The 60,948-nt window shown below is 42.7% G+C and overlaps 1 protein-coding gene across 1 annotated transcript; it reads right to left on the bottom strand.

The window, feature by feature from the left end:
- Nucleotides 1-863: 863 nt before the first annotated feature.
- PIK3CG (phosphatidylinositol-4,5-bisphosphate 3-kinase catalytic subunit gamma) lies at nucleotides 864-28,509 on the bottom strand (the record flags this gene model as incomplete). The annotated part of the gene is made up of 10 exons (XM_079711138.1): nucleotides 26,503-28,509; nucleotides 23,341-23,406; nucleotides 23,003-23,228; nucleotides 21,456-21,559; nucleotides 18,790-18,936; nucleotides 17,300-17,390; nucleotides 16,245-16,375; nucleotides 15,153-15,264; nucleotides 13,785-13,942; nucleotides 864-1,142 (listed from the first exon to the last, which is right to left on the bottom strand). The coding sequence occupies exons 1-10, from the start codon at nucleotides 28,495-28,497 to the stop codon at nucleotides 864-866; spliced, it is 3,309 nt and encodes a 1,102-aa protein (XP_079567264.1). The 5' UTR covers nucleotides 28,498-28,509.
- Nucleotides 28,510-60,948: the final 32,439 nt, after the last annotated feature.

The raw sequence follows: 60,948 nt of genomic DNA, 5'->3' as shown, positions 1-60,948 counted from the left end.
AACTAATTTTGAGTTCTAGGGTAAAGGTATTCTTGAAGATTTCACAACTCTGCATAAAGAGCTGTGAGAATGTAGAAAGTGAGGAAGAGAGGCAGGGAGAAAGGCAGTGGGGGGGTGGAAATATAAAGGCCCCAAATGAGTCCCTTTAGTTATTTCCTGTTTCTATGCTGAGAAGGCTATCATAATTGCACTTGAGAATTTGACCTGTGGGCAGAGTTGAGACAAATTTTGCTCTTCTTAACCCTGGAACCAGACCAGCGGAGAAGGACCAGGGTACAAAGGTTCAGATGTTCCATTTTGTGTTTGTTGAGTCTCAATGGTAAGAGAACCTAATTACAAAAGACCCTGAAAAGACTAGCTCGCTTTGCTTGCTTTTAGCACATCACTAACATCTGCAGCCATGGAGGGGATGTTTGGATGTGTCATTTACGGAATGAGACAAAAGTTACAATGCTCGTATTTTTTTCTTCTGAAAAGAGTCTGAGAAACACAAGGATAACCCAAATTGAGAAGAAGCCCAGATGAAAAGAGATGCTACCCATTATTCTAAAGAATTTCCAGAAGTACTCAATAGTATGATAGTCAAACCATCAGCCACAGTGAGGGAGGGATTAGGCTGTTTAAACTTAGAATGTTCTCCAACATCATGGAGACAAATGAGAAAAAAACAAACCTGCAAATAAGGCTGAAATTGAACATCACCTAAACAATCAGACGTGCCAATATTTTTCTCCAGTGAAGAGTTCAGCTAGAGAAAGAGCTATATTTCTCAAGTGGCAGCTTTCATAATGTCCTATGACATTTTAAATCAAGTTTGAGGACCGCCGTACAGATTTAAAGCTTTTAAATTCTAGCCCAACGTATTAGGCAGAATGTTTCTCCCCTTGTTTGATGCCAAGGACAAGATGTAGGAACCAGTTAAACTGCACAGTCCATCCTTTGTCTCTGCAAACTTCAATCTGATCCAGAAAATACTTCTTAGCCTCCTCTTCACTCTTCCCCACTGTCAGGGCATCACGAATGTATTCGATATCTTCTTTACTGGTTAGCTGGGGCATCCCTGTCATCAGCATCATGGAGAAGAGGATGATGAGTAGGTTTGTGTGATGACGAAGGGCTAGGTAAGCCTTGACGCAGACATCCTGGATAAAGGGAAAGAAAACGCTGTTAGCTGTTGTTATGGCATCGAAGTAGGCTGAAGACCAGCAGGCTGTTTTGGAATTAACATGGCATTATCCTGTCCCTGCGAGGAAATCATCACAAGCAAGGCAGGTCTCCTGCCTCAGATGAAAAACTTGAGAACATAGACTGCTTTTATAATCTCTGAAGCAATGTAGTGTGGTTGCACACGCCCAGGGTGTGCTCAAGGAAAACTAACTGATACAGTAAGTTTCATCTTATTTCTTACTCTTTTCACTTCAATCTCTTTTCTAGGCAAATGAGGGTGGAAATTTCTATAGTCTCTGAAGAGGAATGAGTCAGTTTTTGAACACCATCCAGGAATCACATAACTTTATGTAAGCGTAAATAATGTTTGCCAAGAGCTAACGGAATCCAAAGAAGGGACGGAAATGTGGTGTTTGAGATTTAGGTAGTTTTCATCTTTATTTTCCAATGTGTCCTATACTAAGAAAACAGATGAACTAGTTTTTCATTGTCTGACGCTCAAAATTGTTGAATGACCTTTGGAAATTTAAAATAAATTCTGAATACTGAGTGAGAGAGGGCTTTCAACAATGCTATGGCTGGTGCCTTCTCTAAAAGCCTTGGAGTAGGTGACAGGTGAGTTAAGCCCACTTCTGAAGCAACAGGCATGCTCGTGCCAATTAAATTGTTCCAACATGAAGAGAAAGTTGCAAGGTTCCCAATTTTACAAAATCAGAATAGTCCAACCTTAATACCATAATTTGGCAAAGATGACATATTAAAGAAAACTGAAATGAATGATTACAGGTTTAAATATTTCAAATAAAATACTGAGTAAAATGTTAAGAGAATAACACTCCATAGGCAACTAGGGTTTATCAGAAACTTGCAAGAGTAGTTCATCATAAGGTACTGGATTAAAACCCACTTTTGATTTTTATAAAAGTAACCTGTAATTTAACATGTGACAAAAATGAAATGATGTGAAGAATGATCTGAAATTACCAGTCACAATCATTCTGAATAATGAGTCTGGGAAAAAGAAATGTATAAGATCAGAAAAGTGAAGGTAAAATCATTAGTATTTGCAAATAACCATTGTGTTCTAGGAACACTGAAGGGGAAGAAAACTAAAATACTATTGTAACTAGTTTTTATTAAACTAGCTTTCTATAAAATTAATAAATAGAATGCTATAGGTAGGAGCCACCAGTTAGAAAGTAAAAAGACAGATGCTGTGAATAAAGGTAACAAAACCCCCATGATTCCTGAGATAAACACCTACACAAAACATGCAGAACCCATTTTTTAAAAACTGTAAACATTTACTGAAGTCAGTAAAAGAAAACTTGAACATGTTGAGTGACATGGCATGTTCCTCGGTGATAAAACTGTTTATTATAAAGATAAAAATTTTTCTCCAATTAATCTATAAATATAATGAAATTGAATAAAAATTCCTATTGGATATTTAAACCCAGATATGTTTTTAAGTTCATCTGGGATAATTAGGGCCTGAGAGAACATTCTGAAAAAGTATAGTAACGAAAAACAGTGCTTGCCATCCTAGATATTAAAGCACATTATAAAAGTACAATATTTAAAACTGTGTGATATAGTACCTATTCTTCTCCAAAAAAGGTAAGAAATTTTGTGGAACACAATGGAAAGTTCAGAGACATATCTAAGTACATATTAAATATATAATAAAGGTGACTCAGATTAGTGGGGGAACAGATTATTTGATCAACAGGGGTGGTACAATTGGCTCATAATTTGGGGGGAAAATAAAGTTTCTCCCATGTGATATACCAAAATAAATTCCAAAAGAATTAAACATTTAAATGGAAGAAGGGAAAATATTTAAACAATCATGGAATGAGAAAGGAAGGGCTTTCTGAAGCTGATTTCCAAGGTGGAATCCATAAGGAAAAGATGGAGAGATTACGGAAACTTCAAAATTTTGACAAAAAAAAGCTATAAACAATATTAAAAGAATCAAATGACAAGAGAAAACATATTTGCAACATGACAGATCACTTCTTCATCCCTAGCCCCTGATAGCTCTTACAAAGCAATAAGAAAGAGATAAACAGTCGGCTAGAAATGTAGGCCAAAGATATAGTATATCATACTATAAGACATAAAGCCAGATAACAAACATATGAAAAAATATGCAACCTCATTAGTAATCAAATAAATGTAACTGAACATGAGATGGAAACATTCACATACCAAATTGAAAAATCTTTTTTTTTTTTTTAATTTTTAAGGATAATCTCTAATGTTCACCTTTCATAGCCTGATGATAGATGGGACTAGATGGTAGATGGTATACTTTTCCTAGCAGACGACTGACAACATGCATCAAAAGCTTTAAAATACTTATAAATGTTATATAACTTAATTGTGGTGGTGGTTACATAACTGATACATTTGTCAAAATTCAAAGAACTGTACACCTGAAAAGGCTGAATTCCGCTCTCTCTGAATTATGCTTCAATAAACTTGACTTAAAAAATGTCAGAATCCTTTTACCCAGCAATTTCCAGGCTAGGTATTTATCTTTAAAAAATTTGGATAATTTTGCAGTGATTTATCTACAAGAATGTTCATTAGAACATTGTTTAACATTGTGGAAACTTGAAAGCAACTTAAATATCCTACACTCGGAGACTGATAAAAAGGGTTTATGAAAGTATCTACATAGCTCTCTGTAACTACTAGAATGATCCTGTAGAAGAGTATTTAATAAGCATGTAAAAGCGAGTTTTAAAAAGCAGGTATGAAACATCACATTTAGTACAATCCCATTTTGGTAAATGGACACAAAATACTTACATAGAAATAAAGAATATAAGTTTACTGGTCAAAATTTTAATAGTGATTTTTCTTTTTGCTTTTAGACGATCTTGTCTGTGTCACCTGAACGTGGCAGGGTAACCCCAATGATAGTGGGGGTCAGGCCTGTGTCATTCTGTATGTCAAGGCTGGATTGTGTATGCATCACCCTGTCCAGGTACAAAAACCCATGGACTATTCTGGCATTTTTTAAGTCAGACAATATATATAAAATGCTCAACATAGAGGGTGGTATGTAAGGAGCATTCAGTAAATGTTAGTCCTCTCCCTTCCCTACCTGGAGGGGAGATGAACTCTGCATCTCCTCCCTGCTTACTTAACACAAAGCAGGAGACTCAACACTATTTGGGCTGTTCCTGCCTTGGTCCAGGCACCTCTTGCGCCCTGGAAGCGGCTGTGATGCATTAGTGCTCTTGCATTCATAATGATTCCACTTACGTCCGGAAATCATTTTCTTTTGCTCATGCCTAGGACCCACTGAGGTCTCTCTCATTTCTTGGCAATTACACAGGCTAGGGGCAGACTTCACCCCAGGCAACAGTCTCATTAATTGGCCAACTCACACAATTTTCACAAGGGCAGAGATGGGGATGCCTTTTGATTTTGAATTAGAGGACATTCTGATTTTTAATTATTTTCTAGCCTTCTGTACAATGGGGGCTCCGGGCAAATCCCCTGCTCTCTGAGCCTACTGTGTGGTCAAACTCTTGAACAAGAAAATTTTGAGGAGGAAAATTAATCTGGGATCAAGTCATTATAACACCAATCCATGGGTGCTTAGTAAATATTTAAGTTGCAATGCACCGATTCACCAATCACTGTAGCCACAGAGAGACATATGAAAGGGAAGAAACTGTCCTGTTGTTCTCCAAGGCCACCTCTCCTATATAAGGAATTTCTGCTGGCTTGAATTTATTCGGTTAATTCTAATTTTCATACCCAAGGGTCACTTCTATGAGAACGAAATTTCACCTCCAAATTTAACCACAAGCTCCCTACTGGTCAGACACACTGTGTAAATTCTGTTTGGCGGTGCAGACTTAGAGACGTGGTACAGACTTAATTATCTTTTGCTTAAAGGTGTGTGGAGCAGGGGTTAAAAGCGCACAGTCACACCTCACTGCCTGGACTCAACTCGTGGCTTTATTATCGACAAGCTGTTTGTCATCAGAGAAGTTACTTAACCTCCTGGACCTTGGTTTCCTCATCTTAGAATCAGAATAATAATAACAACAGTACCCGTGTCACGGGATTGTGGGGAGATTCAAGTGCTATGTAAAGGGTTGGCTGTTATTACTGAGAGTGTAAGAAGTCACACACTTCTCTCATCACTGAGGAGGTCACATTGCCATCTAGACCACCTGTCCAAAAAGTCCCCTCCGACAGCAGAGACCTAGGGGTGGGCTGGGCCAGGGCAGGAAGGAGATGAGCCCCACTCCCACCAGAGTCAATGGAGGGGGTGTCTTGGCGCTGGCCCCAGGAGGTGAGGGGGATGATGGAAGCATATAGCACACTGGCTACATAGCAGATGGTTCTCTTGCTAGGAGGGGCCCAGGTGGGCCCTTGCTCTGCTGCTCAAGCCCCAGGGGTTTCATTTCTGCCCTTGGACTCAGCCATAGGGTCTGTCTGAGCTTCCTGACCGTGCTGCCTCAGCAGAGGCCTGTGGTTTGAGGGGCTGTGAGGATATGGCTTGGGGAGCTTGGGGGGAAGCACAGCACACAGACGTTATTGGCTGTAGCAACAGAATTTTCCCTTCTGCCGGGGCTGCTGGCCACTGACCACATGCATCCTCATCCTGTCCTTCTCAGCTGAGGCTTTGTACTATGGAGCAGAGAAGAAGGGGGAAAGGAGGAACCTGATGCCCAGGACTTGGTTTAAGATACTTGTTAACTAGTGTGAATGTGGAGAACAGTGTAACATTGTTACTGCCATTGGCTGGACCACTACCCATTAGTAGCTAATAAGTAGATTGAGCCTATATAGTAGGCAATCTGCTCTTTATTTCAGAGTTGATTCAGATGCCTTAATTACAGCAACCAGTACCAAAGGAAAGGTTGCTTTTTACAGAGCTACCCCTCTCTCATAAGTCTTAAGAACAAAGGAAACTATTACCATTTCAGGGTCAACACTTTGACTTGATTCGTTCACTGGCCCAACTTATCAGTTTACTATACTGAAAACAAAGTCCTTTCTATGCATAATTATTAATTTTTTAACCACCAATGAACTGTGGCTGCTTTAGACAGTCCAAGGTCATGTGGAATACTCCTACTTTTTCTTAAAACCAAACGCCTCCATTCTCATCTAGAAACAAAGTGGAAGTGAAATATTACTGTACACAGCTACAAAAATGAGGAAGTAAACTCAGGGCCATAAAACAGAAACTCCAGAAAAAGAATCCAGGCTGAGAGGAGAGAGAGAAACAACACTCACATATACTCATCAATGAGAAGAAATGTCCTCACCCACCTAATTTTCCTAAATAGTAATGCAGCCTCTGTCTGCCATATTACTATTACTATTAGTTTTTCTCCCCTGTCTCCTTCCTCAGAGACAGGGGAGAAAAAATAAGATCTGTCAAAGAGAATTTCATTTTTTTTTAATAAAAATCAATGAGTTGGCTAAGCAATGCCTTTAGAAGTTATTTTGGCAAAACAGAGAAGGTCAATGATTAGGACCTAGTAATGCTGGAATCTGGTAAATCTGAAAGAAGAGTGTGTCCAACACTTGGTTGTGCATTTGTGGAGTTTGACTTGGGATTGCCATCTTTAAGGACTTAGAAATGATTCCCAGACTGGCTCTGTCTACCAGGGGGAAGGGCTGTACTGCCATCTTCTCAAATATTTAGCTAGAAGCTCATTAGAAACCTAAAGCTACAATTAAACTGTTCTACTTTAGTCAACTATTCTAAACAGACTGTATGTATGTGTGTGTGTTTATTTGTGCCTTGTTTCAAAAAGGGTTGAAGATGCATTATTTGGATACACAAAAGTCACAGTAACATTAATTAAAAGTGGGTAGAAAAAGCAACGGGATCCACAATGGGTTTGGAAAAGAGACTAAAGCTATACATCACAAATCCTATATTCTTGCTAAGGGCGGCCTTCAAATGTATCTTCAGCCAAAAGGGAAATCGAATCAGTTACTTCATCCAATGTTCAGAAGATTTAAAAAAACTGTTTGTTTGGGAGAAACACAACTTTTCTAACACCTGATAGAACTTTTGCAAGAGGATCTTTATAAAGAGCACACTTTGTAACGTGGTGAATAATGTCCTCGATAATATTCTGTTGCAAGACAAAACAATTCTCTAAGAGAAACTAAACACTGAGAGAAGGATGCCAGTTAGAAGGTTAATCTCGATAAATGTTTAAAAGTAACAGGGGTCTAATCTTGGGAACCGAGCGACACCGCATGCTGGTGGATTAATGCACAAATCCAGTCCAAGGCCACGTTTCCAGTCTTGTGCTCGTATCTTTTCCAGAAAAGTGATAAAATTTGGCAAGCTCATCTAAGTCCTAACAATTCTACAAGCCCACGCAAGCCTGCATCTGGCAGAGAAATCACACCGACATATGCAAGCTTCTACCCATGGCTGATGCGGACACTTCTCTGAAGGCATCTTCTGATGGAGAGTGTGGACAGAGGAGGACGTAATGGAGTCTTCAGTACTGGAATACAGGAGGCTGAGCTCGACCTCGTCAGTGGGCCAGGATGTAAATCCCAAGAGGATGCAAATCCGTTATCGACTCAATATATTAGGAACAATTCAACAAACTCATCTCCCTGTTGACTTATAATAGGCCTTTATTACATTAATTTGTGATTAATCATTTGAGCTCCAAGTGACTTTTTTGCTTGGCTCTCTACCCCCTAATCCAGCCCATGCACTGCTTCAAATTGGATCCAAATTTCCCTTCTCGCCTCAAATTCCACTACACACGCCCACGTATACCTAGGTTCCATCCATTCTGGACGACTGTACTCTGTGTCCCTAAAATACTGATACTAAATCCTAACGTCATGCCCTTGCTCATGTTCTTCTTTCTGACTTCCTGCATCTGCCAGGCAAAATGAAGATGAACTCGGACCTTAAGGCCCCCGATAAAAACATTCCCTTCTCTCCACGACCCTCTTCTACCCGCCAGGACAGGCATCATTGCTCCCTCTGCAAACCGTTGGTGAAATCCTCACTACAGAGCTATGGGCGCATCTCTTCGGCTGAGCTCTGGGGCCATGCCCCTGCTCACGTCACCTGGGCCCAGCAATGTGTCTAACACACCGCAGATAATCCGCACATGCACGACGAATGAATGCTTCATGTGACGAAGTCAAGGTCAATGTGGGGCAAGATTCATTGCTTTAAAATCAGGGTGAATTAGGGAACAGTCATATCTGAAGGGAATTCAACTGCTAGGACATGAGCCTTCCCTGGGCCTGGCACACGACCTGAGAGGTAGTCGTGTGTTGAATGGGTGTGCCATCTTGGATAGGGACAAACAGGGCCTGGTGACTCAAACAGGGTGGGGCAAGAGGCTGAGAAAGCCCAGCCAGTTGGAGGTATAGACACGTGCAGGTGAGTAAGGGCCGTCAGAGCCTAGGATTGGGGAAGAGTGTCAGAGGTAAGGTCTCCGCGGCCCCCCGGTCCCTGTGTCTGGGTTAGGGAGAGCACGGGAGTCTCCAGCAAGGCGAATGGCAGGAGGCAGCGGGGCCTCGGGCCTAGGGGCAGGTTAACAGGCAGGGTTAATAGCAGGAACGGAGGCAGAAGTAGTAACAACAGCCTGGCATCTGAGGTGAGAGCGAGACCACTGCAGAGATGGACTCTGAACGTAGGTTCGTCGGAACCCGAGCCAGGGCTCTGCGTAGAGACTGCGGGCAGGGCTGAGCCTGCTGGGTGAGGGGCCTGGGGATGCCCTGGCTTGGGGACAACCCTGCCCATGGTGGTGACCCGGCGGGGGCTGATGAAACTGGCCTCCTAGATGAAAGCAACACCGTGTAGGGGCTCCAGACTTCTATCAAACCCTACTTAAGAGTGACATCTAGGGGCAAGTGCCTTTTAAATACGCTCATCGCTGCCTACTGTGCACAGCTGTGCATGTGAAGGGGTTACTTGACTCCCCTGATTTCTTCAGCTGCACCCGACAACACACATTTGCTTAGTTCCTACTGTGTGCAAAGAACATCTTCACAATGCTTGCTTGCTCCTACAAGGCCAAGTTTCACACTCCTTGCAAACTGTCCTATGTTGGACGTACACTATAGGTTTATCCTGAGTGTCCCATCGGCACAACTACTGCTCTGACTGGGGAAAAAAAAAAGTAATGTTTATGTCACTAAGGAAATCGCCGCACAAATATGACTAGGCACCAGATGACACTTACAGGTCTGTATTATTTACCAAAACAGTAGATTTCATAATTAGGCTTACTTCCTCTCTGGATGTGTGGTATTTAACCGCATCTTGAAGGCTTATTATCTGACAGCCATGCAATGGCAGCTTGTCAATCTGCACCTGAGTTACCACTTCATAAACTCACAGAATATGATGTACTGTGGGGAAGGAAGAAACCAGAGGGGTTCTCTAGTCTCATTCATCTCCTCCCCGGGGCAGGAATTGCTCCTTTACCGACTGGTACCTACTGAGGGCATCCTAGGTCTCAGGATCCACGTGCGGGATGCAGGTCAGACATGGCCCTGCTGCCCAGAGCTGCCTCTGGGAAGGGAGAGACAAGCAGCAGATGGTGCCGGGAACTACCTGCTGTGATGGATGCTCCGAAGGCAACAGGCGGCGCGCTGTGGCCAGGATAACACGAGGGGCCGCATCTAGAAGAGGGCTTTGAGGGATGACATTTGGGCAGAGGGCAATGAAAGGCGTTCCAAGGAGGAGGCCAGGACTGGGGTCAGGTGCAGAGGAAGGCCGCCCGGACCCAGTGAGAGAAGGAAGGCTGGTGCCATGGGGAGAGGCTAGAGGGGGCAGGGGCTTGTAGGGTGAGCTTAGATGTTCAGATATGATTCAAAATGAGATGAGAAGCCACTAAATGGTTTAAAGTAAGGGAGTAACATTGTGTCTGCTGTTTAAGTTCAGTTTTTAACCAAATTCTGATGAATTTGGTCTTTAAGGTGATCATGGTTGAAATGGGACTAGAAGTCAGATCCAAACTCAAATTCAGAGTTTTTCCAATTATGATGTCCCCTCGTCATCCCTTTCCTAATCAAAACAACAAGTGAGAAGTACCGAGTTTGAAACATTTAAAGCTACAATGATACCATTGATGAGAGAGCTTATTTAGGTAAAAGACCAAATATTTACAGAATGAAGGAAAACCACTAAAATGTTGACAGTGTTATTTTTGGAAGGTGGGATAGTGGGTATTTTATATCCTGATATTTTTAATATTTTGCTGCCTTTTTTTTAAGAAAGCATTTGCTACTTCTAAAATTGAGAAAAAAAAAAACCCCACGTTCTTACATAAAAGTAAATGAGAAGCCAAATTTCATTTGCCAACGATATCAATGTATTTGCATGTTGAGTATGTCTATCATTGTTCAGGGACATTTCAAATAAAGTGGTTCTAAAATACATTACCAGTGGGAAAACCATTGTTTAATTTTTTCTCTCTTTAGTAAGGGAGAGATTTTTTTTCTGTAGAGAATTGATTTATCAAAATCATCATCATTGCGATATATCTGTTTAGCACCCTGTGTGTAGGATGCTGCTCCAAAGGCAAACAGATAATCTTGGGTTCAAATAGTAGGCTTTGGTTTTATGTCTTTTTGTCTTACTATGGCTTGTTTGTGAGCTCTGCCCTCTTTAGAAATAGCTCATGAATCTGGTCCTAGGCTAAACGAGCTACCTTGGACAGAAGAGGGAGACGGGATAGAGTCACACTTTCTTCTTTCAGTTCCCCTGACTCCGTCCTCTTATCATGAGCTGGGTAGGTTTTTCAGTCTTGGTGGAGAAGCCTCCTCCCCTCATGCTTAACAAAAAGTGGGCCATCTCTTCTCCACCCTTCCCAACAGGTGATTCAAATGTGCTGCGTGCATTCATGAAACTTATCAATGCAAAATTAGTGATTTGCTGGAGACGATGCCTTTCATTCAAAATGTAACTATATACAACATCTTCCAGCCTACCTAGAAATGGCAGCTTTGTTTTACAAGAGCCTGGGATGCTATTTAGAGAGTTGAGAGACGTGCTCCCTGACCTTGAAGGACTTCATCTCAAAAAGAGAGCACAACACGAAGAAACAGAATATCTTCTGGAAGGCTTAGTAGTATGTAAAAAAAAAAAACACAAAAAGCAAAAAACTGTCAGCAGGTCTGAGTCAAAAGATGAAAAAACTCGCTGCTCATCTTTGTCAAGCTGGAAACTTTAGAAATTCTGCAGATGTAGCATTGTACACATATATGTATATGTGTTCAGCCTTTTTCCTGATGTGACTGAGGAGGGTGGGAAAGGCTTGGAAACCAGCAGATAAGGGGGCAGGTGGGGGAGAAAGAGCCAGAACCCCTCACTTGCTCTTCAACGGGAACAATGCTACTTCGTTGTGTTTTATGTGTTACAGATCTGCTTGAGATCTCATTTCATAGAGGGCTTCTCAACCTAAAAGTTTTCAAAGTTTGAGGACCCCCTGTGATGGATATGACAGTGGCGGCTCCGTTGATTGAGTTCCTGCTGTGGACTAGGCACTAGGCCAAACTTTCTACATATTTCACATAAATAATCCCTAACAAAACCCCCACATGAAGTGGGCCTTAGAATTCCCACTGCACAGATGAGGAAACCAAGGTTCTGAAAGGATAAGCAATTTGCATCACATCCATAGCGATGAAGCAGCAGAGCTGGGATTCAAGCTCAAGGTGACCTGCCCCAAAGCCCATCCTTTCAACTACAATGCCAGGCTGATCTGTTTAAGGCTAAAGTCCGTACCTTCAATCAAAGAGTATGCCAATACTGCAAAACATAGACATATATATAAGTACAATAAAATTTACCAAGGTGTGTTTTTGGCAGTACGCATGCTGCCTAGATGTTGCTTTAATGAAAGAGGTTCTAAATGCTCAAGAAGCAAGCTTTGGTCACAAAAAGGATGGAGAAATGCTCCCAGACGGAGAGGACAGCCTCCCTGCAAAGAGTTGTTGCTTTGGGTGGAAGCTGCCCAGATGGGGAGGCAACCTCTGGGGGGCCTCCCCAAACCCCAATCTCTTCATTAAAGAATATTTTGAAACTTAAAATGACAACAAAAAAGACTATAGGAGAAGTACTGCTGGGATTTTAGGAGTGACACGGGTACTATAGGGTCTATGGGAATGTTGTCAACAACAGGACAGATGGGCAGTCGTTCTGGAGAAAACCACTGGCCAAAAAGACCTCGTGTCTGCCTGAGTGTTCAAATGGCACTACTGCTGCTGTGTTTGTTCAAAGGAGATGAACCCCACCTCCACGAGAGGAGAATTTAGTATTTCCCGCCTCCCCTTTAAATGGTAAAACTCTTCCAGGTTTGTGTGTGTGTGTGTGTGTGTGTGTGTGTGTATGTAACCATTTTTCTCTTCCAGGAAATTGTCACAATGTGTGACTTTTAACCTTAAAGAAACACAGGACTGAAATGTGTCAAATCCCTGGAAATAGTCTGAAACCCAGTTGAGTTTACGCAGAAAAACACACTAAAAATCCTAAGACCATCTGGCCGTAGAGATCTCAGTTTCTCTGACAACCACCCCTGGAGCTGTGAAGGGGAAGTCTGGTAACCACCACATCGAAAATCAGCCAGGAGAACAAACAAGCACAGACAGGTTTCAAAACAAGACATCCCAGTTCCTGTTCCACTGAAGGTCAAGGCGCATGTCATCTCTCAAGGTTAACGTGGTGCTCAAGTAGACACGCAGGAGGAAGAGTCAGTCCTGAAGTGCTGGTACAAATCAAACCATGTTTCAGAGGCGCTAAGGGAGGGGGCTATTTAAAGGGAGCCTGAGACAAATGTGCACATAAAGTAATCACTTGTTGCCTCTACTGATCTGTTTTGTGTTTGTATGGCTCTAAAATAGGTATATTGCAGTAGCAATGATGACTTTTCTGAGTTACGTTCATTCACAGTTATTAAATTTGCAAGAGTGAACATTTTACTCCTTGGGTATTTGAAATACCATTTGATAGTCAAAAGTGAACGTAGACCAGGAAGGAATAGAAAGAGAAAGCCGAATGTGGACGCCCCCTCCAGGGAGCTGGGAGCCCCGTGGAGGACCTGGTGGACAGGTGAAGTGGGACAAGCCAGGGCTCTCAGGACAACCTGTAGTTGAGCTGACGAGGTTTCAAACGAGAGAAGGGACCCTCCTTTACAAAAAGAGACAAGCAAGCATTTCCTGTGTTAGTAACTGATAAACACACACCTGGAGCAAAAATCAAGAGAAGCTCACCATCATTGGCGAGTCCTGAAAAATATACGTAAAATTTGCATCTTCTAGGCAACATCTTGATTAGGTAAATATTCAAAGGCTAAGCCTGCCTGCCAGGTGCTCTTCCTTAAAGCCCTGTCCTTCAGGGCCGTGTCATCCTGCTGCGCTAAATTCGCCAGTCTCACTGATTATGGAATGCTTTTATTTGCCGTCTGGTTTTAGGAGAGGGGCTTACTGAGAAGCATCATTTTGCACTTGGGGAAGGAAGAGAGGTGACTGGGGGGAGGGGGTGGGTCACACCCGAAGCGGGCGGGCAGAGGTGAGGGCTGCAGGCGCCATCTGGTTGATGTTCCTGGTAGGTGGTCGATGGGGAGGCCAGTTACCTGAAATTTCTGGAAGTGTAGACTCGTCTTCTTTCCAGAAGTCCCCATCACAAACAGGAAGTCTGGAGTTAGCACAAATGGCACTCTCTCTTTATTAATGCCCAGGAAACTTTTGTAATTCCCAAGAATGTGCCCAAAGTCAATATGAAACAGATTTCCTTAAGAGAAGAAAATGTCTGACGTCATTATACTGGCATCAGCACTTGCAAACAACACCCTGGTTTGTTCATTTCTTGAAATATTTTGAAGTTGCCTGAAAATGAGCTATCTTGGGTGAGAGAGCTATTTTTACTCTTTGCTTGTGATGTGTTTTGTCTTAGCAGGTGTGTGTAGTAGTAGCCACAAAGCGTTCTTTGAAACAAGCGTAGTTTTGATATCCTTCTGGTGTTCTTTCAATGACAGCCACATGCCATTAAAAAAATTCTTGTCTCAGAATTATTCTTACAAATATAAACCAAAACTCTCTGGCTTATATGTCATCATTATACCCAAGACTCTCTTAGGCTCTTTCTGTAACTCAGGAGAGACTGATGTTTCGCTCTGTTTGGGGGAAGGGCAGTCACCTTTTACTTTTGAGTAGCAGGCTAGAAAGAAATCATTTTGAATCTCCTTTGGGTCAATTTCTACCACTGTCACAATCACCACCACAATTCCCTTCCTCTCTTCTCATTTACAGAGCTCTCTATCATACGAATGATCCATAAATGCATTATCTCTTGATTCCCATACAGAGTTAGCGATTTACCCAGATATGGTGTTTTTTCCAGACTCTACTCTTAAATTGGTCCAGATTTCTTAGAGGAAAATGTCATGGTATGCAGCCAGTACTGACCACTGTCAGAGTGGACAGTGACCCAGCGAGGAGCCGTAGGTGAGGAAGGCACGGCATTTCAGATCGAAGGGTATCAAAAAAAGGGTGACTCTTTTTGTTGCTTCTCTGCACCCTCTGACACTGTTGATCACGCCCACCTTCCTAGCTTTCTAGCTCCTGTCTGGCTTGTCCTTCTTAATTCTCCTTTGCTGCATCTTCTTCTGTTACTCACTCCTGGGTCCTCCGTAGGGCGGTCACAGCCTCTGTGTCCCTATACAATAATGACCTCTAGATCTTTGCTCCAACCTTGAGCTCCATTTAAAAATTACTCTGTGCTGGGGAAGGCAGGGATGGGGGGTTAGTGTTTAATGGGTACAGAGGTCCCATTGGGGAACATGAAAAAGTTCTGAAGATGCATGGTGGTGATGGTTGTACAACAATGTGAGTGCAGTTAATGCCACTAGAGTACACACTTAAAACTGGTTAAAATGGTAAATTTTATGTTATGCATATTTGACCACAATCAAAAAACATGACTCTATAAAAAATAAACTCACCTGTCTCGGAGATCATAATATTGTCATTGTGTCTGTCACCTATTCCAAGAACAAAGGTTGCCACACAGTAGCCAGCGCAGGAATAAACGAATCTCTCCACCGCCACCTGAAACTAGTTAAAATGCAACCAAATATTAGTTGTGTCCTAACTACAAAGAGCAGCGTGAATCTATTACAAAGGACTCCCCAAAAGACACTGTTCTGGGAATCATTTTCAGAGAGCAAGTTGGTGGTACCTGATACCATTAATGTTCTGTCTATTAGGAGCCAACTTTCTCATTGCTCTACTTACATTTTAGGTGAAGATACAATGAATCACAGTAGCATGAGGAGGAAACAACAGTCAAAGGCCAACAGTAACTTAATCAAAGGGTTCACTGCCTTTCCATGCATCATTTGCCAACGCCAATACAGAACCTGTAATGATTCCTCCTTCGTTGGTGAACATATGTTTTGCTTGTGACCTCTTAAAAGTATGCACGGGTTCACAAATCCACATTTTAACAAACTAATAAATGCTACTAATTATATTTCCTCCCCGAAAGACTGCTACCCACGCAAATGAGAAGTGCTAATCCTCTACAACAGAATTTTAACCAGCAGCTGAACAGCTTGTGAAGGACTCAGCGGATGTACTTCTGAGGAATGGAAGTGACATTTTGAGCATCCATAATTTACCATTTAAATTAGGGTGCAGTGGTAAATTATAATTTACTTTTTAGGGTCTGTAGTGTTCCCAGGTAGTAAAGAGTTTATCTGTGGTAACTGAATTTTTCTGCTCAACGACAGAAATAGATGGTCATAAAAAGTGCTAACAAGTTATTTCCCAGAACCAAATTTTATGCAAAGCAGGCCTGATAATCAAAGGAGAAGCAAATGCTCAGTGAGGTCTGAGTGAGCACCTCCGTTTTGCACAGATCTGCTGTGTCACCAGGGGAAAGCGCTTAAACCCCAAGGAGCTCAGGAGGAAGGTGCTTCACCAGTGAGTCAGGAGGCATGGCACTGGTAGACCCCTTAAAAAACATGTCATTATTCTGCTGTATCATGATAACTTGTCAGAAGCCTTCAGATTGGGGAGAAGCAGGAGCCCACCTTTTCCTCAATAGGGCATTTCTCTTTGAGCCAGTGATTCAGGACTTCATCTTTAAAGGCGCCCGTGTTGCCCACTGTGCTTTGCTGAATTTTGGCGATCGTCGTGGCGTCTTTCACGATCTCGATCATTCCTGCAGGAAGATGCACAGAGTCTGATGTGAACTGGGGCTGAGTGCCTGACCCAGAGGAGGAATGGCTGTGTCTTTGTAGAGTGGAGGGCAGAGAGCTTTCTTAACCACAGGGTTATTTTCCAGGTTCGTGCTGGTGGTTTTCTTAGGAGGAAGAGAAAGAAAAGGAGGCGGATAGGGAAGTAGTGTGGGACCTGCTTTCACTCTCCCTGAATGAAAAGAGGAAAGGGTTGGTTTTGAATAAGCAAAAGCAGTAATGTGCCAAACACATCCCTCTTCCCTTGGCAACCTTTGCCTTTTCCTTTTTTAAATTTCAGGGTCAAATGGGAATGACGTTCTCTACTTCTCAAATTGGAAACTTGACTAAAAATCTGTTTGATTGAAGTTAAAATGTGAAATGTCTGTTAAAGCACCTAAGAGGAGAGTATGTAATAGCTTTGATAATGTAAAATCTGGGATGGTGAAACAAGGGACAGATTTTCCCATCTACTTTTAAATGTTATTTGTGAGAGAGAAGTTTACTGTGCAATGAAACGAGTGAAAATTTAGCGGTGGGGAAGTAAAGAGGAAGGAAGAAGTTCTCACTAAAATCATTTCCATGTACAGTCAGTCACAAGGAGTTGAATCATGCATTCATATATTTTCAACATGTCCATATTAAACTGAGTCACATGCACCAGCCTTGGAACATCTTCTTCTTTTTTATATGGATTATGATTGTAAATTTTCCGTTATTAAATGCCTACACTGAAGGGATGATGGCTGCTTGGCATGCGGGATCTTAGTTCCTCAACCAGGGATCGAACCTGTGCCCCCTGCAGTGGAAGTGCAGAGTCTTAACCACTGGACTGCCAGGGAAGTCCCATGGGATGGCGGTCTTTTAAAATGAGATGAGCAGTCTATTCATCTTCTGAGGTCCCCACATACCTATTTTGTCGCCAGTTGAAATGCAACCATATGGCAGGAGGCACAGATCCAAAGATTCAGTCTCCCAAATGGACTCCATGATTCGTAGAATCTGGGCATCAAAACACAAAAACGTTTCCATTATAAATATGTATTATTCTTCTCTGTTAAAAACAACAACAGTCTTCTCTGGTAACACAAAATATTGAAGTGAACATAAAATATGTAAGTAACAAATGTACTTTTATTTATCAACCTGGTACTCTCATGTTTCCCTTCCTTGGGAGCCTGTTAATTTGGGTCCCTGAGAGGCACCTTGGGGAAGAGAATAGTTGGATTTCTCTGGGGGTAGGTTTTAGCCATGATTTCTCTATTATTCAAATGTTCCTAGTTATGTGTATTTTACCACAATAGAAAAAGTTCCACTCTAACATCTTTACACATTTTTATCCATAAGGCACTCTTGGGCTACAAGCAAGGCAACAGTAACGATGATGATAATGATAGCTGACATTCACCGAGGACTGTTTTATGTTGATCCTTTTTATTAACCCCCTAGTGTGGGTATGATTACTGTTCCCATTCTTTTTCAGATTCTTTTCCATTATAGGTTATTACAAGATATTGAGTAGAATTCCCTATGCTGTACAGTAGGTCCTTGCTGTTAATCTATTTTATATACAGCAGTGTGTATCTGTTAATCCCAAACTCCTCATTTATCCCCCCACCCTTTCCCCTTTGGTAACCATAAGTTTGTTCTCTATGTCTGTGAGTCTATTTCTGTTTTGTAAATAAGTTCATCTGTATCATATTTTAGATTCCATGGTTTGCCTATTTTAAATAAATCACATGAAATATTAGAAATTATGTTACTTCTGCAGTATTAAACTAGGGTATAGAGAATATTACTTTACAAATCTGCAAAGCTAACGTTTATGTTAGATAATATGAAAATGATCAACATTGATACCTTCACCATCCATCTTCTGTTCTAGTAATCTGTTCACTCTTGTTACGTAACCGCGTGAATTCTCCAATCACCTACCTGTTCATCTTCTCCCTCCTTCCTATCACATCATTCACTTCAGTTTGTGTATGTGGATGTGTACCAAAGGTGATGTATCTAAGGAGAGCGTCCGAGAGTGTCTGGCTATGTCTGTGGATATGAATAAAGTGGATACTTGGGGGTAAATAGGTTTCTATTCCATGTTACCACACTAGGAATGTGGTGTATAAGAAAGAGGTTAGGGGAGGGAAGTGTATCTGGCTATTTGGGAATGCTGGGTATGCATCTCCTCAGGAATGCACAGAACTGTGAGGCTCACTAGATTTCATATCTAATGGTCCACGGCTATATTCCCCCAGTGAAAACTCTATTATGTCACCTTTGATCACTGTTCATCATACAAAATAGGAGAATGGAACAGGGTCAGTAGACGGCATGTTTTTAGATCTAGTACAGAATTCTTGTTTCAGATAGCTGAAAAAAAAATTCCTTAACAGCAGCACACCTGTAAAATCAGCATGTCCTGGCGCAGATCGTCGCCGTGTTTAAAGATAATTCCAATTGTTTCCTTTGACAGAGCTGTAGGGTCGGCACATTTAAACTCAAGCCACAGGGGCTTTTTCTTGGAGGCCATCACTTTACATTTTTCAATCTGTAAGAAAACAGCCACATGATTCCCACACACAATTGAAGACACATGGTGGAGATGCACACCCTCTTGCAAAGCATCTCTGTAAACACCTAGGACAAAGTCCCAGTTGGAAAAGGATTTTCAATGATTTGTGTAAAAATGCAGAAGGCATTTTCACCAAATCCAAAAATGCTAGTGAGAGCAAGTTACAACACTTAAACCAGTGGTTCTCAAACTGTGTTGCAAGGAACCCTAAGCATCTGTGGAGGTGCCTAAGAGGTGTGGCATATCCCCTCATCTGTATACACCCCTCCTGTAGGACTCTTGTACTTCCATGTCCTCTCTAACAAAGAGCAATTGTGCTGTTATTTGTCTATACATATCTGGCCTCCCTCTAAGAATTAGTTTGAAAAAAAAAGAGTTCTGTTGTTACCATAGTGTCTAAAAATGGTTGTCAAAAATCAGATGCAGTCTAATTCCAGGCCAAATGTAACAAGATGAAATTTAACAGCAATAGATGAGACTCTAGCACTCAGGCACAATGCCTGTCCCCTCCCCCAAACCCCCATACGTCGAAATAAATTCAAGGTGGGAGAAAGGTGGTTTAGCAGCCACTCATTCGAAAAGAGAAAATCTTAGGAGTTTTAGTCAAAAGTAAATTCACCAAGGATCAAAAATGTGACGTGGTCTTTAAACAAAGAACCAAACACAATTTGAAGCTGTATTAATGTATCATTATTCCTACCAATTTCTAACTTCAAAAGGACAGTGGATAGTGTGTGCTTTTGCTAGACAGCAAGTTTACTGCTAATTGTATATAAAATTAAACATGGATCAAAGACTTAAATGTGAGATTAAAACTATAAAACTTCTAGGAAAAAATATTTGTTACATTGAATTAGGCAGGGTTTCTCAACTTTGGCACTGCTGACATTTGGGGCTGGATAATTTTTTGTTGCAGTGGGGACTGTCCTGTGTATTGTAGGATATTTAGCAGCATCCCTGGTCTCTACCCACTGGATGCTAGTAGCATTCTCCCAGTTGTAACAATCAAAAATGTCTCTGGACATTACCAAATACCCCTTGGTGGAGGAGGTGGAGGTTCACCCCTGGTTGAGAATCACTGGATGAAGCAAATATTTCTTAGGACATGAAATTCATGAAGCATAAAAGAAAAAGTGATAAATTGGACTTAATCAGAATTAAAACCTTCTGCTCTTCGAAATACATTACTAAGAAAATGAAAAGGTAAGCCACAGACTGGGAGAAAATACTTGTAAACTATATACCTGATGAAGTATCTGTATCCAGAATATATAAATAACTCATAAATAAGAAGAAGGTGGTAACCTAAATTAAAAGTGAGTGGAGGGCTTCCCTGGTGGCTCAGTGGTTGAGAGTCTGCCTGCCGATGCAGGGGACATGGGTTCGTGCCCCGGTCTGGGAGGATCCCACATGCCGCAGAGCGGCTGGGCCCGTGAGCCATGGCCACTGAGCCTGCGCATCCGGAGCCTGTGCTCCGCAACAGGAGAGGCCACAGCAGTGAGAGGCCTGCGTACCGCAAAAAAAAAAAAAAAAAAAAAAAAAAAGTGAATGGAAGATATGAATAGAAACTTCTCAAAAGAAGATGGAAACTTCTCAAAAGCACATGAAAAGATGCTCAACATCACTAGGGAAATGCAAATAAAAACAACAGTGAAGTACCACTTCATATCCATTTGAATGATTAAAATTAAGAAGACTGATGATAACAAGTGTTCTCTAGGATGCGGAACAATCAGAACTTGCATACATTGTGGTGGGAATATAAAATGGCACAGTTGCCATTATAAAATGGAAAACCAGTTTGGCAGTATCTTATATACACACACATCCCATCTGACCCAACTATCTCACTGTTAAATATTTACTCAAAAGGTAAATGGAAAACAAATTGTGGTATAACCATACAAGGGAATATTACTCAGTCATAAAAAGGGGCAGATCACGGAGACACACAGCAACATGGATGGATCTTAAGAGCATTATGCTAAGTAAAAGAATCCATATAGAAAACCTACATACTGTATGATTCCACTTCATGACATTCTAGAAAGGGCAAAATTACATGATAGAAGACAGATCTATCATCCGGGATGGAGGATGGAAGGAGGAAAGGACCAACTGCAAAGGGATGTGAAAGAATTTTTTCTATAAATTTCTATGGAAATATTCTATATCTTGATTGTGGCGATGGTTATATGGTTGTATACATTTGGCAAAACTCCCTGAACTGTACACTTGCAATGGATACATTTTATTGTATACAAATGGTTTCTCAAGAAAGCTGATTTAAAACAAAATGGATGGAAGATTGCCTGGTGTTGAGGTTTTTAGTATCTAGCAATTAGGGAAGGGCTTCTTGATGGAAGCCCATCTGGGGACTTTCCAGCTTCCCTGTCTCTCTATAAACGTCAGCTTTTATCCACTAGGCCCAGCAAAGCAGGCAGAGCCATTGTCAAGACATAAAGACCATGGAGAGACATCAAGGCGATACCTACCACCAGTGCTCCTGCTTTCAGTCCAGGGTCATACGGAACTCTGAAGCTTTGGGGGAGATTCAAATTCTGTAGGATTTCAAGCTTTTGCTTAAGTTGGGAAATAACTGTAATTGTCAAACGCACACAAGAGTTTACGTGAGTTCAAGAAATTACCAATATCATCTCTAACATTTCCTGAGGCCGCAGGTATTGACAACATTCTATATATTTGGTAGGGTGAGGAACAGGAGAAGAGAGGCTAGCTTTGTCTTTGAGGAACTAACCATTGAGGGTGTCAGAATAAGTCAGGCTTACTGGGAGCAACATAACCACGTACACACATTACAACAGGGGACAGAAATATCTGAATATATATAGGATACCCAGACAGTCAGAGGGAGAAGGATGCTTTATGGATAATGGTAAGGAATTACTGTAGTTTTCTTTCCAACGTGTGAAGCTTTAAACTGCCCTCTGATTTGGGAAACAGGTATCAGAAGACCATATTAAATGGAATTCGGTTAGGGTTTGGGAAATTCTTTTCAGAAGAGGAAGTTAGGTTGTGTGGAGGCAATATGACAGCCTCAAAATTGTGAAGGCAAAATACATAAATTAAAAACGACTGCCTGGGTACCAGACAGACTGGAGACTGGTACAAATGTTGCTCTTTCGTTCTTACAGTAAAAATAAAAGCAAGATTATTATTAACATTATTATTTTTAGGAGAGACCATTATTGGTTTATTGGAAAAGATTCAAAGGCAAAAATGGCAAATCAAAATATTCAGAAGTTTAAAATACTCGCTGAGTATGTTTGTGAGTGTCCATTATGAGCCATGGTGGTGGATCGAGATATACAAATGTGAATAAGAGATAATTCCTAGCTTCAAGGCTCATACAGTTTAATAGACCAGAAAGATATGTTAATGACTTTAATTTAATGTAGTATCAACCAAAACCTATGGGAATACAGATAAAGAGTGATTAACCTTCCTAAAGCAGGGACTGAGGGACAGGATTTCTTAGGGATAAGAAGACAACATTGGAACACAGAGGAGGTGATATATATGTTTTTATAGGAAGAACATATATATAAATATATATGTACATATAGCTATATATGATGTATATGTATACATATATACAAAAAATTTAAAATAACTTCTCAATAATTCATTACTTTAAAAGACTGAGGACTTGAAAATTAGATGCATGTATTGAAAGATGGGGAAGAAAGGATACTTGGAAATAACTAATCTTTTTTGTGTGTGTGCATAGTTGCTCTTAAAAAATACATCTTACATCTGCATAATGCTGTTTTAAGTTTTCAAAGAGTTTAACATTATACATTCATCATTAAAATATATATGTAGTTTTAAAAAATATTAACTTGTAAAGGGGGAACTTTAAATTCACTTACTCCATGAAGACAGAAGATTAAAAAATGTATTCTTGGCTACCTTGAGGAAGGTGCGACTTGTGTTCCAGAAGGAGGAAGGATCACAGGACCGATGGCATTTGGAGACAAAGGCATTTGGAAAGAGAACCAAGAGAACAGAGCCACCGTACCTTGGGAACTGACGTCATACTTTTCAGCAGAGAGCGATTTAATATCAATGGTGACCTTTTGTAACATGTCAATTACTTGGACTTGCTGGGTGAAGTCGTGTAGCATGGCCGTGCCACAGCCCCTCAGATAGGCTTCCAGGATCACTGCAAACCTCTGCTGATAGTGCCTGGACTGGGCGATCTCACTTCTCAAGAACCAAAATAAGAAGTGACCAATTCGTTTGTTCTGAGGGTGAAAGCAAGAAGGTTGCCATTATTATGACTAATGCTCCAAATCTATCAGCCAATTCTCTGTAACTTTTTAAATGTCACGCTCTTATCAAAATGGAAGTACTTACTCTTAAACCACGCTTCAGCAGAAATCTGGCAAGGGCACTGTCATGGTATGGTTCAAATTTCACAGCCTAAAGGAAGAACACATTGGCATTTGTGGGATTGCATTCTCCATTGATTAATCGGGAAACAGGAAATGGAGAAAAACTCGTGCTCTGCCTTAGTGGGTTTGTATGGATAGGGCGACGGGAAGTTGAGCAGTCACTTAAGTTCAATCCTTTCTTTTCAAGGACAGTTTGGGCCAGGGTGAACCACTTGCAGAAGGACCAGGATTAGAAGCCAGAACTCTGGACTCACAATCACGTGCTTTTGATGACTTCAGAGAGAAGGGGTGAGGGCTTTTGTTCCCATGAAGGCTTACCTGATTTGTTGGAAAGATAGAAGGGAAAGATGGAGATGGCTATAACACATCTATAAAGGTGGAAGGGAAGAAAGTTTGTTGGAAAGAAAATAGACAGTGGGGATACTGTACATGCAGGGAGAGAAATGTTTGTTAGATGTGAAGATCCTAAAAATCCTACAGCTTCTCTTCTGCTCAAGTTGTGTGGTTGGCCTCTCACTGGCGAGTCACTGTGCTGCCTCCCAGGTTCCTACTGCAACGGAAGGGTCATTACTCCCCGCCATAATGCAGTGTATACAGGGCTATTTGTCTGAAAATCTCTTGTTTTACCTGGCTCCTCAGGTTCAGCAGTGTTTAGTAGTTTTCACATCACTTGGCTAATAACAGAGATATTCACATAGGTGGCAGCCCTGTGACTCAGGAAGAAGAACCAATGACAAGTGAAAAACAGGGGCTGGACCGAAAACAGGGCCCAGCTGGGTGGCTGCCCCAAGCTCGCCCCCCACCCCCGCCCCTGCCCGCTGCAGCCTAGCCAATTAAAAATAAAACATAAAAAATAATTAAATTCTGGTGGGTGCATGGATATTTGTTACACCATTCTCTACTTTTCTGCAAGTCTGCAATAGTGCATAATTTTAAAAGCAGTAAGACTAACAAAAATTGATTATTAGACATGCACATATAAAATTACAGGGTAGATGTCATGTATAAGCATAAAGGGAGGTTTAAAATTAAATATCTCAGAGTATCTCCTTTATAAATAGATACGGTCTATCCTTTTTTCCTAAGAAATAAGAGATATTCCCATTCCACTTTCTGTTTTAGGGCCTGGGGGCTTTTTGGTATGATTTCCAATCCTTACTCTGGTTTTTCAGTTTGGAAATGATCAGAACAATACCGACTTGATAATATTTCAATTATCCCCATGCTTTCAAAGGTGAGGTGTGCTCTAACTGGTGCCACAGTAGCTGCAGCTAAGATCTGAATTCTGAGACTGTGGTTATTTAGCCACCAGTAGTCACTTCAGAAATGTTAAGTTTCTAACCTAAACGTGAGCCTTTTTGACATTCTTCGTGTTTCACTTCTGTAAAGATGATGAAGATCTCAACCAGGAGACCATTTTAATTAGGAATGAATGAGTCATTTGGCCATATCTGCAGTGTCTCAAATAGTTTTACAAATGACTTCTCTTCTTCAAGTTTAGGACCACAGATTCAATGTTAATATTACTTATTGACCTCTTTCACTTAAACATTTCCAAGAAGAACACTATTCATTTTCCAACGCTGCAAAGTTTACTTGTGAAAATGACAATGTAAAATAATTCATGATAGTCTTGGGACTTGGAACAGATCTCATACAAATTTGTTTTATTTTCTTTTTGTTATGGAGAGCTACAAAACTGAGGATACTTTGATTTTTCTAAAATTTTCATTAGTGTTTATGCCGGCCTCTGAACTCATGGCAGAGAAAAACATCGGTTATATTTGACAGATGAAAGCAAAGGCCAAATATAACGTTTCAAGTATCTGCCTAATGGGGCGGTGAAGATTCAAAGTTGAGAGTATCCAAAATTCGCATCAGAAAACTTCAGAAACTTCCTATTAATATAGATAATGATTAGACAGTTTGGTGTCCACCAGTCAGCCTGGCTAATCCTAACCATCTCAGATCAAACATCACCAACTCAGAGCTGTCCCTGGCTTCCTCAATCTAAATCAAGTGTCCCCAGAACCCCTGACTCTTTTCTCATAACACTCTGTAGCTTTTCCCCAAAGTGTCTGTCACAACATGTTACTCAATATCTGCCTGTATGTGTACTCATTTGGTGTCAGTCTTCATGCACCACAAGCTACATTAGGGCAGAGTCCAGCCCTGTTTTGATCACTGCTCTATATCCAGCAACCAGAACAGAGGAAGCATTCAGTCTGTGTTGTTTAATTAATGACTGAACACTTCTGCTCTCTAAAATAGAATTCCCTTCCAAGTCCTTTCCTTCCTCTTCCTTGTCAAGCAGCACAATATAATTTGAGAATGGCTATCGTGAGCAAGAGAACTCTTCCTCCTTTCTTTAACGTCCTAAGGAAACCCTTGATTTAGTCAAGGGTTTAGCAAATGATTTAGTCTCTCTGGACCCCAGGGAAAGGCATGTGAAGAGGAATGGACACACAGTACCGGACCTATCTAAAGAGAGGGGCTTTCAAGGTCCCATGCAGATATGAGATGTTACTCTATGAATTGTGATAAATACAATCAGAGAGTATGACGTTTTTCCTCTAGGACACACTATCCTGACACTGCTGGGTTGATGCCAGATATTGGGACGCAGTGAAAAGAGCAGGGCCAGGAGTCAGACCTCCTGGGTTTGAATTTGTCTTTCAAAGTAGGTGACCTTGGGCACATTACTTAGCCTCTCTGTGCCTCAGTTTCCTGATCTATAAAATGCAAATATTAACTTGACCTCTATCATCGTTGTTGGGAGAGTTACATGTGATAATACACGAAAAGCATGTAGATCACCTGCAGCCTTGGCACAAGGGAGCATTCGATAAGCCAAGTCTATCATTGATACAGTAAATGAGAACAAAGTATTCCCACGGGAATGGTTCTCCTAAAAAGCAGAAATATTAATGTCATCAAAATGCTTGTCAACAAGCCCTCAAAGACAGTAAAAAAAGTAAATGGAACAGCTTACTACTTTTTGAGGTAGTTTCATTAGATCTCCTTTGACTGATCGTGACTCTCTGGACAAGGGGCATTGGAAGACAGCTGAATGGGGCACCTGTGCATATGCAGATAAATCCCTTGAGATGAGTGCATCCCCTACCTGGACCAGCTGGAGCAGGTAATGTAGCACGTCATCGTCCTCCAAGCTCTCCAGTTTCTGAACTGCAATGGCTCTTACATTTTCATCCGAAAAGTTGCAGTCCAGGAGTTGCATTGTTAATCCAACATCCAAAGCACTTTGATCCCAGACCTCCCTTCTGGCTAACAGTTGATATGTTTTGGCCACAATTTCTTGCTGTCCCCATTTCACTGAGCTAAAGAGCTTAGGATACGCTTTGGGATCCTTCAGAGTTTCATATCTGAAATGCCAGAGCAACTCTTTGTCTTCGGCTGTGAGAGGGTTAAGCGGATCAGTGGCTATGATCGCCTCTAGTTGCTTCCGAAGCTGATTGGGCATTTCTGCTCGAACCCGGTCCCCTTCCGGGTCAGGGGTGGGCCGATGCTTAGGCAAGGCTATGGGGTGACAGTAATTGTCCAGAAGAATGGAGATGGACATTGAGTTCTCCTTGTCCGGGTTGGTGGCAGACGTGAGCTTGTCAGCATTGAAGCTACCTTGGTCTTCCGCCTTCCCGGATAGCTGCCACATGTGGAGCACATACTCCCCATGGCGCAGGAGGAACCGGTGGTCTATCAGCAGCAGGTTCACGTAATACAGAAGCTGAGCTTTGCCTCTGGACTCGGGACTGGGAGTCTCCGCAGAGGCCTTACCAGACAGAGGTGGAGCTTTGCCGCAGTAGATCTGGAGGTTCAGCAGAGCCCCTTTGGGTAAGTCTTTGATCTTGATACTGAACTCAAGCCACACATTCCAGAGCACCTCTTCCGTGAAGGGTTTGGGGCTGGTTCTCCTTTGGCAAAGGACTTGCTGCCCATACTGGATGTTCGCCTCCACAAAAACCGTGAGGTCCGTGTTCCGGGGCAGGACAGGGATATCAATGCCTCTGATTTTTACCCTGAACTTGCGGTCACAGTCCCACAGGGACACGGTGAACACGCTCTCATGGTCCTTCCCGTGGATGGTCAGCTGCTCATGGTAGCCGGTGACTCCCGTGCAGTCGTCCACCAGCGGCCACTCCTCCTTCCTCACCTCGTCCAGGGCTGGGTCTGGCGGAGTGTCAAGCACCAGGTGAATCTCTTCCCCATTCTTGAGGCACTGCCTCACCCACTGGAAGTTTTTGATGGGCGTCTCACCCACCAGGTACTCATCCCGGCCACAGACGCGCAGCACGAAGTCCTGTTCGTTCTGGCTTTCAGGGATATCCATTAGGGACTTCTTCTTGGCCATCTTGGTAAAGAAGCTCTGGAGGATGGTGCCCGGGGTGTCATCGGCCGAGACCTTGATGGTCTGGCTGGTGGTGCTGCGATGAATGACAATGAAGATGTAGTTGTTGGTGATCTTCTTCAGCAGGTACTCGGGGAGGGGCTTGGACGTCACCCAGGGGTGCATGGCGTAGAGCTTGGTGTCGCGGCCGGCCACCTCGGCCATGCGCGGGGTCAACAAGCGGCGGCGCGTGAACTCCAGCTCGTCGTCGTGCACGTTGCTGACGTCGGTGACGTCGTAGCCAATGAGGGCCGTGAGCTGGCGCTGGAAGGCCAGCGTCTCCTCCGAGGGCGCCAGCCTCTGCACCACGTGGATCTGCCCGGGGCTCCGGTGCAGCACCTTCCAGTAGCGCAGGCAGTCCAGGGTCTGCACCACCTGGTACTTGTCGTAGATCTCGTACCACTGCCCTTTCTTCTGGTAGAGCAGGAGGAAGTGGTCGGGGCTGAGCCGGTGGTAGAAGTCGGCGGCCACGCTGGTCTCCAGCGCGCGCAGCCACACCTGGGCCTTCATCTGCTCCACGTTGCCGTGGCCAGCCACGTGCAGCAGCGCCGTTTCGGGGGTCTTGGTGTTGCGCTGGCTGGTGGGCAGCACAAACTCGATGGGGATGAGCTCCATGGAGGACAGGCTGGCCGCCGCGCTGCGCGGCTTCATCCTCCGGCGCCTGCGGCGGTTGTCCTCTCTCAGCACCACGTGCTGTTCATGGTTCTCCAGCTCCATGCCCTCTGTGACCTGGGAGCGGAGAAACAAGAGGGCTCAGTCACAGGGCAGGCACGTGCCCTTTATGGTTTCCCACGAGCTGGCAGAAGGAAAAGGTGTAGACGAATGACGAGGACGTGCGCACGAGGGTACCGGGGCTTTGGAATCCTGGCCCCCGCCACTTAGAACCTGGGGCATGAGCCCTTTAAATAATCTCTGAGCCTGTTTCCTATCTGTCAAATGGGGTCAGCAATACCTCAGAGGGGTAAGTAAGGTGACAGTTAAATAAGGTAATATACTTGTTGAGTATGGGCCATGGGTAGATGGGGATTCATGAATCATTCCCTCTGCTTTCCTTTTGTTTGAAAATTGAATTTTCAAAGAGAGAGGTAAAGCACTGATCTAGCACTGTGTCTGACCTGCTGTCATAGTTCTAAGTGGTAATTGTTGTTAAGCATACTGAAGCGCATGGATGAGTCAGATTATCCAGTTAAAGGATCATGTCCTGGTTTATAAGGTGCAACGGGAGGTGCCAAAAACCCCCCTCTGAAAATAGGCCTTTGACTTATTTCCTCTTCGTTTAGTCTCATTTGTCTCCTAGGGGACCCAGACACCTTGCCCAACTGGCCTCACAGTCCCTTTTCAAACTTTCTGGATCAGGTATCTGTTCCCTAGTCAACTTCCTGTCTTTGTTTTCTTTTCATTTTTTTCTTTCTTGTTAGGAGAGGTAGTCATTTCATTGATAAAACTCAGAAAGATCAGAATTGGTGAAGCTGCACTCAAGAACATTTGCAGATATTTAAAACTGTGAATCATGAAATGTGTAAGCATCGTGGCTGTCATTGCTCCGTTAGGGCAGTATCTTAGGGGAGTCCCCAGGGCTGTACTCTCCAAATATGAACATTCAGGTAATTTTAACTTTGTACCAGTTCATCCCATCTGCCTCTGGAGAAGCCACAGGATAGAAGGAAGGACCTGCTTTTGGGCCCCAATCGATTATTTAACTTCTTTTTGCTCTAATATGTTCATCTGTATAACGAGAATTCACCAATTGATTCTCAACAATTTATCCACTCTACCTTCACAAAGCATTTAAGTATAAATGTGACTTACTGCAGTAAGAAACTCTTCAAATAATGATTGAAATGCTAAACATCTTAAAATTGAAATATGAATAAGGTATTTTGACTTTACAATTTAGTATCCTTTAATATTTTGTAAGATGTTCTAAATAAGAATCAACTAGTGAAACAAAAATTAATGTTTCAGAAAATATTATTTACTTCTTAAAGGACTAATGTCAGTGACACTCATAAGTACTTATTTCCTTAAGAAATAGTGGAGCATTTGACACATACCAGAAAGGAGAGTTTGATTAAAGGGTAAGAAAGGCAGGTTTCATTAGATCCAAACTTCTGTACTTGGCTTAAACTTACTTTTAAAGTCAGTAGTCCCTCTCTTAAAATATTATGAAGTTACACTTAGTAAATACATGAAATCAACTGTCCCAAAGGACTGTCTCTTACCGCTTAAGACCTTCACTATTTGCTCTTTTGCTACTTTACAGAATAACAAAGCAGAGAACTGTAAGTTATGTGAATATTGGCACTAGCTTGAAATAAATAGGTCCAAATTTAGGCAACATGCAAATACACAGCAATCACTTCTGCCTCCATGACATCAAATACACTTACAAGATACGAGGTGCAGAAGAAAACTGGCTGACTCAATACTCACTGCTTTCCTTCATGGTTGAGGCTGTGAAGCTTTCTCCTTTTACGAGAAGATGTTAGAAACACTGTTCAGTACACTCATCGCGAAGTTTGCATTTGTAAGAACATGAAGGCTGCTGACACAGCCCCCCACACCCTCCCTCTTCCTCCCAAACAAAAACAAAAAAGGACCGATGCACCTGCAAAGCTATTGCCGGAACCTTGTGGATATCCACACACACGGGTTGGACTAGACAATGAAACAGACATTCAGTGGCAGTATCATCAGGTGAAAGACAACAGTTCCAGATAAAAATCTTCTGGCTGAGAAGGAAGTGTCACTATGCCGAGTCAGACCCAACAAAGGGCAAAAAATAGAAGGAAGCAATACCTGATAAAGCAGCGGAGGTGATGATGTTGAAGGATCATTTGTTTAATTTCTGAAAACAAAACAAATTCAAACCTACCCAGTGTGCTTCTAAACTCTTCCGCTTTTCTGGGTCTCCCTTCATATCCAGATGCAGAGGAAGTGTTGCAGTTACCAGGAAGGAAGTTTTAACCAAGTTGATTATACGTGTGATTGCTCATTTAAAAAGTGTCAGAAATGCATTTCCTGTTAAAGCACACACAGAGAACCCAGCACGAACGTGAGCTAAGTTGACTATATATGTTTTTACTCTTCGAACTAATTTTGTCAAAAGTGTGAGAGTGGAAATGAATTAAAATGATGTAGACCTAAACCAAAAATACATTCATGAGACACAAACACACAAAATGTTTTTCTGGCTAGTTCTCAGTAGAAGGAAAGGCCTCATAGCCACAATATTAGAGAAACAGCCCGGTGGGGAGATTTTTACTTATATTTTTATTTTTTAAAACATCTTTATTGGAGTATAATTGCTTTACAATGTTGTGTTAGTCTCTGCTGTATAACAAAGTCAATCAGCTATACATATACATATATCCCCATATCTCCTCCCTCTTGCATCTCCCTCCCAGCCTCCCTATCCCACCCCTCTAGGTGGTCACAAAGCACCGAGCTGATCTCCCTGTGCTATGTGGCTGCTTCCCACTAGCTATCTATTTTACGTGTGGTAGTGTATATATGTCCATGCCACTCTCTCACTTCTTCCCAGCTTACCCTTCCCCACCCCGTGACCTCAAGTCCATTCTCTACGTCTGCATCTTTATTCCTGTCCTGCCGCTAGGTTCATCAAAACCGTTTTTTTTCTTTTTATATTTCATATATGTGTTAGCATACAGTATTTGTTTTTCTCTTTCTCACTTACTTCACTCTGTATGACAGACTCTAGGTCCATCCACCTCACTACAAATAACTCAATTTCATTTCTTTTTATGGCTGAGTAATATTCCATTGTATATATGTGCCACATCTTCTTTATCCATTCATCTGCTGGTGGACACTTGGGTTGCTTCCATGTCCTGGCTATTGTAAATAGTGCTGCAATGAACACTGTGGTACATGACTCTTTTTGAATTATGGTTTTCTCAGGATATATGCCCAGTAGTGGGATTGCTGGGTCGTATGGTAGTTCTATTTTTAGTTTTTTAAGAAACCTCCATACTGTTCTCCATAGTGGCTGTATCAATTTACATTCCCACCAACAGTGCAAGAGGGTTCCCTTTTTTCCACACCCTCTCCAGCATTTATTGTTTGTAGATTTTTTGATGATGGCCATTCTGACTGGTGTGACGTGATACCTCATTGTAGATTTGATTTGCATTTCTCTAACGATTAGTGATGTTGAGCATCCTTTCATGTGTTTGTTGGCAATCTGTATATCTTCTTTGGAGGAATGTCTGTTTAGACCTTCTGCCCATTTTTGGATTGGGTTTTTTGTTTGTTTATTTGTTTGATATTGAGCTGCATGAGCTGCTTGTATATTTTGGAGATTAATTCTTTGTCAGTTGCTTTATCTGCAACAATTTTCTCCCTTTCTGAGGGTTGTCTTTTCGTCTTGTTTATGGTTTCCTTTGCTCTGCAAAAGCTTTTAAGTTTCATTAGGTCCCATTTGTTTATTTTTGTTTTTATTTCCATTTCTCTAGGAGGTGGGTCAAAAAGGATCTTGCTGTGATTTATGTCAAAGAGTGTTCTGCCTGTGTTTTCCTCTAAGAGTTTGATAGTGTCTGGCCTTACATTTAGGTCTTTAATCCATTTTGAGTTTATTTTTGTGTATAGTGTTAGGGAGTGTTCTAATTTCATTCTTTTACATGTAGCTGTCCAGTTTTCCCAGCACCACTTATTGAAGAGGCTGTCTTTTCTCCATTGTATATTCTTGCCTCCTTTATCAAAGATAAGGTGACCTGACGTACGGCTGGGTGGGGCTCATCATGGTGGTGGAGAAACAGCACCCCAAGTCTTACCTGCACGTGCAATGCGACTGCTCAGACAGCTTCAATGTGGTGTCCACACATGGCAGCCTGTGCACCCAGGACAGTGTGCCAGCTTCTCCATCACCCGCCGCCTGGTGCACTGCAAGGCGGCCCAGGCCTTCCTCAGTGACTGGACGGCCTCCAAGGGCAGCCACAGCCCGCAATTCATGCCCGAGGTCGGTGGCCTGCATGGGCCCTGGCTGCTGTGACCACCCTGCCCCCCCTGCCTGCCCCCACACGCACTTTATGAGGGAGACCCCAACACAGGATGCTTGAACCAGAATCTCAGGATCCCCACCCAGGGAGCGCCAGCGGCATAGCGCAGCTTCTCCTGGGCCTTCCATCCTGCCCCTCCCTCCTACCCAGGGCCTCATAGCCACCAAGCAGAATACCTCAAAGCGGCCTCTAGCTCGAGGGAGCTGTGTGTCAGCTACTCTGACCAGCCCACCTTGAGGTCTGGCTCAGACTGCCAGGGCCAAGGTGAGGCTGCTCCTTCCCCATGGGCCTGGGGCCTCCTGCCTGGCTGAGGCAGCCAAGAGCTCCATTCACAAAACCAAATCTGGGGGTTAGAGGCCAAGACCTTGGGGTGAGCAGGGACCACCCCCGCACCTTGTGGGGTCAGGCCAGGACCCCAGGTGAGGACAGGGACAATCCCTTTTTTGGGGGGTCAGAGGAGGCCAGGACCCCAGGATGAGAGCAAGGGCCGCCCTCTTGTGAAGGTCAGAGGCCAGAACTCCAGGTGAGAACAGGGACCACCCCCTTTGTGGGGCACGAGGTCAGGAGCCTTTTCTCCCCAGTTTGCCCCTAAGTCCCATCTCCCCCCAAGCCCTCATGAGGCAAGCAGGGGTTCCTGGAGTCCCAGCAGTGTCCCAGGAAGCAGGTGCCTGGTGACCATGGGCTCAAGCAGGGGTGGGGAGGGACACTATGCTATTCCTGGAGTGCCAGCCAGGATCGAAGCCATGCCCCAAGCTGGGATTGTGGCAGCGGGTCAGGTGGACCTGAGCCCGGGCCCAGCCCTGTGCTTGGTGAGGGGGTTTGTCCTCAGCACCACCTGACCTCTGCTGGGAGGAACAGAGTCCAGGAGAACTCTTTGGCCAGCCCTATCCAGGCACATGCAGGGTGCAGCCCCTCCCAGCCCCACCCCACCTCAGAAGCCCAGCATCCTCCCTGTGGCTGCTCAGCCCTGAGTTCTGTGTCTGCCCCAGGATGACTGAGGCCGGCTTCCTGGGCTGCCTGGCCTCACTGCCCTGCAGCCCCCAGGCAGCAGGTGGCCAAGTCTATGGCCTCTTGCTTCCCATGAGGCTTGCAGGGGGGTGGGTTTACACCTGGAGAAGCACCCAGAAGCACTAGACTCGCCTTTGGGCCTCCTTTATATTCCTCCTTCTACTCTGAGCTGTGAGTATTTTTAACCCTGTACATACGGCAGCTCTTCTGACACAGAGGCTATTTTATCAATTGTCAGTACCATCCCTGTAGGATGATTCTCCATGGGTGTTTCCAGACTCAGGTTCCAATGGACCAGATAAAAATGTTTTGTTTTGTAAAAAAAAAAAACAAAAAAACATAAGGTGACCTAATGTGCGTGGGTTTATCTCTTGGCTTTCTATCTTGTTCCATTGACTGTATTTCTGTTTTTGTGCCAGTACCATACTGTCTTGATTACTGTAGTTTTGTAGTATAGTCTGAAGTCAGGGAGCCTGATTCCTCCAGCTCTGTTTTTCTTTCTCAAGATTGCTTTGGCTCTTTGGGGTCTTTTGTGTTTCCATACAAACTGTGAAATTTTTTGTTCTAGTTCTGTGAAAAATGTCATTGGTAGTTTGATAGGGATTGCATTGAATCTGTAGATTGCTTCGGGTAGTATAGTCATTTTCATAATGTTGATTCTTCCAATCCAAGAACATGGTATATCTCTCCATCTCTTTGTATCATCTTTAATTTCTTTCATCAGTGTCTTACAGTTTTGTGCATATAGATCGTTTGTCTCCTTAGGTAGGTTTATTCCTAGGTATTTTATTCATTTAGTTGCAGTGGTAAATGGGAGTGTTTCCTTAATTTCTCTTTCATATTTTTCATCATTAGTGTTTAGGAATGCAAGAGATTTCTGTGCATGGATTTTGTATCCTGCTACTTTACCAAATTCATTGATTAGCTCTAGTAGTTTTCTGGTAGCCTCTTTAGGATTCTCTGTGTATAGTATCATGTCATCTGCAAACAGTGACAGTTTTACTTCTTCTTTTCCAATATGGATTCCTTTTATTTCTCTTTCTTCTCTCATTGTGGTGGCTAAAACTTCCAAAAGTATGTTGAATAATAGTGGTGAGAGTGGACAACCTTGTCTTGTTCCTGATCTTAGAGGAAATGGTTTCAGCTTTGCACCATTGAGAACGTTGTTGGCTGTGGGTTTGTCATATATGGCCTTTATAATGTTGAGGTAAGTTCCCTCTATGCCTACTTTCTGGAGGGTTTTTATCATAAATGGGTGTTGAATTTTGTCAAAAGCTTTTTCTGCATCTATTGAGTTGATCATATGGTTTTTCTCCTTCAATTTGTTAATATGGTTTATCACATTAATTGATTTGCATATATTGAAGAATCCTTGCATTCCTGGAATAAACCCCACTTGATCATGGTGTATGATCCTTTTAATGTGTTGTTAGATTCTGTTTGCTACTGTTTAGTTGAGGATTTTTGCATCTATGTTCATCAGTGATATTAGCCTCTAGTTTTCTTTCTTTGTGACATCTTTGTCTGGTTTTGGTATCGGGGTGATGGTGGCATCTTAGAATGAGTTTGAGAGTGTTCCTCCTTCTGCTGTATTTTGGAAGAGTTTGAGAAGGATAGGTGTTATCTCTTCTCTAAATGTTTGATAGAGTTCACCTGTGAAGCCATCTGGTCCTTGGCTTTTGTTTGTTGGAAGATTTTTAATCACAGTCTCAACTTCAGTGCTTGTGATTGGTCTGTTCCTATTTTCTCTTTCTTCCTGGTTCAGTCTCAGAAGGTTGTGCTTTTCTAAGAATTTGTCCATTTCTTCCAGGTTGTCCATTTTATTGGCATATAGTTGCTTGTAGTAATCTCTCAGGATCCTTTGTATTTCTGCAGTGTCAGTTGTTACTTCTCCTTTTTCATTTCTAATTCTGGTGATTTAAGTCTTCTCCCTTTTTTTCTTGATGAGTCAAGAAAATCAATTTTGGTTATCTTCTCAAAGAACCAGCATTTATTTTTATTGATCTTTGCTATTGTTTCCTTCATTTCGTTTTCAATTATTTCTGATCTCATCTTCATGATTTCTTTCCTTCTGCTAACATTGGGTTTTTTTTTTGTTGTTGTTGTTCTTTCTCTAATTGCTTTAGGGGTAAGGTTAAGTTGTTTGAGAGTTTTCTTGTTTCTTGAGGTAGGATTATATTGCTGTAAACTTCCCTCTTAGAACTGTTTTTGCTTCATCCCATAGGTTTTGGGTCATTGTGTTTTCTTTGTCATTTGTTTCTAGGTATTGTTTGATTTCCTCTTTGATTTCTTCAGTGATCTCTTGGTTATTTAGTAGCATATATATATATATTTTTTTGTGGTATGCGGGCCTCTCACTGTTGTGGCCTCTCCCATTGCGGAGCACAGGCTCCGGACGCGCCGGCTCAGCGGCCATGGCTCACGGGCCTAGCCGCTCCGTGGCATGTGGGATCTTCCCAGACCGAGGCATGAACCCGTGTCCCCTGCATCGGCAGGCGGACTCTCAACCACTGCGCCACCAGGGAAGCCCTATTTAGTAGCATATTGTTTAGCCTCCATGTGTTTGTATTTTTTACAGTTTTTTTTTTCCTGTAATTGATATGTAGACTCATAGAGTTGTGGTTGGAAAAGATACTTGATATGACTTCAGTTTTCTTAAATTTGCTGAGGCTTGATTTGTGACCCAAGATATGATCTACCCTGGAGAATGTTCCATGAGCACTTGAGAAGAAAGTGTATTCTGTTGTTTTTGGATGGAATGTCCTATAAATATCAGTTAAGTCCACCTTGTTTAATTTGTCATTTAAAGCTTGTGTTTCCTTATTTATTTTCATTTTGTATGGTCTGTCCATTGGCGAAAGTGGGGTGTTAAAGTCCCCTACTATTATTGTGTTACTGTTGATTTGCCATTTTATGGCTGTTAGCATTTGCCTTATATATTGAGGCGCTCCTATGTTGGGTGCATAAATATTTACCATTGTTATATCTTCTTCTTGGATTGATCCCTTGATCATTATGTAGTGTCCTTCTTTGTCTCTTGTTACAGTCTTTGTTTTAGAGTCTATTTTGTCTGATATGAGAATTGCTACTCCAGCTTTCTTTTTATTTTGATTCGAATGGAATATCTTTTTCCATCCCCTCACTTTCAGTCTGTATGTGTCCCTAGGTCTGAAGTGGGTCTCTTGTAGACAGCATATATATGGGTCTTGGTTTTGTATCCATTCAGCCAGTCTGTGTCTTTTGGTTGGGGCATTTAATCCATTTACATTTAAGGTAGTTATCTATATATAGTTCCTGTTACCATTTTCTTAATTGTTTGGGGTTTGTTTTTGTAGGTCTTTTCCTTCTCTTGTGTTTCCTGCCTAGAGAAGTTCCTTTAGCATTTGTTGTGAAACTGGTTTGGTGGTGCTGAATTCTCTTCACTTTTGCTCGTCTGTCAAGATTTTAGTTTCTCCGTCAAATCTGAATGAGATCCTTGCTGGGTAGGGTAACCGTGGTTGTAGGTTTTTTCCTTTCATCAGTTTAAATATGTCATGCCACTCCCTTCTGGCTTGCAGAGTTTTTGCTGAAATATCAGCTGTTATCCTTATGGGTAGGGGGTGGGAAGATTTTTAAAGAGCCAAATTAAACCCATTAGTCCTGCAAAACCCATCAATTAATTTTCCCTCATGGGAGTGCATGTGACTCCTTATTCATACCCTGTAACAGAGGGATAAGGGAAGAGAAACCCAGTGATCCAGGGGATTGAGTTGTGAAGCTGAACGTTTTCAAATACAAAGTCTGGAAGTTCACTTCCTTAGGCTGGTGAGATAGTTCTCTATTTTTTCAAAACATTTGGTCTCCAAAATATCACTGGCTCAGACTGAAAATACAGTGTGCATGTGTTTGTGTGTCTGCTAGGGGTGGAGACTTACTGAGAGCAATGATTGACTGCAGACAAAATAGAAGGAGGTTTCTTGGTGTCCCGGGGATTGGAGGCTGAGCACTGCCCCACTGTCAGCCAGAGGGTCACTGGGAGATGGGATCCTGATTCCCAGATGAGTAGAGAATCCATAGAAAAGCCATCCTCCATCACTTTTACAGCAGCTCTGTATCTCCCAGGTGACCTCTGTTCCTTCTGGATCCTGAACCAGTACCCCCTCTCCTCCATCCCAGGATTTCCTATATTAGAGTTCATCCTCCAACCTAGGCTCTTATGGACTCCAGCTGAGGCCCAGGGACAACAGGGAGAATGCCCTTGGCCTCACGGTTTCTTGGATATGGATAATTATGAGTTCCTCTCAGTTATTCTGACATCAAGATAAATGATTGTGTCATCTGATCTATTTCCTTTCACAGTAGTCCTCTTGGATTTTAGCCTTCTACAAACAGTGTTGTAATAGTTGACATCAGCAGGCAAACTATTTAACTCAAAGGCTGCCTCCCTCCCAAATATTTAGAGGGATCTTACCAGTTTCCCAAAGTATATAGGAATACACCCTTAGGAAACTGGCGGCTTTAGAAGCCTCAAAGTTGGCGTTCTTGGTTGATTCAAGGGAGGGACTAGGGAGCCACACCTTAGAAGTTTGCCAAGCTGTACTTCACCCAGAATGGGAGGGATAGCTGGGCTGGGTGGGAGTTTGGGGCTGGTAGGGCTGACCACGGGACCAGGAGCTTGACCAGCTCTGTTCCACAGATCATTCAACAGATTCCTTCCCTGCCCTGGCTCTGTCACACCCAGAAGGCCAAGTCCCAACCAGACACCACACACACACACACACACTAATTATTTCAGAAATGCTAGACTCCAGCTCTTGGGTCTCCTTGCCTCTGTAGGAACTACTTAGCTAAGTCCAATTATGCAAAGGTTGTCTCTTCTATGACTAAGCTTGCAGATACTTCATGCTTTTTTGGTGATTTGAGAGTAAGTACCCTGCTCTTCCCCAAATCCTTATATTGCCACTAAAATTTGACTATATGTAGTAAGTGTTTCAGGGGAGAAATAATGGCCAGATTCTCATTCCTGTGTGTGGATATTTCCTCCATGCAGAAGAATTCTTTACTAGTTGGGGCCTCTTGTATCCCCAGATTTTTCAGGTTAGAAAACCCCCTCAGCCTTATCACTATCTTGTTTTATTACTATGTTTTTCTCTTTTCTTCTTTTTTTCTCTTCTGTGAATCTCCATACATCCAACACCGTGTTTTCCATATAGTACACATACACAACATTTTGACTGAAAATAATGCAATCAAATAGCCTGACCATCTTTATCACATCCAACCATCATGGGAACAACAAGATCAAACAGATTAGAAAATAAGAACAGAGTAAGAGGTGACAACAGTCTAGAAACAGATGAAGAATGAATTATTTGCTATGAGGAAGGCTGCTTTGTGACAGCCTTCAGAGAAAGTATTTGTGGTCTAGTTAGAGGGACAAGATATGCAGATGAAAACAATAATGTACAATGTGATAGTATGTGTAGGCCTAGTGGTTTTAAAAGTGTATTATGTCACGGTCCTTACATAATACAACAGTTTACTGGAGGAGGTCACTTGGGGTGGGATTTCAAGCATTTTAAATATGCAAGGGGGGGTCCAGGATTTAAGGCAAGAGGAATCAGCGGGGAAAGTCTTCAAGCCAAAAAGTATTTGAGGGACAGTGAACTGGTCAGTTCCCTGAACCGGAGGGTTTGTAAAAGACAGCATTGGGAGATATGAGAAAGACATAGAAGACAGGCCTGTGTTCTCAAACTTATTTCATGTCCTGGCGCATGTAAATAGTAACAACATTTGTGTGGTACACTGGGTGCAATGGACTAAATGTTTGTGTCCCCGCAACTCCCAATTTGTATGCTGAAATCCTAACCCCCCAATGTGGTGCTATTAGGAGGGGGGGCCTTTGGGAGGTGATTAGGTCATGAGGGCTGTGCCCTTATAAAAGGGTCCCCAAAGAGCCCTCTTGCTGTGTTTCTGCCCTGTGGGGACACAAGGAGAATATAGCAGTCTGCAACCCAGAAGAGGACCCTCACTAGAACCCAGCCATGCTGGGGCCCTCATCTCAGATTCTTAGCCTTCAGAACTGTGAGAAATAAATTTGTTCTTTATAGCCACTCAGTCTATGGGACTTTGTTATAGCAGCCAGAACTGACTGTGACACCGGGATAAAGGGAAGGGGTTCCTCAAAGCATGAGACAGTGACTTTATCTCCAAGGGCCTGGGTTGCCTTTGAGGCACACTGGTTTGGAAGCTGGTATTGGTTATTGTTCCTGGGTAGAGTAGCTATCTGACTCAGATATGTGGGTATCTTGCAGCTTGACAGAGCATTGGAATCCATCTTTTCATATTTTTTAGTTCAGCCTCAGATGTTTGAAATGAAGGAAATGATAGCAAAGATCAATAAAACTAAAAGATGATTCTTTGAGAAGATAAACAAAATTGATAAACCATCAGCCAGACTCATCAAGAAAAAAAGGGAGAAGACAAATCAACAGAATTAGAAATGAAAAAGGAGAAGTAACAACTGACACTGCAGAAATACAAAGGATCCTGAGAGATTACTACAAGCAACTATATGCCAATAAAATGGACAACCTGGAAGAAATGGACAAATTCTTAGAAAAGCACAACCTTCTGAGACTGAACCAGGAAGAAAGAGAAAATAGGAACAGACCAATCACAAGCACTGAAATTGAGACTGTGATTAAAAATCATAGTAAAAGTTTAGAGAAAAGAAGCCACAGGAAATCAGTCACTGTCAATGCAACCCCAAGGATCTATAGTCAGATCCCGGTGCCTGTGGGGACATTCCATTCTTATTATCAGAAATTGACCACTGAGGGCACTTTTCTCAGTTTCCTTGTTCAGCTCAACTTGGCCGATAAAGTTTAGTAAGCCCTCGACAAATTTCCAGAAAAGATTTTTCTGTAACTTGATTTTTAGAAGTCCAAATTCCTTGGTGTGATACATCAGACCCTTTATGATCTATCCCTTATAGTCTATCGACTGTACTATGCCATTTTCTCTAAGGGACTTGAGCATCCCTGGAGTGTGGTATCTGCTGGGGTCCTGGAACCAGTGCCCTGAGGATACCGATAGACCACTGTATGCAGTTCGCATAACCTCCCCTGGGAGGGCTTTCTAGATTAGGGTTAGGAAAGCTTTCCTCCATTTGTGATCACCACAGAACTAACAGTAACATCAACACTACCAAGAACAAACTCTTCCATAGCTCTTCTCCACGTGTCTTACATTATTCTAAGCACTTTAATATATTAATTCATTTAATTCTCACAACGTTCCAAGGAAAAGGGCGTTACTATGACGCCCATGGGCAGATGTTGAAAGTAAGGCACAGGGGAGTTCAGTGGCTTGCCCCAGGTCCCACAGCTGTTAAGAGGTCATTGTCATAGCGCTTCTCCGGGGTGACAGCTGTTTACCAGGCTGCCTCCTCCACGAGACTGTGAGTTCTTGGGGGCTGTGAGCGCTCTGTTCAGCATGGAATTCCCCAGGCCTAACACAGTGCTTGGCACATACAAAGTGACGGCCTCAGTAACTATTTGTGGATTAGATAATCTGCACGGAATATCTCTTCTTGGAAAGTCAGTGGATTCCCTTGAATTTACAGGAAGCAACAGGGATATTGGATGATACCCCTGAAGCCTCCCAGACCAGCTGAAACCCAGGCATCCCCTCCCTCCCATGGAAACTTCTAACCCAAAGCCCTGTAATCTACCTGCTCTTAAAACCTCAGCACAGAAACCTTGCGAGGATAATGGTGTGTAGAGTATGGAACTTGGGAAGGACCCCAGTTTGACTAATGTTAATTATAAGGAACTGTTCAATACAGTGCTTGAGAAATATCCCCTTTATAGCCCCTTTGCCTGATCCAATTGATTAGTTCTCTTTGTTGTTCCCTTATTAATTGCGACAGAAATATAAGACCAAAAACTGCTTGTACCACATCCTTGTGAGCAGGAAATCCTCCCATATAATGGGTACCCAGACCCATCCCTGGGACCCTGCCTTCTGAATTACCAGCAGACTGTCTATAATTTTAATCTATCTACCTACACACCTGTCCAATCACCTACCTTTTCTCTATCTACCTCTTACACACGTCCCATGATCCTGACAGAGACAAAGCTGTTTGCAATAAACAGGGAGTGAAGTTTCTAAGCCAGGGATGGTTCCTTCATTCCTGGGATTTTTCCTGTTTAAGGGCAGAGCAGAGAGTCCTAGGAGAGGGGAAGACTTAGTAGACTGGCTTGGATGGAGCCTGCTCTCAAAGCCCTGGTCCTGAGGCTCCAGAGGTGACAAAATATCAATAGAAGCTGCTTCTCTGGCCGTTATACAGGATGTTGTTCCTTCCAAAGCCCTGCATCCTGGCATAGAGTCTGGCAGGAGTCACATCCCGCTGGAAGGAAGCACAGAGGGTGCCCTGCCTCTCCAGGTTTAGAGAAAGGGTGCAGGGGCACGGAGTGGGGGTGGGAAGGGTTTGGGCACGTGGGTCCCAAGCCAGCTGCTTCCTGGCTGGGGACACAGTGGCACGCGTTCCCTTGCTCTGTACCTGGGAGGTATCCTCTTCTCTCCAAAGCTCAGCCAGCTTTTGCTGCAGTTACCCATGTTGTGTGTCTGTTTAATCCCAGACAGTTTTCAGCAGATCGGGAGAAGCCCTGATGGGTGTATCTCAGTGAGGCTGTGAGTTTCCCCTGGAGCGTCCCCTCGGCTCCCCGCCTGCCCGCCGCAGCATTTCTCCTTTTCTTTTCTTTTTTTTTATTTTTTTTATTTTTTATTTTTTTGCGGTACGCGGGCCTCTCACTGTTGTGGCCTCTCCCGTTGCAGAGCACAGGCTCTAGACGCGCAGGCTCAGCGGCCATGGCTCACGGGCCCAGCCGCTCCGCGGCATGTGGGATCCTCCCGGACCGGGGCACGAACCCGTGTCCCCTGCATCGGCAGGCGGACTCTCAACCACTGCGCCACCAGGGAAGCCCTCTCCTTTTCTTTTAAAGTGGATGCCTGGCCACCCCTCCCCTCTCTCCTTCCTTCCTTCCTTCCTTTTCTTTTAAAATAGTATTTACTGACTCGAGGGGGAGGGGCTTCTGCGCTGCCGATAATGGTCTGTTTCTTGATGAGGTGCTGGATGCACGGTGTGACCAATTTGGGAACTGTCCCCAAGCTGGTCACTTCTCCGTATGTGTGTTATGCGTCAGTAAAAGCTCAAAAATTAGTACTTACCTAAAATTATTTTTACTTAAAAATGTCTAAAGTTTAAGTGACTTCCCCTATTTTCTTAATTACTGGGGGTTTATTTCCTTCTTTTTTCTCCACATTCTTGCAGACTCCTCTCTATCTGAATCTTGATATTTCAGCTGGAGGCCAGTGCTGGACCATCGTGTCTGCCTCTCAAAGCAGTGACCTCTGCCCAAACGCTCCATCTTTATATAGAGTGGAGGGCCCTCGGGCGGGGCAGAATGTCCTAAAGGAAACATGGTCCCATGTGGACTCATTTGGAGGGAAAGGGGTCTCTGATCCAAGCTGCTGTGTGGAATTCCACTTAATTATTCATTGACTTGTGCATTCATTGCCGTTTGTTCGTGCGCTCATTCAACATTTATTATCGAATATCAACCCAATGCTGGCACATGGATTTCTGTCTGCAAGGAGCTTGCAACCTAGCAGGCAGACAGGATGTCCACCTGTCATGATCATGCAGCGGGGAACATGAGCTGGATCCTCAGAGCTGCACAGGGAAAGGGTAATAGCAGTTTGCAGCAGGAGGCTGTGTTTTCCAACCAAGTCTTCCAAAGGGAAGGCCTCATTCGGGGTGGTAGGCAGAAGGGGTACGTCTCACAGGCAGAGGTGGGGGGAAAGAGCAGTCCAGCAGAAGGAATAATATATGGCGTTCAAAGCTCAGAAGAATGAAATTTTCTCAAGTAGTCCAGAATGGGAGAAAAGGCCAAGAGAGTGTGAGCTGTGGCCAAGTCATGGTATTCTTGCCCTGGCCCTGGCAAGAAACATTCTGGAGGAGGTGTTAAAACAATTGGGAAGGGGCTTCCCTGGTGGCACAGTGGTTGAGAGTCCGCCTGCCGATGCAGGGGACACGGGTTTGTGCCCCGGTCCGGGAAGATCCCACATGCCGCGGAGCGGCTAGGCCCGTGAGCCATGGCCGCTGAGCCTGCGCATCTGGAGCCTGTGCTCCGCAATGGGAGAGGCCACAACGGTTAGAGGCCCGCGTAATGCAAAAAACAAAAACAAAAACAAAAACAAAAAACAATTGGGAAGAGCCAAATTTAACAGGGTTGGGGGAGGGGCAGGGTTAGAATACATCTTTAGGGGCCCCTGGTCTTCTTTTGATTAACAGCTTTATTGAGGATTACTTTATTACATAGCATCCCGTTCAGTTTTAACCTTTCACATGGTTCTCTGATGCAAATGCAGCAGTCCTGATGTATCCATGAGGGTATGATAACTGTGCTAGTCGCTATAACAAGATCTCAGTGGTCTCTTTCTTTCTCACATCATAGTCCCAAGCTGGCTGGGTGGGGCAGGTGCTATTCTAAACATTCGTTCAGGACCCAGCTCCTTCCAGCTCATGGTTCTGCTCTCCCCGTGGGTCTTGAGTCCTCCACTGGGTCTGAGAATGGCCCGCATCTCTTGTGCCCACGTTCCATTGGCCAGAACTCTGTCATGTGACCCACCTAACACCAAGGGTGGCTGGGACATATGGCCTATCCGTGTGCCCGGGGGGAAAGAAAGTAGGTTTGGCCAAGCCATAGCATTATGTTTGCCACAATATATTAGAGATGACAGGGCTTTGATGAGCATGATAAAATTGAAGTGCTATTGTATATCTAATTTCATGCATTATGAATTATTTCTATCATGAGACACTTAGGATATGGCCCATCAGCCTTAGGCAGTCATTGATGTTGTGATTATATCTTGTTTCTATGTTGAGTGGTTAGTGATAACTAAAGGCTTTTACAGAACCAGAAACTGGCAGTTCTCCCTCTTGCTGTCTCCAAATTCCTCTATAATAATTCAGTTCCTTCTTCACTTGCTGGGAAATTCTCTTCTAATCAGACAGGGCAGTAATTCAGAGGATATACAGAGGTGACTGGAGAGAGGTTAGTAGAAAGCTAAGGAATTATGTTAGCTGACTTTGTCATTGTCAAGGCCAACCAAAATATTCACATTTTTGGAGTAGCATTTTGTCCATTTATCCTACTACGCCATCACTATTAAAGTTTATTTCTCATAATAAAAGTTCATTTTCATAAACTTGAAAAAGAAAACGATTTTTAATAAAAAGTTTACTTGTATCATCAACAGGGTAGGTGATTGGTGGAAGGTCTGGGTCATGTAGTCATTTGAAGACCAGGCTGAAGGCTCTGCTATCTCCAACATGGGGCTTTCTAGGTTGCCTCAAGCATCAACATCCAGACAGAAGATGAGAGCAGTGGATGGTGCATGTATATGTGTTGGACCTGAAAGTGGTAAATGGCATTTCCATCTCCATTTCATTGGTCAGAGCTCAGTCATGTAACCCCACCTATTGCAAGGGTCTGAGAAATACAGGCCCTGTTGAACTCAGCAACTCTATCCTATGTGGTGGAGGGAGGGTCCTCAGACTTTGGTGAACAAGTCACCTCTGCCACAGTGGGGCTACCAACGTCTCTTTCTTTAAACTTACACACAGCACCCTTGCCCTGACAAAATGAGATATACTAAGGATGGTGGTTTCAAGAAACAACAGAGACCTTGCTTGAAATCAGTGGTTCTAAAAGAATGAAATGCTTTGTTGTCATTGGATTGACAGTATAAATTTGTTGGATTGATAATATGGGTCCCAAACAGGGGGATAGATAGTGTGGATTGTTATGTGGCACAGAGGTCCAAAGGAGGTAAAAGGCAAAAACAGATGTGATAGTCAGTAGGGCTGGTGACAAACACTCCAATCTCCTAGGAGGCAGGCGATAAGATGATATTCCCCACCCCCTTTAAAGTTAGGATGATCACTGATTTGCTTTGACCAATGGAATGTGGGCAGAAGTGTGTCAAAAGTTGCCATGTTTCCTCCCCTGTGCTGTGGAGAACCTGGAAGCACATGCTGAGATGGAACCTTGTCAACCCGGCCCCTGAAAGACTGGGATCAGTAGAACTCTCCAGTTCACTCGTGGTGAGTCAAGCTGCTGAAATCTCGGAGCGGTTTGTAACTGTAGTCCAACCTAGTATGTTCGGACTGTTTCCTCAGGTAAAGGCTCTTCTTGAAGAAATAGGCTGACATAAGATTTTGCATCAGATTTTTAAAAGGTTAAACATCACTCTATGGGGTTTGAAATCTAAACGTGCTTTGGGTGGAAGACTTTGTTGATATCAACATTAAGTGGTATGAACCAGTTCTATTTATTCATTAAAATACAATATTTAATTTTAAAATGCTTCAAAAGTGATGCTATAAACTTCATTATTTATTTATTTATTTTCCTTTTTTTGGCTGTGTTGGGTGTTAGTTGCGGCACATGGGATCATCTTTGAGGCATGCAGAATCTTTTGTTATGGCCCACGGGCTTCAGAGTGCGTGGGCTCTGTATTTTGCAGCACGTGTGGGCTGTCTCATTGAGGCACACGAGCTCGATAGTTGTGGAGCAGGGGCTTAGTTGCCCCACGGCATGTGGGATCTTAGTTCCCCGACCAGGGATCAAACCCACGTGCCCTACATTGGAAGGCGATTCTTTACCATTGGACCACCAGGGAAGTCCCCCAATATTTTTTTTTAAATTAACTAATTTATTTATTTTGGGCTGCGTTGGGTCCTTGTTGCTGCTCATGAGCTTTCTCTAGTTGCAGCGAGTGAGGGCTACTCTTTGTTGCAGTGCACGGGCTTCTCAGTGAGGTGGCTTTTCTTGTTGTGGGGCTCGGGCTCTAGGTGTGCAGGCTTCAGTAGGTGTGGCACGCGGGCTCAGTAGTTGTGGGTTCCAGGCTCTAGAGTGTGGGCTCAGTAGTTGTGGGACACGGGCTTAGTTGCTCCGCAGCATGTGAGATCTTCCCGGACCAGAGCTCGAACCCGTGTCCCCTGCATTGGCAGGAGGATTCTTAACCACTGCGCCACCAGGGAGGTCCTCCTAAACTTCTTTATTATGTAAAATATCAGAGAAAGAGCAAACATTTTATCTAATGTTTAAACTACACAGTTATAGACAAAAAAAATAGCTGATTTCTATTTCCAGCTGTTTTAAAATAAGATATAATCATCAGAGGTTTCGATGTAGATTTTAGTAAAAGTAGATTTCATATAATTCTGACTTTTTTTATGCTACTGTTCCTCCTTCTCCTCAGAGATTTTGTGTGGCTTTTCTTAGAACGTCCTCCTTCTTAATGGTATTGAAATAAATGGAATTAATACCAGAGGCTCTTTTTCTTCTTTTGTTTCCTCACTTCTGCTTTAAAAATTCTATGATTAGCATATTTAAATTGCAATATCCATCTATTTGCCACCAGTGCCAAGATTCACCATGGATGCCTTATATCCTCTGCCCCAAAATGCCTCACAATAGCAAAGATGATGACAATACTAAACCATGTGCATCCACCTTAGTGTGAGGCAGTAGGTTATGAGACCTTCCTATTTTACAGGACAGCAGGAAGTTCAAAACTTGGTAGGAAACAGGGCTATGCTAGTGTTTTCCAAGGGTCAGAAAACATCAGAACCCTCTGGGAGACTTGTTCAGAATGTGGGTTCTTAGTTTCACTCCAGTCTCCCTGAACCAAAACTTCCAGAGAAAGGACCTGGGAATCTGCATTTCTAACAATCTCTCCAGTTGATTCTGGTGGACAGCTGGGTCCATCTCAGCAAAGGCCAGAGAGGACCCCAGAGGCCAGCTCAGGGCAGCATGCCCTCCCTGCCCTTCCTCTGTGGTGAGGATAAGTGCACTTCCATGTGCCCATAAACCATTTGGGATGTGAGAGATGGTGAGACTCTTCAAGAGGAGAGACTCTCTGATAGGGAGTTTGAGCTTCAAGTTAACTAAATATTTACCCAAAGGAGACTTTTTACAATTGAGAAGACTGAGGGACTTTAAATGGCAAGTTAATTTTTCCTGTTGGTGGAAATAGAGGCTCAAAGGCAAAATAATTCAGTTACAGGAACCTTTTTTCTTTGCACAACAGAATCATGGTCTATAAATATATTCCCATACCTTTTAAACAACCCAGAATTTCCATAATATATTTTACATTAAAATGTTTTTTTCAAGTAAAATTTATTAAAATTCTGCAGAAACTACTGTTCTCTGGAGTACATTTTGGGAAATGTTGCCCCACATTATTTTGCATCTTCCTGTTGTCGAGTCAAACTTGGGTCCGTTTGCCAATGCACAATAAAGCCAATCTACTGATACCAGGTTGGGATGAAGGAAAGTACAGCATTTATTGCAAGGCGTCCAACCTGGGGCCAAAAGGAGAATGGGCAGCTTATGCTCAAAGGAGCAGAACTCTCTGATGGCTTTCAGGGAAGAGTTTTCAACACAGTGTGAGGGAGAGGGTCACAGGGTGCCTGATCAGCTCGTGGACATTCCTCTGATTGACTGGTATGAGGTAACAGGGTGATGTTTAGCAAATCTCAATTATCAGTTTTCTGGCTCAAACCAGTCTGGGGTCTACGTGCTTGTGGGCAGCATACAGTTAACTACTTCCACCTGGTGGGGGTTTCAGTATCTGCAAAACAGCTCAAAGAACATGGCTCAGAATATTATCTATAGTCCTTGAGGAGGAACTAAAGGTCCTTGACTTTTTTTTTTTTCTTTTTTTTGTGGTACGTGGGCTTCTCACTGTTGTGGCCTCTCCCATTGAGGAGAACAGGCTCCGGACGCGCAGGCTCAGCGGCCATGGCTCACGGGCCCAGCCGCTCCGCGGCATATGGGATCTTCCCAGACTGGGGCACGAACCCGTGTCCCCTGCATCGGCAGGCGGACTCTCAACCGCTGTGCCACCAGGGTAGCCCTTGACTTTTTTTTTTTATGGCTAAACTATTATTATTTCGTCCTGCTTATTTTCCTTTGTTTCCGCGTTTTCTTACTTCTCTGATAACATACTTTTAGAAATCAGGGAAGGCCTAGGAGGCTAAAGCTTTTCAACAGACAAGAGGCAGGGGACACAGGGGTTTGTCCCAGGGAAGGCCCCGTGGGTCCTGCTTGGTTTCAACCTGTGTGTGTGTGTACCACGTGTATTTTTATAATCTTACAAAACATTGGGGAGGAGCTTCAAGATGGCGGAAGAGTAAGACGCGGAGATCACCTTCCTCCTCACAGATGCATCAGAAATACATCTACACGTGGAACAACTCCTACAAAACACCTACTGAACGCTGGCAGAAGACCTCAGACCTCCCAAAAGTCAAGAAAGTCCCCACATACCTGGGTAGGGCAAAAGAAAACAGAAAAAACAGAGACAATAGGATAAGGACGGGACCCGCACCAGTGGGAGGGAGCTGTGAAGGAGGAACGGTTTCCACACACTAGGAAGCCCCTTCACTGGCGGAGACGGGGGTGGGTGGTGGGAAGCTTTGGAGCCGTGGAGGAGAGCGCAGCCACAGGGGTGCGGAGGGCAAAGCGGAGAGATTCCCACACAGAGGATCGGTGCCCTCAGGCACTCACCAGCCCGAGAGGCTTGTCTGCTCGGCCGCCAGGGCGGGCGGGGCTGGGAGCTGAGGCTCGGGCTTCAGTCGGATCCCAGGGAGAGGACTGGGGTTGGCGGCGTGAACACAGCTTGCAACGGGTTAGTGCACCACAGCTGGCCGGGAGGGAGTCCGGGAAAAAGTCTGGACCTGCCAAAGAGGCAAGAGACATTTTCTTGCCGCTTTGTTTCCTGGTGCGTGAGGAGAGGGGATTAAGAGCGCTGCTTAAAGGAGCTCCAGAGACGGGCGCGAGCCGCGGCTAACAGCGCGGACCCCAGAGACAGGCATGGGACGCTGAGGCTGCTGCTGCCGCCGCCAAGAAGCCTGTGTGCGAGCGCAGGTCACTGTCCATGCCCCCCTCCCGGGGAGCCTGTGCAGCCCGCCACTGCCAGGGTCCCGGGATCCAGGGACAACTTCCCCGGGAGAACGCACGGCGCACCTCAGGCTGGTGCAACGTCTGCCAGGCTCACCCTGCATCTGCACCCCTCCCCCCACCCCGGCCTGAGTGAGCCAGAGCCGCTGAAGCCGCTGCTCCTTTAACCCCGTCCTATCTGGGAGAAGAACAGAGGCCCTCAGGCGACCTACCCGAAGAGGCGTGGCCAGATCCAAAGCTGAACCCCGGGAGCTGTGAGAACAAAGAAGAGAAAGAGAAATCTCTCCCAGCAGCCTCAGGAGCAGTGGACTAAATCTCCACAATCAACTTGATGTACCCTGCATCAGTGGAATACCTGAACAGACAACGAATCATCCAAAATTGAGGAGGTGGACTTTGGGAGCAACGATATACATATTTTTTTCCCTTTTTGTGAGTGTGTATGTTTCTGTGTGTGATTTTGTCTGTATAGCTCTGCTTTTACCATTTGTCCTAGGGATGTCTGTCCGTTTTTTTTTTTGTTTGTTTCGTATAGTTTTTAGCACTTGTTACCATTGGTGGATTTGTTTTTTGGTTTGGTTGCTCGTTCTTTCTTTTTTATTATTTAAAAATTTTTTTAATAATTATTTTTATTTTAATAACTTTTTCATTTAATTTAATTTTATCTTCTTTCTTTCTTTCTTTCTTTCTTTTTCGCCCTTTTATTCTGAGCTGTGTGGATGATAGGCTCTTGGTGCTCCTGCCAGGCGCCAGGGCTGCGCCTCTGAGGTGGGAGAGCTGAGTTCAGGACACTGGGCCACAAGAGACCTCCCAGCTCCACATAATATCAAACGGTGAAAATCTCCCAGAGATCTCCATCTCAATGCCAAGACCCAGCTCCACTCAACGACCAGCCAGCTACAGTGCTGAACACCCTATGCCAAAAAACTAGCAGGACAGGAACACAACCCCAACCATTAGCAGAGAGGCTGCCTAAAATCATAATAAGGCCACAGACACCCCAAAACACACCACCAGACGTGGACCTGCCCAAAAGAAATACAAGATCCAGCCTCATCCACCAGAACACAGGCACCAGTCCCCTCCACCAGGAAGCCTACACAACCTACTGAACTAACCTAGCCACTGGGGGCAGACACCAAAAACAACGGGAACTGTGAACCTGCAGCCTGCAAAAAGGAGACCCCAAACACAGTAAGTTAAGCAAAATGAGAAGACAGAGAAATATGCAGCAGATGAAGGAGCAAGGTAGAAACCCTCCAGACCAAATAAAGGAAGAGGATATAGGAAGTCTACCTGAAAAAGAATTCAGAGTAATGATAGACAAGATGATCCAAAATCTTGGAAAGAGAATGGAGAAAATACAAGAAACATTTAACAAGGTCCTTGAAGAACTAAAGAGCAAACAAACAGTGATGAACAACACAATAAATGAAATTAAAAATTCTCTAGAAGGGATCAATAGCAGAATAACTGAGGCAGAAGAATGGCTAAGTGACCTGGAAGATAAAATAGTGGAAATAACTTCTGCACAGCAGAATAAAGAAAAAAGAATGAAAAGAACAGAGGACAGTCTCAGAGACCTCTGGGACAACATTTAATGCACCAACATTCGAATTATAGGGGTCCCAGAAGAAGAAGAGAGAAAGGGACTGAGAAAATATTTGAAGAGATTAAAGTTGAAAATGTCACTAATATGGGAAAGTAAATAGTTAATCAAGTCCAGGAAGCACAGAGAGTCCCATATAGGAAAAATCCAAGGAGAAACATGCCAAGACACATATTAATCAAACTATCAAAAATTAAGTACAAGGAGAAAATATTAAAAGCAGCAGGGAAAAACAACAAATAACACAAGGGAATCCCCATAAGGTTAACAGCTGATCTTTCAGCAGAAACTCTGCAAGCCAGAAGGGGTTAGCAGGATATATTTAAAGTGATGAAGGGAAAAACCTATAACCAAGATTACCCAGCAAGGGTCTCATTCAGACATGAGAGAGAAATTAAAACCTTTACAGACAAGCAAAAGCTAGAAGAATTCAGCACCACCAAACGAGCTTTACAACAAATGCTAAAGGAACTTCTCTAGGCAGGAAACACAAGAGAAGGAAAAGACCTACAATAACAAAACCAAAACAATTAAGAAAATGGGAATAGGAACATACATATTGATAATTACCTTAAATATAAATGGATTAAATGCTCCTACCAAAAGACATAGACGGGCTGAATGGATATAAAAACAAGACCCGTATATATGCTGTCTACAAGAGACCCACTTCAGACCTAGGGACACATACAGACTGAAAGTGAGGGGATGGAAAAAGATATTCCATTCGAATCAAAATAAAAAGAAAGCTGGAGTAGCAATTCTCATATCAGACAAAATAGACTTTAAAATAGACTATTACAAGAGACAAAGAAGGACACTACATAATGATCAACGGATCAATCCAAGAAGAAGATATAACAATGGTAAATATTTATGCACCCAACATAGGAGCACCTCAATACGTAAGTCAAATACTAACAGCCATAAAAGGGGAAATCAACAGTAACACAATCATAGTAGGGGAGTTTAACACCCCACTTTCACCAATGGACAGATCATCCAAAATGAAAATAAATGAGGAAACACAAGCTTTATATGATACATTAAACAAGATGGACTTAATTAATATTTATAGGACATTCCATCCACAGACAACAGAATACACTTTCTTCTCAAGTGCTCATGGAACATTCTCCAGGATAAATCATATCTTGGGTCACAAATCAAGCCTTGGTAAATTTAAGAAAATTGAAATTGTATCAAGTAACTTTTCCGACCACAACACTATGAGACTAGATATCAATTACAGGAAAAAATCTGTAAAAAATACAAACACATGGAGGCTAAACAATACACTACTTAATAACCAAGAGATCATTGAAGAAATCAAAGAGGAAATCAAAAAACACCTAGAGACAAATGACAATGAAAACACGATGACCCAAAACCTATGGGCTGCAGCAAAAGCAGTCCTAAGAGGGAAGTTTATAGCAATACAATCCTACCTTAAGAAACAGGAAACATCTCAAATAAACACCCTAACCTTACATCTAAAGCAATTAGAGAAAGAAGAGCAAAAGAACCCCAAAGTTAGCAGAAGGAAAGAAATCATAAAGATCAGATCAGAAATAAATGAAAAAGAAATGAAGGAAACAATAGCAAAGATCAATCAAACTAAAAGTTGGTTCTTTGAGAGGATAAACAAAATTGATAAACCATTAGCCAGACTCATCAAGAAAAAAAGGGAGAAGACTCAAATCAATAGAATTAGAAATGAAAAAGAAGTAACAACTGACACTGCAGAAATACAAAGCATCATGAGAGATTACTACAAGCAACTATATGCCAATAAAATGGACAACCTGGAAGAAATGGACAAATTCTTAGAAAAGCACAACCTTCCAAGACTGAGCCAGGAAGAAATAGAAAACTTGAACAGATCAATCACAAGCACTTGAGATTGAAACTATGATTAAAAATCTTCCAATAGGGCTTCCCTGGTGGCGCAGTGGTTGAGAGTCCGCCTGCCGATGCAGGGGACACGGGTTCGTGCCCCGGTCAGCGAAGATCCCACATGCTGCGAAGTGGCTGGGCCCGTGAGCCGTGGCCACTGAGCCTGTGCGTCCGGAGCCTGTGCTCCGCAACGGGAGAGGCCACAACAATGAGAGGCCCGCGTACTGAAAAAAAAAATCTTCCAACAAGCAAAAGCCAAGGAGCAGATGGCTTCACAGGTGAATTCTGTCACACATTTATTGAAGAGTTAACACCTATCCTTCTCAAACTCTTCCAAAATATAGCAGAGTGGGGAGCACTCCCAAACTCATTCTAAGAGGAAACCATCACCCTGATACCAAAACCACACAAAGATCTCAGAAAGAAAGAAAACTACAGGGCACTATCACTGATGAACATAGATGCAAAAATCCTCAACAAAATACTAGCAAACAGAATCCAACAGCACATTAAAAGGATCATACACCATGATCAAGTGGGGTTTATCCCAGCAATGCAAGGATTCTTCAATATATGCAAATCAATCAATGTGATACACCATATTAACAAATTGAAGGAGAAAATCTATATGATCATCTCAACAGATGCAGAGAAAGCATTCAACAAAATTCAACACCCATTTATGATAGAAACCCTCCAGAAAGTAGGCATAGAGGGAACTTACCTCAACATAATAAAGGCATATATGTCATATATGACAAACCCACAGCCAGCATCGTCCTCAATGGTGAAAAACTGAAACCATTTCCACTAAGATCAGGAACAAGACAAGGTTGTACACTCTCACCACTAATATTCAACATAGTTGTGGAATTTTTATCCACAGCAATCAGAGAAGAAAAAGAAATAAAAGGAATGCAAATCGGAAATGAAGTAAAGCTGTCACTGTTTACAGATGACATGATACTATACATAGAGAATCCTAAAGTTGCTTCCAGAAAACTAGTAGGACTAATCAATGAATTTGGTAAAGTAGCAGGATACAAAATTAATGCACAGAAATCTCTTGCATTCCTATACACTAATGATGAAAAATATGAAAGAGAAATTAAGAAAACACTCCCATTTACCATTGCAACAAAAAGAATAAAATACCTAGGAATAAACCTACTTAAGGAGACAAAAGACCTGTATGCAGAAAATTATAAGACACTGATGAAAGAAATTAAAGGTGATACAAACAGATGGAAAGATATACCATGTTCTTGGATTGGAAGAATAAACATTATGAAAATGACTATACTACCCAAAGCAATCTACAGATTCAATGCAATCCCTATCAAACTACCAATGCTGTTTTTCACAGAACTAGAACAAAAAATTTCACAGTTTGTATTGAAACACAAAAGACCCCAAATAGCCAAAGCAATCTTGAGAAAGAAGAACGGAGCTGGAGGAATCAGGCTCCCTGACTTCAGACTATACAACAAAGGTACAGTAATCAAGACAGTATGGTACTGGCACAAAGACAGAAATATAGATCAATGGAACAGTATAGAAACCCACACACATATGGTCACCTTATCTTTCATTAAGGAGGCAAGAATATACAGTGGAGAAAAGACAGCCTCCTCAATAAGTGATGCTAGGAAAACTGGACAGCTACTTGTAAAATAATGAAATTAGAACACTCCCTAACACTATACACAAAAATAAACTCAATATGGATTAAAGACCTAAATGTAAGGCCAGACACTGTCAGAGTGTTAGAGGAAACATAGGCAGAACACTCTATGGCATAAATCACAGCAAGATCCTTTTTGACCCACCTCCTAGAGAAATGGAAATAAAAACAAAAATAAACAAATGGGACCTAATGAAACCTCACAGCTTTTGCACAGCAAAGGAAACCATAAACAAGACGAAAAGACAACCCTTAGAATGGGAGAAAATCGTTGCAAATGAAGCAACTGACAAAGGATTAATCTCCACAATTTACAAGCAGCTCATGCTGCTCAATATCAAAAAAGCAACCCAATCCAAAAATGAGCAGAAGACCTAGATAGACATTTCTCCAAAGAAGATATACAGATTGCCAGCACATCAAAGAATGCTCAGCATCATTAATCATTAGAGAAATGCAAATCAAAACTACAATGAGGGCCTCCCTGGTGGCGCAGTGGTTGAGAGTCCGCCTGCCGATGCAGGGGATACGGGTTCGTGCCCCGGTCTGGGAGGATCCCATATGCCGCGGAGCAGCTGGGCCCGTGAGCCATGGCTGCTGAGCCTGCGCATCCGGAGCCTGTGCTCCGCAACGGGAGAGGCCACAACAGTGAGAGGCCCGCGTACCACAAAAAAAAAAAAAAAAAAAAAAAAAAAACTACAATGAGATATCATCTCACACTGGTCAGAATGGCCATCATTAAAATCTACAAACAGGAAGTGCTGGAGACCGTGTGGAGAAAAGGGAACCCTCTTTCTCTGTTCGTGGGAATGAAATTGATACAGCTACTATGGAGAACAGTATGGAGGTTCCTTAAAAAACTAAAAATGGAACTACCATATGACCCAGCAATCCCACTACTGGACATATACCCTGAGAAAACCATAATTCAAAAAGAGTCACGTACCACAATGTTCATTGCAGCTCTATTTACAGTAGCCAGGACATGGAAGCCACCTAAGTGTCCATCAGCAGATGAATGGATAAAGAAGATGTGGCACATATATACAATGGAATATTACTCAGCCATATAAAGAAACGCATTTGAGTTATTTGTAATGAGGTGGATGGACCTAGAGTCTGTCATACAGAGTGAAGTAAGTGAGAAAGAAAAACAAATACCTTATGCTAACGCATGTATATGGAATCTAAAAAACAAACAAAATGGGCATGAAGAACCTAGGGGCAAGACGGGGATAAAGACACAGACCTACTAGAGAATGGACTTGAGGATATGGGGAGGGGGAAGGGTAAGCTGGGACAAAGTGAGAGAGTGGCATGGACATATATACACTACCACACGTAAAATAGATAGCTAGTGGGAAGCAGCTGCATAGCACAGGGAGATCAGCTCGGTGCTTTGTGACCACCTAGAGGAGTGGGATAAGGAGAGTGGGAGGGAGGGAGACTTAAGAGGGAAGAGATAAGGGGATATATGTATATGTATAACTGATTCACTTTGTTATAAAGAAGAAACTAACACACCATTGTAAAGCAATTATACTCTAATGAAGATGTTAAAAAACAAAACAAAACAAAAAAACCCACAAAGCATTGTCATGCACAATTGGTGGCTTCCCCAAATGGAAGACTCAAAGAATTGACTATGGGACGGCTGCTATGGGGAGTATGATGCCATGTTGATTTGAAGATTGCAGCCTTAGAAACTGAGATAAAGGAGTGAAGAAACTTGTAATGGAAGGTTCAGTGTCTTAATTTATGTTCCTCCAAAACAGCAGCCTCCAAAACTGAGACAAAGTTTTGGGTGCAAATAGTTTATTTGGAAGATGATCCCAGGAAGCATGGTGAAAGAACGAGATGGGCAGGCAGAGTAGGGAGGGAAATCAGTAAGGGCTATATTGATAGCCACAGTGGGTATGGGGGCTCAATCCCTCTGGGCTGCTCCAAGAAAATGTGTAGAACATGCCCCCTCGCCATCCTACTGATGGGGGAGGAAGTTGTTTATCCCTCATTGGTTGAGGGTTGCTCCTGGCTACATAAATTCTTTGGCATTTCTGGTCTATGCTGTGCTTGGGGTGAGCATGCTCTTGGGAAGAGAGAGACAGGTACCTGCGGTTGGAAGCTGTTGGTGTTGAGGAACTATTTCCTGAAGACCTCAGGGGTGGGCCAAGGGCATACGAGTGGGTCATTGACAGTGTCTGCTATATCCAAGTTAACTCCCGTCTTTTAAGGTCATTGTTTCTGCTCTTGTTGGCGAAAAGTTACCTCTTGTTCTGGGGTTATGTTACCAGCTGGAACTGCCTATTTTGACCCTGACTGTATGATCAGTAGTGATGCATTTTGAAAGGCTTGCTTACAGATTAATTCTAAAGACATCTGTTCATCTTGCGTTGCAGGAAACAGTCATGTTCAAAAAAATCTGGACTATGAGTGATTTAAAGTCTACATATAGGATGAAGCATAGAGAGGACATCTGATGGCCAAGTCAGTCCTTGTGATTAGAACGTATCACTAGTGACCAGTAAAATGGTCTCAGTCAAATCTAGTCCCCCATGCTTGTACAACATGACGGGCCATCGTGGTAATGAAATGCAAATGAACTGAAAAGTAGTTGATTCATTTTAATAAACATTTAATGAATCCTTATTGTGGCTTATAATAAAGAGCACACTGAAGGTGATTTTAGAATCATAGTGTTTTAGAGCTGCTGGGAATTATGCAATATGTATTATGAGTCTGTTTCGTGTTAGGAGCATGGACTTAGGAACCAGACTGCTTGCGTCTAAATCCCAGTTCCAGTGCCTGCAAGTCTGCCTTGGGCAAGTTACCTCCTACTTTTGAGTCTTAGTTTATTCTATATAATTGTACCTACCTCATAACAATTTCAGGATTAAGTGAATGAATATATGTAAAGCTCATAGAACAGTGCCAGGCACATGGTAAGCAGTAAGTAAATTTTAGCCATTTACTAGCTCTTTCCTGTTTTACAGATGAAGGAAATCCAGCCTAGAGTTGCTCGGTGACCTTCCCAAAGAGATGAGACTGGAACTCATGTCTCCTAATTTCTACAGTGATTTGTTTTCAGTACAAGCTGCAGAATGATGGCAGACAGCCTCTAAAGGTGAGATCTTTATTATTATTTGAAAGACAAGGTGGCTAACATTTTGAGAGCAATTTAAAAAATCATAAATCTAACATAACATAGCATGTCCTATTTATGAAGATTAAATGTAGATGGAATTAAAAGTAATGCGTGGAGATCACCATGGCATCAAATTACCATAGAAGCTTCCTGAAAGAGAAGAGCCTTGAGCCTAGTGCCTTTAAAAAGCATTGCATTTGGTTGGGAAGATAAAATGGGAAGAAAGGCCTGGTGGGAAAAGGACACAACGGTAACAATGACCAGGTGTGTGTGAAGCAGTGGCTCCTGAGGAGATGGGCTGTGTTGTAGGAAACTGAGTTCCATGGCGGTGCAAGTAGGGTTCATGCATATGTTTTCTTTGGCCTATAGAGTTTGACAAAAATTTGAGTCAGTTACTTTATCTGACAAGGTTCTTCAGAGAAACTGAACCAAGAATATGTATATACTACAGATTCTATTTCACTTCTAGTGATTGGTCTGCTCAAATTATCTGTTTCTTCTTGATTCAGTTTTGGTAGCCTGTATGTTTCTAGAAAGTTACCCATGTCTTCCAGATTGTCAAATTTGTTGGCATATAATCGTTCATAGTATTCTCTTATTTTTTTTTCTATTTCTGCGGTATCGGTTGACATTTCTCCTTTTTCATTTCCTATTTTGTTTATTTAAGAATATGTGTGTGTGTTTGTGTGTGTGTATACATGTGTGTGTATATAAAGAGACTGACTGATTTTTAAGAATTGGCTCATGTGATTGTGAGGATGGTATCTGAAATCTCTAGGGCAGGCCAGTTGACTGGAAATTCATATGGGATTTCCACATTACATTTTTGAGGCAGAATTTCTCATTCTTTCTTCTCCAGGAAACTGAAGATTTTTGCTCTCAGTACCTTCCACTGATTTCATGAAGCCGTCTCACATTATTGAGAGTAATCTCTTTGCTTAAAGTCAACAGATTGTAAATGTTAATCACATCCACAAAATACCGTCATAACAACACCTAGACTAGTGTTTGACTAAACAATGTGGGACCATAGCCTAGCCAAGCTGACACATAAATTAACCATTGCAGCTACCAACATCAAAAAAAAAAAAACCTCTAGATTTTAAAAGGAAGAGCCAGATTTCTAGCTTCTTTGGGAAAATGGAAAGAAGTTCTTTGGATGAGGCTGGACTTCTGAGTTGTCTAAATCTCCACCCTGTCCACGGGCAGTTTGGGCTTGTGTCCTGAACCCTGAGGGGGATGGAGGAACCTGAGTTTGGTAAGGGAAGAGAAGACCTTGTGATAGAGGACACTGGATCTAAGTTCAGCATTACAACAGCAAGAAACGAACTTAGAGATCATCCCGATCAGTGATTTTTCTGTGGAGGCTGCTGGGCAAAGGGAAAAAGCAGTGGTGGCAGTGGTAGGATTTTGTTCCTTTGTGTGCTTTAGTCTAAGCAGCTCTCCTTTCTTTCTTCTTTTTTTTTTTAATTGGGGTATAATGGCTTTACAATGTTGTGTTAGTTTCTGCTGAACAATGAAATGAATCAGCTATATGTATACCTATATCTCCTCCCTCTTGGACCTCCCTCCCCAATCCCCCAGCCATCTAGGTCATCACAGAGCACCGAGCTGAGCTCCCTGTGTTATACCACAGGTTCCCACTAGCTATCTGTTTTACACATGGTGGTGTATATATGTCAATCCTAATCTCCTAAATTCATCCCACTTTTAATCTGGTTTATGTTTTGGGCTGCACAGAAGTTTGAAAACCACTCCTCAAGACCAACATGGCCATTTTACAATTGAAGAAACCATAGCCTGCATTCTCAGTGTGGGTTTCATATGACAGGCAATAGAAAGCCTCTGATTGCTCTTTTTTTAAAAAATTGAAGTATAGTTGATTTACACTGTTGTGTTAGTTTCAGGTGTACAGCAAAGCGATTCAGTTATTTATATATATATATATATATATTCTTTTTCAGTTTCTTTTCTATTATAAGTTACAAGATATTGAATGTAGTTCCCTATGCTATACAGCAGGATCTTGTTGCTCATCTATTTTATATATAGTAGTTTGTATCTGGTTTTTTTTTTACTACACTTTTTTTTTTGGTTTATAACAAATTTAATCAGTTATACATATACATATGTTCCCATATCTCCTCCCTTTTGCGTCTCCCTCCCACCCTCCCTATCCCACCCCTCCAGGCAGTCACAGAGCACCGAGCTGATCTCCCTGTGCTATGCGGCTGCTTCCCACTAGCTATCTACCTTACGTTTGGTAGTGTATATATATCCATGCCGCTCTTTCACTTTGTCACAGCTTACCCTTCCCCCTCCCCATATCCTCAAGTCCATTCTCTAGTAGGTCTGTGTCTTTATTCCTGTCTTACCCCTATGTTCTTCAGGACATTTTTTTTTTCTTAAATTCCATATATATGTGTCAGCATACAGTATTTGTCTTTCTCTTTCTGACTTACTTCACTCTGTATGACAGACTCTAGGTCCATCCACCTCATTACAAACAGCTCAATTTCATTTCTTTTTATGGCTGAGTAATATTCCATTGTATATATGTGCCACATCTTCTTTACCCATTCATCCGATGATGGACACTTAGGTTGTTTCCATCTCGGGGCTATTGGAAATAGGGCTGCTATAAACATTTTGGTACATGTCTCTTTTTGAATTATGGTTTTCTCAGGGTATATGCCCAGTAGTGGGACTGCTGGGTCATATGGTAGTTCTATTTTTAGTTTTTTAAGGAACCTCCATACCGTTCTCCATAGTGGCTGTACCAA

This window comes from Hyperoodon ampullatus (assembly GCF_949752795.1).
Source record: "Hyperoodon ampullatus genome assembly, chromosome: 9".
Lineage (NCBI taxonomy): Eukaryota > Metazoa > Chordata > Mammalia > Artiodactyla > Ziphiidae > Hyperoodon > Hyperoodon ampullatus.
Note: the sequence above shows the minus strand (reverse complement) of the source record. Positions and strands in the feature narration are given on the sequence as shown.